We start from the raw sequence: 72089 nt of genomic DNA on the forward strand, positions 1-72089 counted from the left end.
AAGCTGCAGAGGTAATTTATCTTGTTTATACCTGTATTATTTTTTTTCTTTCATTCACTAATAATTTTTGTTGTTTATTGAATTTACAGAAAAATAAGAAGGTGACAAGTCAAAAAAGGAAGTTAAAAGCAGAAGGCACAAATGAATCCCAGCAATCAAAGAAAAATAAAGGAAGGCACCCTAAGGCTCAGAATGTTCAAGTATTACCACCACCTCCTCCATTGCCCCCACAAGGTGTTGGTGTTTTTAAGTCTGACCAAGATGGTTTCTTTTACTTCTCAACAACTAAGGAAACAATAAAAGTATCTTCACAGCCTGTTGGAAGGGACTCAGGATCATCAAAATCAGAAATGATGAAGCACAACTCAAGCCAACCTTGAAGAAATCAGAAAATCGGAAGTGATAAAAGTCCTGGATTTTAGAGTTTAAATTCTTGTATGCTAAATGGTTATTACTTCTTTTGGATGTTAATTTATGACAGTGGTTGGATGATAATTTATGACAGTAGTTGGATGCTAAGTTATGAGTATTTTTGGATATTTATTTATGATAGTTTTGGAGTAAAGATCTTGATATTTCAGTTTTACTGTAAGTGTCAAATGGTAGCGTTAAACATACACCGAGTTTTCAATTCATTTGATAATTTGTTACAAGATAACTCATTAAAAATCAACTCACATTCATAGGTTCTTTTACAAACACAACTTCATTACAAATGTAAGAAGAACAACTGAAAATCCAAATCTGAACCACTTCAAGTAGCTAATTTCTGCATCTTTTAACTTCAGCTTATTTCTGCATCTTTTAACTTCAGCTTCAATTCCATTTCTGTAGACCCCATCTTCTTCAATGCTTGGAGCTCACCAATTCTTGCCCCCAACACAGCTATCTTACATGTCAGTTCTTTATTATTTGACCATTGATTATCATCGTGCCTTTTAAAATAGCCACAATATTTCTCTTGCACCTTGTAAAATGGACACCCAAAAAACCTTATTCCTTTACTATATGGTTTTTGAGATGTCCACATCGGACATTCATAACCACATTTACAGATTTTTGATGTCAAAGATGCCCTTGAGTTGCTTGTGCTACCAACACCCGATTTCATCTCAAATTATTTTTCTCAATTGTTACGTAATAATATGTATGAATCCTAATCCCCAATTCATGTGTAATATATATATATAAGTCTATATGTATTATGCAAGTAACGGTAAGAAAATAATCATGTACAAATCATGTGAGGCCAATATCACACGTATTAATAACTGAGAATCCCCCTAATTTTTCTTTTCTTTTTTTAATTTGACACGTCAGCAACGACTAACGTATGTTAGTCGAAATTTAACGGATGGACAGATATCAGAAATATTTAAAAGTATAAGTATCGTAATATATTGTTTTATAGTTCAGGGACCTTAACCAAAAATAGCATAAAGTTAAAGGACGAAATAATTGATTTTCCCAATAAAAAACCAAATCCATATGTAAAATCCAAATTTAACCAAAAAACAATCCCGAAAAAAGTCAATGTGCCTAGATTACCATATAAAACTAAAATAATCTCGAGAAAGGCCATTGTGTCTATAATACCATATAAACAAAAAACAATCTCAGGAATGGATAATGTGCCTAGAGTACCCGATAAAAAATAAATAAGAAAAAGGTATATTAATATGCCTTGGGCTACCCCATCATAAACACAAGAAAGGGAAACGAGAAGAGTGGGGAAAAGATAATTTTTTTATCAATGAGAAAATATCATCAAAGAGAGACATATAGTGTGTATGAGAGTCTGAAACAAAATAAAACGAATCCTGCAAAAAAAAAATTCAACCAAAATTTATATATGTACACCAAAAAATTCAAACAATTTGAAGCAAAAAAATATTATTCATATTAAAACTCAAAATTATTCAACAAATACAAATAAAACAGATTTGGAGAAAAACACGAGAAAAAATAATAATGGAATCACGTATTTTAACCCCAACATATGTTAGCCACTATGATCTGGATCGAACCAACATAACTCTTGATACCATGATAAAGTATGGAGACAACAAAGAAAATCATGCTTTTATTATTAGACATTTGTTCTTGATTACAATATAATTAGTGATTATATAGCCAACAAACAAATAGTAATAAAGAAAAATATTCTAATAATAAAATTATTATAATAAAAAAATTATCCAATCATAATCTATCTATACTCTTATATTATAGATGAAATATTAAAAGTTTTGTTGGTAGTCGTCTAATCACCTCTATTTTTGATAATCCTATAACTTTATAATTTTATTTAACATAAAATACTCTAATTAGTAGATTAATATTTACAGTATATTTATGTAAAACAAAAAATATGTTTCCCAATTAGTATTTAACCAATTTTCTTTTTCTACTAAAATATGTTTCCTTTTCTTATCCAACTAAAACATTTTCTCTTTCCAAAAATATCACAACAATCTTATTGAATAAAATTAAATAAATTACTATAATTACTAATACCTAACCAATTTTCCTTTCCTAACCAATTACATCTATACTATCTAAACTAAATTAGAATAGACCAAATATTAAAAATTTGGTAGTCGGTCGGTTGTACGATACTTACTCAAATTATTTATTTATAGTATTCAAATTATATTAAAGTTGTTAAGTATATTCTAAGTCAAATTATGTTAAATAACTAACCAACAAACTTTTTTAACTCAAACATAAATTACCTTTTACAACCAAAACATGTTATTTTTTCTATTTTTCTCAACTAAAACATATCATTCTCCAAAAATATTGACAACAACAACTAATCAATTACCTTAATCAATTAAAATACTAGTTACCTTTGTTAACTAATATACATTACCTTATATATTTCTTCCGATTGAAACGTCTCTTTTTCCAAAAATATCACGGGGGAATCTATTTAATAAAATAGAATAATACTATTATAATTATTAATAACTAACCAATTATCTTATTTAGATAAACACATCATCTTTTTTAACAAAGTCCCGAATTTTTTTCAAAAAATAATATGCATAATTCTATTCAATAACATAAAAAATGGAAATAAAATTATTAATAAGCAACCATTTAATTTTTTCAACTGAAATACATTATTAATTCAATTTAAATTAAATTAAAAAATAATAAAATATTAAAGTAAGCACGTGCATCGCACAATATGTTAAACTAGTAATCTATACTATAATATTATAAACGAAACATGGTTTCGTTTGATCGGTTGGTTAACACTTTCTAAAAAATATGTTAACACCTTCCAAAAAAAGTTTAAACAAATATTATTTAATTAAAAAAAATTAAATCATGTATCTAATATAGCTACAAACTCTATGAATTATTATTCAACTTAATTTCTAATCGCACTCAACTTCTTTTTTAGTAGGAACCAAACACTTCCAAAATTAAATTTTTTAATTCAAATTATAAAATAACAAAATATTTAATAAATCAAGAAAAAATTTAAAAAATAATAGCAAATCATGCACACACAGTGATATTCAAGACTCACACTATCCTATAGTCTCTCCACCGGCTATATAGGTAGTAAAAGAAGGACTTTTTAAGATTTTAAGTATATAAATTTTAAATACTTCAATAATACAATACATACAAAATAATACGTAAATATTTGTGTTAGTCCCTTAATAATATAACAAGAATTACAGAAGGGGGTTGAATGGAATTCTTGAAACTTTTTCTTGAAATAAAAATGTTCTAACTCAAATATATATATAAGTGAATTGATTAGCACAATGTGGAATAAAAACTTAAATGAATCAAATCACAAGTAATTAAAAAAAGAAGTCTCTAAATACTTTCTGGTGGATTTGAATGGTTCCACCAGAGATATATATTATATATCGAGAGAACCCTGTGTGTAAAATGCTCACAGCTGCTTACAACAATTGAACAACTAAGAGTACAGAGAAATGCTAAGAATTCTGCTTACAAATGTTTCTCTGCTTTGTTGCTTAGTTCGATCGTTTCTTAGTTGCTACTTCTTGGTTTATATATCACCAAGATTACAAAGTAATGAGACATGATAATAAAACAAAAACTATCTAGTCTATTACAATGCTACTTCATTACTCTATTCCAGCATCTTTGATTATCTTCATAATAGCATGGAAATGGCAATGCTTCTTTGTTCTCGAAAATCCAGTTGAATAGGCTACCACATTCCATTTGCATCCACTCGACGCATGTGACTGTGTTGTCACTGTCAACAGATGTTTGAATTCTTTATCCGTCGGGTTCATGATCATCCGTCGAGTTATTGATCATCCGTCGGGTTGTCTAGTTGATCATCCGTCGACTTCATTGTATTTTATCCGTCGGGTAGCAATCTGGCACTTGACTTCATTTCATTTATGCAGAATTACAAGACATCATCTATGTACAATTAATCAACCTATTCTGTATATCTAGTTAAAGTCAACATGACTTGAATACTACTTACAGAATCTATACAATGGTGTATGCAAAAATGTGCTACAGACTTATTGTTACATAAGCTACTCACTCGATGGATAATAAGTCATCATCCGTCGGGACTATAAATCTTATCCGTCGAGTGCTACATAATTTCACTAAGTAAAATCTACCAAGGTGTTTTGTTCATGAAATCATCAAGTACATAACATATACACAACAATCTCCCCCAATTTATGTCTACTGGAATTGTAGCCATAAATTAAGAGATAATTGATGATAACAAACACCCTAAAAATACAACTTTAAAAAGAAAGTAGATATTACTGAAAGGTGCTTCAAATAACAAAATGTACAAAGTTTTGCTCACGGTCATTTTCAAGATGCTCCTCTAGCCTGAGCAGATTTATCTAGTTCCTTGAAGGTATGGATCTCTTTCCAAGCTTTCTGTTGTTTTCTTCGATCTGATTTTGGAGCTGCCTGTGGAATTCCAGTTCATCAGATTCTGAGAGATTTAGCTTTCCTTGTATTTCCAAAAGAGTCTCATTGTTGGAGATGCTCAATTGGTCTTCTAATCTGAAAAATCTTCTCACACCTTTGTCATCCATGAACTCCATCAGCCAGTAGGGCCTTAGATGCACTCTTCTCCTTGTGTAAGGGATAATTAGAGTCTTTGGAAGTGCATCTTTAGCTCTAACACTCCTTAGCTCTTCAATCTTCTTCAGTACCAATCTTCTTGCAGTAATGTTGAACCCAAAGTTCTTCTTGAAGGATGAATAAACTTTAATTAGTATAGCTTGGCTTTCTTGAAGGATCCTGTGAAGTGGCTACTGAATCTCCTTCCCTCCTTTGTACTTGAACACTAACCTTTCAGGTAGGTTTCCGTATGCATCAATTCCTCTCACCTCATCTAGTTCATCTAGATAGAGGTTTAGATCAGAAAATTCTTTGATGTCATACAAGTACATGTAATCTCCCCTATTGACTTTGGACTGAGCTTTGACTACGGATTTGGATTTGAGAGATGACAGCTTCACTTTCTTGACTGCTCTTGACTTTGTTCTTTTTGGCTTACTAAGGATTGGTAGATTGAAGTCAGGAATTGGTATGCTCACCCATTCTATTGGCTCATCCTTGGGCACAATAGGTTCACCATGAATATTCCTATAGGGATCCACCACCCTGATATCTTCAAAAACCACAGAGGGCTTTGATGCTTGAGTTGTAGATGGTGTGGATTCCTTAGGAAATTGATCTTCCAATTCCTTGTCAACAATATCCAGTTTCCTTTTAGTTCTTTTAGCCAATTCCTTGATTCTTGGGGATTTCTTCTGTTGTTCAACTTGCTTCTTTGATTCAGTAATTTCAGATGGCTGAACAGGAATTTGTTGTGATGAATTTACAACATGAAGCTTGGCTAAGATAGCAATTTGCTCTTTCGTCTGTTTAGCATTTTTAGCATCTAGAGTAGCTTGCTTCTTTTCTTGCTTCAATCTAGCCTTTTCTTCTCTCTTTGCTTGTGCAAATTGAGGATGTCCAGCCACCACACAAATTTCTTTCCCATTCCTGAAAATTTTAGCAATTCTTCTTTTTGAAGCTGAATCAGCTGGATCTATGTAGAAAACAATTGATCTTGACAGAAGCTTCTTCTTATCAGGCTTAGGTGTCTCATACACAGTATCCAAAGGGTTCTTCAATGATGATTTTGAGTAGTTTACCCTTGGTTTCAGAATTATTTCAGCCTTTGGAGATTTGATGCAGGAAGGCTGTCCTCTTTCCAGATAGTTCATGCTCATCTCATTCACACTGATTTGCTTGACTTGAGAGTGATGGATGGCTGACTTAACTGGCTCCTTGACAAGTTCAAACTTCTTCTGTATTTCCTCATCAATCTTCTCCCAGTTGACTAAACTCAACTTCTCCTTATCAGCTGCTCTTATGTTGGCTGCTGCTACATTGATCAGATCTATACTATCTGTAACTGATGGCTTTGAGATAGTAATGAAGGTACAATAACTTTACTGATTTGAATTTGAAGCCTCTCCCCCTCACTTGGCCCTTTCTCCCCCTTTTTGTTATCATCAAGTTGAGTAGAGGAGGGGATTTGAGCAGCTACCAGTTTTTGAAGTAGATCTATCTATTGGGCTTGATGAAGATGAATGGCAGTTAAAGATGCTTCCATGGCTGACATTCTTGTATCCAAGGCATCTATCTTGGTTGACAGATCAGAATTTTTCCTTAATTGCCTCTTGATGTCAAACATTGTAGCTTCTGGAAGTTTAGAATCTATCATGTGTGAAAGGGCCTTCTTCATCTCCTCAATATCACCATTCATGGTGTTTACATCCCTAGCATGCTAGAAGCCCTGGATTTGTTGAAGTTGCAGGGAGGCTAGATGTGCCTGAAGGAGCTTCTTGGTGCTGGCATTGGTAGTGGTTTGAAGAGCAGTATTTGTCTGACTGATTAACTGGATCAGGGTTGTCTTGAAGTAATGCTCATCACAGTGCTTTGAGAATGCCCATAATGGCATACCTGATCTTGAACTTGAGCCTACTTCTCCCCCTATGTCCATTGCTTCATCTTCACTATCCCCACTCCCATCACCAAAGAAATCGGCTGAACCACCAGTTTCATAGTCCACATCACCAGCTGTAGAAGGCAAAGCCATGATGGCATCCTTAGCTTTCATCATAGACTGTGTGGTATGCACCAAATTCAGCATACTTTCTGCATTGTCATTGCCTTGTTCAGCTAGAACAGGGTGAGTAAATGCCTCAGCATCAAGGGAAGTGAAATCTATAACAGCTTTAGGATGCTGAGATAGTCCTTTCATGTCTGCATCCTGGACATTCATTGACTCACTAGCAATGACATCCATCCTTATAGCTCCAGTACCTCCATTTCTCTCGTTTTCTCTCTTTTGTTGCATCAGGGTCTCACCCTGGCTCCCCACCGTCTTCACCTACTAAGGTGGAACTCCTCTCACTCTCTTTTTCAATCCTGAAGAAATGGATTGCAGAGTTTCACTCATTTCCTCTCCTTTTTCCTAGGAGCAACCCAGACTCTCACTCAAAACACTCTTCTCTCTCAATCCTAAGAGTGACTATACAACCACTAAATCTTCTGCACTTGAAATAAATGAAGTTTGAAGTTGTGCAGAGATACTCGACGGATGAGTGATATCCATCGAGTGAGTAGTTTTGCTATCCGACGGATAACTGCTGTCAAGCTTATCCGTCGGGATACAATCACTACTCGACGGATGAGCAATATTCGTCGAGAGAGTAGAAATGAATGAGCTGGGAATAGAAACTATTGTTGACTCTGTGCTGATTGAAGATATTTTGGGCACAGATGACACAACAGTTCCTGAAAGAATTGGCAAGTGAGCCAACAAATCATCTAAAAGATGATGCTCACTTGCACTAGATTTTGGCTTCCCCAAAGAATTTGTTGGTGAGTTTGGTGTTTGAGGTGCTTCTATAACTAGAGATTTTGGCTGTGACTCCACATTAATTGGAGCCACATCAAACTGAATTTGTGAAGGTGCGGTGATTGTGTCTTTAACACCAGTTTGCACAGTGTGTGTACCCTGTGCATCCCCGAGGGTTTTGGATTTCTTCTTTCTGGCATAAGTCTGGGGTGAGCTTGTGTCCCTAACCCTCTTGGCCTGTGCTCTTGGTTGAGAGCTTTGTTCAATAACTACATCCTTTTGGGAGGATGCAGCTAGAAATGAGCTTTTATCATTTTTAAGCACTGCAGTTTATTGGGAAACTACAGTGTGGCTAGACTGGGATCCACTCAACTCTTCATCCTTATTCTTGGGGTTTCTTTTATGTTCACCTCTTCCCTCACCTAACTTACCCTCCTTTACACTCCCCTCTTTGGCTTTAGTGGATTTTTCAGCTAGCATCTTTTGGGAGATACCGGAGGGGGCTTTCTTTGATTTGGATTTTGAAATAATTTTAGGTTTGGTAGCTTGGGTAGGCAAATGTTTGGTCATTGACACAGTTGTCACAACCACACTTGAACTCAAAGAATGTGTTGAGGTTGGAATAGTTGTAGGGATAGGTGAACTTACCTCACTTATCTGAGGTGCTTGCATTACAGGAAAATAGAACATTGGCACATCCTTGTGATGATTGGCCCTGTTCAAATCTGCAATGAGCCTTCTCTCTTGATCCCAACAATTCAATTTGTTGTTAGGGTTCTCAAGCACAATCTCTTCACAAAGGTGGTTAGCTAACATCATATGAAATCTAGCATAATACACATTCTTGCCTCTTTTATTTAACCCTCCAAGTTTTAAAACCTAACTCAAACAAAACAAGGTCACTAAAATTAAAATACTTATCTGTAATTAGCATGTAGAGCATGTTAAGCATGGAAATATTCACTGAATCAAAATTATTGATCTTTCCTGAGAAAACCTTTGTAACTACATCACACATGAAACTCCATTCTTTCCTAAGACCCATTCTCCTAATGTCACTCAGTTTAGAAGTAGGAAGTGCATAGTTCATGGAATTAAGCATATTGATTATATCAGTGTCAGTGTGTGGTGAGGTCATATTATCATCAGGAATTTTGAAACATGCTTTTATCACATCACTATTGATACAAAATTCTTTACCTTTATTGGTGAGTGTGATGGTCTTATCTGTAGAGTTGTAGGTAGCAGTGGTCCACATCTCTTCAACAACTTCACAGAAGATTGTGGGTGATTCCAGCATGGCATAATTGAGCTTGCAATCTTTCACAAAGTCCATCATCTTGTGATAGTCACTCGAATGCTGAATACCCTTGTTCACTAGTGCAGTGAAATTGTTCTTCTCATAAATGAACCCAGTTTGAGACATAATCTTTACAAAAGGTGTCATTGTTAGAGAATAAGAGCTTGAAGAGAAAGAGGGTAAGTGCTTTGAGAGAGAATGAAATTAGAGCAGTTGAATTGAGAATGATAAAAGAAAAGCGATTGAAATGAAATAAGCTTTTATACTATCTCAAAAATAACTGATAAAAATAATAAAGTAAAATAAAGTAGCCAATAGAAATTGCCTAAAATAGCCGTTTAAAAATAAACTGTAAAAATTTCACCCATTATCCATCGTGTTATGCTTAGAAACTATAAGTATACTCGATGGATAATGTACAGGGAATTAACGGCTGAGATTAAGACAATTCGACAGATGAGGATAAACAATTATCCGTCGAGACATAAAATTTTCCAGAAAAAATAATTGATTTTTATTAGCAAATAATATACCGACGGATGATCAAACTCGATGGATAAAGATCATCCGTCGAGATGTAAATTTTGACTTAGCCAAAATTTCATCCAAGATTGAAAAGCAATTAAATTTCTGGCTGCATTTCAACTTGCAAATTAACTCATATAGACTTAAGAGTAATTAAGCATACCTAACTCACTTACCAACCTTGAAAAGGTGGATTCATCCAGTGGCTTGGTAAAGATATCTGCAAGCTGCTTCTCACTTGGAACAAAATGTAGTTCCACAGTATCATTCATTACATGTTCTCTTATGAAGTGGTACTTGATATCTATGTGCTTTGTCCTTGAATGTTGTACTGGATTTTCAGTGATGGCAATTGCACTTGTGTTATCACAAAAAATAGGAATCCTCTCAACTTGTAAACCATAGTCTAGTAATTGATTCTTCATCCATAATATATGTGCACAGCAACTACCAGCAGCAATATATTCAGCTTCAGTTGTAGACGTAGAAACTGAATTTTGCTTTTTACTGAACCAGGACACAAGCTTGTTTCCTAGAAATTGACCTATTGTACTTTTTCTATCAATTCTACAACCTGCATAATTTGCATCTGAATAACTAGTTAGATCAAAACCAGAATCTCTAGGGTACCAAATGCCAAGTTTTGGTGTTCCCTTGAGATATCTGAAAATTCTCTTAATAGCTACTAAGTGAGATTCTCTAGGGTCAGCCTAAAATCTAGCACACAAACATGTAGCAAACATTATATCTGGCCTACTAGCTGTTAAGTACAGAAGTGAGCCAACCATGCCTCTATAACTTGAAATATCCACAGACTTTTCCGTAGTGTTTAATTCAAGCTTAGTTGCAGTGGCCATGGAAGTTTTTGCAGATGTGCAATCCACTAGATCAAACTTCTTTAAAAGATCAAAAATGTATTTAGTTTGACTAATGAATATTCCATCACTAACTTGCTTAACTTGTAAACCAAGAAAGTAAGTCAGTTCTCCCATCATACTCATTTCATGCTTACTTTGCATCAGTTTGGCAAACTTTTTACAAAGTTTCTCATCTGTAGAGCCAAAAATAATATCATATACATAAATTTGAACAAGTATACTAGAGCCATTAACATTTCTGAAAAATAAAGTTTTATCTACAGTACCTCCTTTGAAGTGATTTTCCAAAAGGAACTTTGATAAAGTGTCATACCAGGCTCTAGGTGCTTGCTTCAGTCCATAAAGTGCTTTCAAAAGATAATAGACATGTTCTGGAAAATTTGGATCTTCAAAACCAGGAGGTTGACTGACATAGACTTCTTCCTCCAAATTTCCATTCAGAAAGGCACTTTTGACATCCATTTGATAGACCTTGAAATTGGCATGGGCTGCATAGGCTAAGAAGATTCTGATGGCTTCAAGTCTTGCAACAGGAGCAAATGTTTCATCAAAATCTATTCCTTCTTGTTAACAATAGCCCTTAGCAACCAATCTAGCTTTGTTCCTGACAACTATGCCATTTCCATCCATCTTGTTCTGAATATCCACTTGGTGTCTATTGAATTCTTTCCTTTAGGCTTGGGCACCAGCTTCCATACATTATTCCTTTCAAATTGGTTTAGCTCCTCCTGCATAGCTAAAATCCAATCAGGATCCAACAAAGCTCCTTCTACCTTCTTTGGCTCTTCCTTGGAAAGAAAGCTATTGTATAGACATTCTTTTTGAGTTGCTCTCATTGTTTGAACTCTAGAAGAAACATCATCAATAATGAGCTCAAAGGGGTGATCTTTTGTCCATTTACTTTGTTGAGGTAGATTAGCTCTAGATGAAGAAACCTCATTGTTGTCTTGATGTGTGATTGAGTTTTGATTGTTAGAAACTCCCCCTGAGTTTGTGGATCTTTGATTTGAGAAAGGGGAACTTTCTATAGGTGATCTTTCTTGACTTCCTACTCCTTTTGATAACCCGACGGATGGTGAATTTTGAGTACGGATGGATGAAGCTGGTTGTCTCCCGACGGATAACATAGATTGTCTTCCGACGGATGAAGCATTATGCAACTCGACAGATGTTGAGTTTTGTGCTTCATTGGTAGTAGACTTATCTGCATTATCCTTAGACACTGTTTTTTGATCACTTTCATCATCACCGTCATCACTAACCATCTCCACATTGTCGAATTTGAGGCTCTCGTGGTAATCTCCATCTTTCAGTCCTTTAATCTTTTTATCATCAAACACAACATGTATTTATTCCACAACAATGTTGGTTCTTAGATTGTAGACTCTATATGCTTTACCAACAGCATATCCAACAAAAATTCTTTCATCTGCTTTAGCATCAAACTTCCCATTTTGATCAGTTTGATTTCTCAAAATATAGCATTTGCAGCCAAAGACATGAAGAAAATATAAAGTTGGCTTCTTGTTCTTGAACAGTTGATAGGGAGTCATGCATCTTGCTTGATTAACCAGAGAAATATTCTGAGTGTAGCATGCAGTATTTACAGCTTCAGCGCAGAAATAGGTTGGCAGTTTAGATTCTTCAAGCATTGTCATTGCAGCTTCAATAAGTGATATGTACTTCCTTTCCACTACTCCATTCTGTTGTGGAGTCCTTGCTGCTAAAAATTTATGCAGAATCCCATTTTCCTCACAAAATGCTCTCATGACAGAATTCTTGAACTCAGTTCCATTGTCACTCCTGATTCTTCTAACCTTGAAATAAGGATGATTATTGACTTGCCTTATGTGATTGATGATGATTTCACTAGCCTCATCTTTAGACTTTAGGAAGTATGTCCAAGAGAACTTTGAGAAATCATCTACAATTACTAGGTAAAATCTTTTCCTTGAGATGGACAATACAATGACTGGTCCAAACAAATCCATGTGTAGCAGTTGCAAAGGTTTTTCAATTATTGAATCAAGTTTCTTCCTGAATGATGCTTTAATCTGCTTCCCTTTTTGGCAGGCATCACACAGTCCATCCTTAGAAAACTCCACTAGAGGAATGCCTCTAACCAGTTCTTTCTTTACTATCTCATTCATGGTCTTAAAGTTTAAATGGGATAGCTTCTTGTGTCATAGCCAACTTTCATCCTAACTTGCTTTACTGAGAAGACAAGTAACAGATTCTGTATTAGATGAGTTGAAATAAGCTAGGTACACATTTCCTATTCTCATACCAGTGAGAACCATTTTGTTGCTTCTTTTATTAGTCACAACACAGGCTTCTGAGTTGAAGGTTACTGAGTTACCTTTATCACAAAGCTGGCTAATGACATTGTGGCAACCTCCGCAATGATGACATTGTCCTTTAAACTCAAGTCATATCCCATATTATAACCCTTGCTGTAATCTCCAAAAGTAATACTTGGGCCAGCTCTTTCCTTAAACTCTGTGAGCAGGATAGAATCACCAGTCATGTGTCTTGAACAGCCACTATCCAAGTACCAAAGATTCTTTCTGTTTCCCTGCACACATCAAAATCAAATCAAGTTGATTTTGGTTCCCAAGTTTCCTTGGGTCCTGCCTTGTTAGCTTTCTTCTTCTGTTTCTTAGGTCTTATCTCATTTGACTTACGAATTTCAGATTCTTCCTTAGTCATTTGGGTTGGACCTTTGAAACCATTCAATGCAACAGAATTATCATGCATATTATGGCTAACAGGAAATGGCATGCTTGGTGTAAACATGTTATTCCAGTAAGGCATGCTAAATGGCATTTGTGGCATACTAAATGCAGCATAATAAGGATTAGGTGCAAATGGCATGTTAGCAAACTGTGCATTCATATTCTGTGTAGACATAGCATTCATAGGCATGGGAGGCATGGCATTCATGTTAGGAAATTGAGGTGGCACAGATATGAAAGTAGGCATGGTAGATTTGCAATTAACAGACAAATGATTTACACTACCACACTTGACACAGATTTTTCTAGGAGCATATTTATCAGGTGTGTAGTTATTGTGTTTGTTAATCCCTACTTTACCATTTCTATTATTTTTCTTTTTAGTCTCTGTTTTTACCTCAATCTTTTCAAGTCTGTCACTTAACTGTTTGACAGTCATGTGACTAACATTAGCCTTTTTCCCTTTCTTAACCTGACTCGATTCTCCTGAAACAAAGTTCTTGGAAACAAACCCATACTTCTCATTCAGCTTAACAAGCTTATCTTTACTAATGGCCTTACTCACGGCTGGCGGGTGAGGATTTTCATCATTCGACAGAGAACCTTTTTTGTTATCCGACGGATGATCCTCATCATCCGTCGAGTCTACATCTGTCAGCACTCCATCTACCAAATTTGGTTCTAGTTTCTCTTTGTTCTTTTTCCAGGTTGCATCACAGAAAGACTCAATTCCTTAACTTTGGTGATTTGAGCATGGACATCTCCGGATGTTTTCCATGCCTTAATCACATCCTGTTCACGCTTGAGCTGCTTCTTCAAAATTTCTTCTTTCTTCAAGGACTCAGTTAATTCCTCATTGGCAATCTTACACTCAATTCTTAACTTTTCAAAATTAATGAACTGAGACTCAAGCACATTATTTCTCTCACTCAAAAACAGATTGTTTTCTTTGATTTTAGCATTTTCTTTAGTAAGAGATTTAAGTGTAACAAGCAAATGATATAACTCTGTAGACATGTCATTTATGGCATCATTACACTCAGCTTTAGATAAATGTGCAAGGTTTATAGTAATTACCTAATTACTTGAAGAGCTTGTCTCTGTTTCATCAAACTTGGCCATTAGGGCTAGATAACATAGCTGACATCTTCATCTTCATCCAGACCATCTGCTGCCCAGTCATTTTCTTGTGTTATGAAAGCTCTTTCCTTTTGTTTGAGCAGTTTAAAGTATTTTTGCTTATAATCCATAGGCTCAAACTTTTTTTTGCTGGAATCTGACTTTCTACACTCACTGGCAAAATGCCCTGCCAAGCCACATTTGAAACATTTGAATTTTGATTTTATCCACCATGTTTCTATTTGGCTTGGCTGCTCCAAAGTTCTTCTTGAACTTGAGCTTGGCAAATCTCCTGGAAAGAAATGCTAGGTGCTCATCAATGTCCTCCATGTCATCTTGGCTCAAAGAATCTTCACTTTCTACTGCAAGCCCCTTGCCCTTGTTCTCACAGACCCTTGAAGTAGATTCAACAGCTTTCATCTTCACTTCCTTTTCTTTCTCCAACTCAGCAACTAGTGCAATGGATCCTCCTTTCTTCTTTCCTCTCTCCATCATCTCATCTTGCTCTATTTCAAGGTCATAAGTTTTCAGGATGCCATACAGTCTCTCCAAAGTAAACTCCTTATATTCTTGTGAGTTTCTTAATGAGACTGTCATTGGTTTCCATTCCTTTGGAAGAGATCTAAGGAATTTTAGATTGGATTCTTTTATCTGATAGACCCTTCCATGCAACTTTAGAGCATTTAGTAGTTTTTGAAACCTACTAAAAATGTCAGTGAGAGACTCACTTTCTTCATTATGAAAATGCTTATATTGCTGAATCAAGAGCTGCATCTTATTTTTTCTAACTTGCTAAGTGCCATCACAGATGATCTGTATTGTATCCCAAACATCCTTGACAGTTTTGTAGTTGATAATGTTGTCAAACATATCTCCATCAACTCCATTAAACAGGATGTTCATGGCCTTTTTATCCTTCCTGACTTGTTCAATGTCAGGATCAGACCATTCATGCCTTGGCTTGGGAACTGATGGCTCGTTTCCTGTTGCAGCTCTCATTGGAACATGAGGGCCTCTTTCTATGCAGTCAACATAGGCCTCATCTTGAGAAAGCAAATGAAGATGCATCTTTACCTTCCAATGATGGTAATTATCTTTATCCAGAAAAGGGATCTTGACTCCAACATCCTTCTTGTTCATCTTGTTGTATTGTTTTGATCTTTAAACTCTTTGTAAGTTAAGAGCTTGCTCTGATACCAATTGTTAGTCCCTTAACAATATAACAAGAATTACAGAAGGGGGGTTGAATGGAATTCTTGAAACTTTTTCTTGAAATAAAAATATCCTAACTCAAATATATATATAAGTGAATTGATGAGCACAATGCGGAATAAATACTTAAATGAATCAAATCACAAGTAATTAATAACAGAAGTCCTTAAAAACTTTCTGGTGGATTTGAATGATTCCACCAGAGATATATATTATATGGAGAGAACCCTGTGTGCAAAATGCTCACAACTGCTTACAACAATTGTACAACTAAGAGTACAGAGAAATACTAAGAATTCTGCTTACAAATGTTTCTCTGCTTTGTTGCTTAGTTCGATCGTTTCTTAGTTGCTACTTCTTGGTTTATATATCACCAAGATTACAAAGTAATGAGACAGGATAATAAAATAAAATCTATCTAGTCTATTACAATGCTACTTCATTACTCTATTCCAACATCTTTGAATATCTTCATAATAGCATGGAAATGACAATGCTTCTTTGTTCTCGAAAACCCAGTTGAATAGACTACCACATTTCATTTGCATCCACTCGACGCATGTGACTGTGTTGTCACTGTCAACAGATGTTTGAATTCTTTATCCGTCGGGTTCATGATCATCCGTCGAGTTATTGATCATCCGTCGGGTTGTCTAGTTGATCATCTGTCGACTTCATTGTAGTTTATCCGTCGGGTAGCAATCTGGCACTTGACTTCATTTCATTTATGCAGAATTACAAGACATCATCTATGTACAATTAATCAACCTATTCTGCATATCTAGTTAAAGTCAACATGACTTGAATACTACTTACAGAATCTATACAATGGTGTATGCAGAAATGTGCTACAGACTTATTGTTACATAAGCTACTCACTCGATGGATAATAAGCCATCATCCGTCGGGACTATAATGAGTCATCCGTCGGGACTATAAATCTTATATGTCGAGTGCTACATAATTTCACTAAGTAAAATCTACCAAGGTGTTTTGTTCATGAAATCATCAAGTACACAACATATACACAACAATTTTAATTTCATTAATCTCAATAATATATGATTTTTATATTTTATAATTTAGTTTTATAAAATAATAAAATTACAAATATTATAATCATTCTGTGTATCGCACGAGTTACATGCTAGTATTTTTTATGCTAACATATCAAGACTCGATAGCTATGAAATGAGAACTTCTTTTTTTTTTACCAAAAAGTTCGCTGCAATTCTATATTTTCAATGTATTAAATATTTTTCTTCTGATATTCGTAGAGATTTATGTTGTGTTTGACATTGTTGTTGCAGAAATTAATAACAAATTTTGGACGAAAAAGCTACAAACTGTTTTTAAAATTCCAAAACTGTATTTCCGAAATATGCTTTTGTCATAAAAGTTACTGTTAGAGAAAGTAATGTTCCTCGTACTTTTGGAAAAACTGCTTTTTAGTTTTTATGGATAGCACATACTTATTTAAACATCAAATCTCGTTAAAATTATTATTATTTTTATATTTCAATACAGTGATTTACTATATATAAACATTTAAATATAAGTCGTTTTACTCTTTTTAAAGCATAAACGATCTACTCTAGATTTATTTTTACGACCCATTAAATTTATGCATACATTTATCATTACAAAAAATAGTGAACAAGAAATATGTGATGACAGTCGGCGACTAAATTTTAGTGTAATTTAACTAATTCTCGACGCAGTTGTTGATTGAATAGAAAAATTTTGATTACCTAAAACATATTTTAAATGTACGTTAGTACAAATTACTCCCTCCATCCCTCTTAATTTTTTATATTGGGAGATGAGGTTCGACACACATTTTTAATATTTTTATTAAATATTATTGCATAATTTTTTTTAGATTTTTTTCTTTAAAATAAAAATATTATATCCAAACTTTTATACAGAAAAAATATTAAAAAATAAATTACGAAAATATATCTTTAATTACCTTACAATACCTATCAGGTGAAAAATGAGGGTGATGGAGATTGGAGATAGTACAATTTTTAAAAATAATATAATAAAGTTATGAGGGTATTTTGGGAAAAAAAGACATTGTGAGAGAGATCTTGGGAAAGACAACTCCACTGCAACACTCACTATTAAATCATCCTCAATCTATCAAATCATAAGCAGTAGTAACTAGTTAATCTAGTATCATGGCTGCTTCAAATCACAAGGTTTATACCATGAATGAGCCTCCAACAGACAGGCCAGTTCGTGTCTATGCAGATGGTATCTATGATCTCTTTCATTTTGGTCATGCCCGCTCTCTTGAACAAGCCAAAAAATCGTAACTTTCATATCTTACTCCATTTTTTCTTGCTTAATTTTCAGTTGGGTCTTCACAAGATTCATTTTCTTGATCTGGGTTTGGTTTAGTTTTGGTTGTGTGTTTGGTTTTGATTGTATTTGAGATGGGGTGGTTCTTGAAATATTCTTTTTTGCTTGCGGAATGTATTTGGGAATTTTGTGTATGTATATGTTGTATAGAGATAGTATTTGTGTTCATGATTTCATTTTTTGTTTAGTGAATTTATGCTGTATGGTGTATTGCTATATTTTTTGCTGTTCAGGGGAATTTGTACTGATTAAAAATCGAAACTTTGATTGAGTGAACACTTTTGTGAATGTCGTGTTGTTTATTTCGATTTCATTATTGGATGACTTAATTGGAAATTATTGATTTGTTTAGTTATGTTTGTGGCGTGTTTTGATAAAAGACTGTTCTTTTTTTTTAGTATATACTTTTTTAAGATAGTATTTTGTTAATGTGTAGGTTTCCGAATACTTACCTGCTTGTTGGATGCTGCAATGATGAAGTTACCCACAAATTTAAGGGCAAAACTGTCATGACTGATACGGAGCGCTATGAATCCCTTCGTCACTGCAAGTAAATTTTGTTTGGAGAAAATATATAATCTTTCAGAATTGTTTCTATATTTTCTAAGTTTTAGTTGTCGGGAACCTTTTAATGTTTCAATCTTGTTGTGTGTAACTTTATCATTTCCTTAAAAGGGATATTACGATATGTTGACACATTTCAACAGTGTATGTCAATTGACATCAGCTTCCTTGGTAATGATTTTGTGATCCTTTGTGTGCAGGTGGGTAGACGAAGTTATACCTGATGCGCCGTGGGTGGTTACAATAGAGTTTCTTGACAAACATCGGATTGATTATGTGGCACACGATTCTCTTCCGTAAGTAGCTTTGTTTCAGAAATAGTCCTTGTGTTGGCAGTTCTTGTTAGATATTCTCTATTAAGGAGTAGGTGTGCATCCTTTAATGTTCTAAATCATAAGCAGTAATTAGAAGAGTCACATACATTGCTGATGAGTTGGGAGAAGTATGTAGGCAAATTACATATTTATGGAGTCTGTTCTATTGGATACTTGTATAGTTAAACATTTGACTACATTCTTCTTTCATGAGATCTATTCTTATGTGTACATTTTGCAAAACCCGGAGCTGAGTATTCATTAAACAATTGTATTCTGATTGTTTAGAGATCCGATTCACTTAAAATATGTTTGTCGGACAACTAATTTAATAGAACGGAAATATAAGGTTCATTGTTGTCAAAAGCGCGCCTTGCGCGGCGAGGGACAACCAAGATGGTTCGACTACCATGAGGCGCATGCCCTTGGCGCGACTCATCTTTAGAGGCGAGGCAAGAGACATGTCTCTGTTACTTCTCACTTCTCATCTCATGCATATCATGTATAGACAACACACAGACGCAAACACTAATACAACTAATGTAGACTGAAATACATGAATAATATTTTTTATTTTATTAATTTATTAATTTATTTATCTGTCTTATGTAATATGTTTTATCATTTGTGTATGTAATCATCACTTAGTTTACTAAATGAAATAAATATATATATAAATAAGCATATGTTTGTTAAATAAATATTGATCAAATAATTAATTAGTTCAAGATAAAAATATTAAATAAGTAATGAACTGTATTAATTAAGTCATGCTCAGTACATTTAAAATAGAAGAAGCTTAATACATACTATTAGTTATTTCACACTTTTTTGTTCCCTTCTATTCATGCGTACAAATTTATAGTATTTTCTTTGTTACTTCTAATTTCTTTTCATGAAAGACTAACTAATTTTGTATACTATAATCGTCATACTCATGTTTTATACTTTAAAACTAAAATAATGCATACTCTGTGGGAAATGACTCTTGATTTATGTCTTCTTTTGGATGATGTTTATCTTCTTTTTTTTACATTATGTGCCTCGCCTCTCGCCTCATCACCTAGGCACCACGAACCCTTGTACCTTAATGTGCTGCGTGCCTTAAATAACACTGATTTGGTTCAATAAATTTCTCGGCTATTAGGTTCTCTACAGTTTTGAAACACTAATCATATTCACTCCGTCCCTTTCATATTGACTAAAAACATGTTTTTAGCAATTTACTATACGTACAATTTATTTTCTATATTAACACTCGAGCATGTATCATATTCATAAAATTTAACATATGTAAAGTATTATCTAACTTAATAATGCGGGGGAACTTTTTGGGAAAAAAAATATAGGAAATGAGGTCGAAATGAATGGGATGGAGGGAGTATATCGAAAGGTATAATTCCTAGCTTTTGTCGACTGAAGATGAATGTCTGAACCTTAAATGCTGGGCCTTGATATCTAAACTTTTGATTGTGAGTAATAAATATTGGTGTTAGAAATGGGGTTCACTTCTGTACCATACCCTGTATATAGCTCAGAATACTGCGCCTCCTGTATATTGGCAAACTTTTGCTGGTTAGGTCAGTGGACCTTGTTGTTTTATTTGGCCCCTGGGTTTCTGGTTGGTAAGTCTGTAATATTTCAATTGAAAGTATCAACAGCAATTGGATACCATTTAACTATTTTTATATTTTTTAGTGCTATAATTGTACAGAAATAAGCACATGAGAAAATCTATAGAACTCAATTATGTATGGTACTTAGAAACAATTTCCCTGTACAACACAAAAGGAGCAAAAGAAGGTAGTGAATAGGAACTAAAGAGGTAGTCTTAATGAGTGTGGCTAGCAATCAATAAACAGTATTGCAATTCACTAGAACTAGAGGCACAGTTTGGTTTCAGCAAGTACTCACCATCATCTAGGAAGGCTTTTAACCTTTACATGTGAATGGCGAATACAGTTAAAAGGTTATGGACACCTACTATCTAGGTGGATAATGTCTTTGTATTTGCTAATCATTTCTTCTTTTGTTTCTGTTGCCAGGTATGCTGACGCAAGTGGGGCTGGCAAGGATGTTTATGAATTTGTAGGTTAAGCTCATAGGGTACATATGTCATATGTGATTGTGTATGGCCTTTAGAATTCAGTCTCTTGTTTACTCTGTAATAGCATGTATTATTTCTAGATGATTACCTGCTAGAGTGCTTATTATAGTCTTAACCGATTAGGTCACTCACCTTGAATTTTGGAATTTTCACTTTTTTCCTTTCTGCTGCTCCATTATCTGTAATACTTCTGTTTCTTTGCCTAGAGTATATGAATACGAGTATTATGGAATTTTCTCATGCAGGTCAAGTCCATAGGAAAATTTAAGGAGACTAAACGAACTGAAGGAATCTCCACATCAGATGTCATAATGAGAATTGTCAAAGATTACAACGAGTATGTGATTCGTAACTTGGATCGGGGTTACTCAAGAAAAGATTTGGGTGTTAGCTACGTAAAGGCATGTCCACGTTTCAGTAACCCTCAAACTTATTTCCTTGGTTATATATTGTACAATATTCTACTAAAGAAATTATATTGTAAACTCTTTATTTCTTTTTATCAGGAGAAGAGATTGAGAGTAAATATGGGGTTAAAAAAATTGCGGGAAGAAGTGAAGAAACAACAAGAGAAAGTGGAAGAGAAGGTACCAAAGTTTTGCATAAGCAAAATAATAAGTAAAAGTTGGTGAAAAAATTGATCATTACATTCTCTTTGTGAAATGTTTTTCATTGACTTCATATACAGTAAGACCATCTTAAGCTTAATAATAAATAGAGCATATAGTTTATAGTTTACATAGGTACAACAATTTGTTAGCCTGAAGATTATTAATGTTATATGTATTTTAGTATCTCTTCAAGTGGTCTAGGAATATCTACCTGAGAATATAGTTCGTCAACTCAATTAAGGACTCTTGTTGTGGTTTGGAGAAAGTATGACTATAAAAATAAAAAAAAACATTTGTGTAGTCTTGGTTTTTCCTAAATATAGAAGATCACATAGGTTTATGGTAATCTTTAATAACTTTTCCCTATCTAATCTAGGCCTTCAAGTATATAAATCTGAAGAGCTTATCGGAAAGACTCTCTGCCCTCTATTTGTGTTTCTCAAAATAATATAAGCACTTAGGCTCTTACTCAGCTGGAACGTTTTGACATCTTCAACAGTACTCTTTATACCGTCTCCTTATTATTAAAAAGTTGAAAAGGTAGTGGAGAGAGTGTACTTTCAAAAATATGCAAGTTAAAACAAAATAAGCATCGGAAAGAGGCTAATAAATAATGAGGGGGAACATTATCGTCATTGTGTTGCCAAGGCAACGGCATGGCGCCCTAGTCACCATATTCTCCAGCCTAGGTCTGTTTGTCAAAAGCTTAATCTTTAGGGGTTTATTGTTATGTTGTGAACAGTAATGAAGTTATGTCACTGATAGGTTGAATAACTTGTGATGTATGTATTTTTGATGTTCCAGATGCAAACAGTTGCAAAAAATCGTAACATGTGGGTGGATAACGCTGATCGCATGGTTGCTGGTTTTCTTGAGATGTTTGAAGAAGGCTGTCATAAAATGGTTAGATCCCCCCCCCCCTCTCTCACATCCACACATTTTTTTCCTGTTAAAGTTGATAGGCTTTATACTTTTACATATATACATGTATAATTAATTTTATATGATCCCTTGTTTCCTTGTTAGGGAACTGCCATCAGAGACCGAATTCAAGAACAATTGATGGTGAAGAACACGGAGGATTATGACGATGACGAAGATGACGAAGATTATTATGATGCCAGCACTGATGAAGATTATGATAAAGGTTATGACAACCGCGACATTGATGTTAACCAATAAGTTGCAGTCAAAGGTTTCTGCAAATAAGTTGATGTTATACTATTAGGATTATCTTTTTTCGATTTAACCTCCATAATTGCGCTGTTGCGCAAATGGAGTTTCTGCTTGAACTTCCAGAATCCAGATCAGTGTTGCTACATGCAAGCAGTATAGCCAAAGGTTTGGAAAGCTTAGAGTTGCATGTATATACTATAACAGAAGTTTCTGTGAAATTGTGCCGGGCTATGCAGATTATATAAGTTGCTAATTATGCGCTGCATTTTCATTTATTTATTTTTTTGTGTAATATCACCTTCGTTAGGTTATATCAGGTGGATATTTGAGTAATGATAAGCAAGTTGGACGGTTTTATTTGTTGATAGCAATTTTTTTTTTTTGAAATAGAACAAGAACACAACTCTCTGGACAAGGTATGCTAAAAATTTGTAACATGATCAACTTCATCTACACAACTTTTAGCAACAGAACTATGTCAAGTGTGAATTTCTTTTTAAGAATGCTCTGTTATACTACTTGCATATGCATTTGCTTGTCTTCCTCTGTACAAAGGTTCATAAAGTACAAAGCATGCACTGACCTCCAAATTTCTGTTTCTTACTTTAGTAGTAACTTTCTTGATTCTTGTTCAGTTATTTATTGCTTTATTAGATAATTTCTGTCCTTTAAGCATCCTTTAGTGCTTTAGCAACTTGGGTAATTGCTTACTTGAGCAATGTCATTGATCTGAAACAAGATCAGCAGTTGCTTTTGTTTGAGCTTCTGGAAATTCAAACAGAATCAAAGTAGTCAAACATCAAGTCCTGACACAATTTAAACCATAAAATGAAATAGAGAAGCTTCCCATGAACTTTTAAACTGAAGTATCAAAATTTTCTATGATGAATTAAGACAATTCCTGTCTCTTACATGAATAAATTCGACTCTCCAATCATATTATGTTGATCAACAACAACAGAAACCACCCCATTCACCGGTTTCTCGCTCCCTACCACCACAACATTATTCGATATATTTGTCAAAACATGTGCCGGAAACACCCCAGAAAATCCATGAGCATAGAATGAATACTGAACATGATTTATCTGGTTAGGAAACACCAGAACTGATGAAAAATCCGCAATCCATTCCGTTCCATTTCCGGGAACTGTCATCTTCCCCACCGTCGATCTCAAACTCATCCCGTTTACATTATTGTTATCGATCACCACTTGATCAATCTTCGAAAATGTACCGTCTAAACTAACTATCGGTGTCCAAGTATTCTTGCCATAATCAGTGAACATATTGTTAACTATGGTTAAACCCGATATTCGACCATTAATCGACTTCAATACAATGTTACCTCCTCCCAGAAAAAATCCGTTAATAACATGAACTTGAGAAGGATCCTCCATGACTATCGAATTGAAATCTAAATAACAATTATCTAGTCTTGTTAGTGGGGCTTTCACCAGAATTCCGACACCACCAAAATACTTAGCTTTGTTGTAACAATGTACACCCGTAATTATATTAGCTTCGCCTCTTAAAGTGATTCCGATTGCTGCTGAGAAAATGGCAACATCCGTAACTGCATTATCGTTGCTCGCGAGATCAATGCCAGTGCCTGTAAAATATTTTTCGCCTCTATCACCTCCAACGGTTGGATGTTCTCCAAGAAAGCAAGTTGAAATGAAGGTTTCATGGCCATTTTGAATAAGTATGCCTTGTGTTGTGAAGTGGAGAAAGAAACAGTCCGTTACACGAATTCGAGCTGAGTCGAGCACAAACAATCCGCCTCCTTGATAACCAGAATCAAAAAGAATGTCGCGAAATACAATGTCCTCATAGTATATTCCATCAGTCTGAGCCTTGCCCTCTTCTACTCCGTCTGTATCGCGTTTCACAGAATTTGGTGACCATAATTCAACAAGATGTCGATCACTTGGAAATGTATCTGAAGCACGCAAAGTTCCTCCTTGAATCTGACATCCAAGTTATCCACACTAGTTAGTTTTAAAGCTTCAATATATGATTCTATACTAGTTTATCAGAATTTAAAGTTAACAGAATCAAAAATTAACTATAGTGGAAGATATCTTAGTTTTGCTTTAATTCAGTGGACTAAGTATTAGGTAAAGTTTTTACTTGATTAACTCTTGACCTATAATTTCATAAGCTGAGTATTCACTATGGCGACGAGTATAAGATTATGTTGGGGTTTTTCTTTATTCTGACAATTTAAAATTTTTCATGAGCAGTTTACTTAACACACTAAAACCGTTTTTCTGGTACTTTTGCATAATGATTATGGAAATATTTTCCCAAATATATCCGGGAATGGATAATTCTTTCGCTCTTTTGCAAAATGATTATGAAAATAATCTCCCTAATCCATCCACGGATGGAGTAATAAGATCTGCGCACATCCCACATATACCAACTTACATTAAATATTTTATGTTCATTGGGGAAAGATGCAGAGCAAGAGTAGTAAATTACTAGATTTAGAAGTTGGTTGGAAAGTAGTAGAAGGTGTAACTAATTTTGAGAATAAAGAGGCCAGACCCCTTTAATGTTATGAGAAAACCAATAAATCTGTGAGCTCTATAGCTAACATTAACAATCTAACACACACACCCCCTTTCTCCCCGGGGCCCCATGCATGAAATCCGCTCATTTTAGAACTTGGCACATGCTGAAATGGCACATGCTTTTGTTCGTTTTCTTCATTTTCTTACATCTTTTTCTCTTGCAATCTGTGTAAAGAGAGTTGAAGCAAGTGTTACTTATGTAACTGTAGTTTTAGCATCTGCTAACATGCGCAACAGGACACAGTTGATAAGGTTCACATGAAAATCTACAAGACTATAGTACAGTACTAATGTAAATTACAATAAGAAGTCTAAAGTAGTACAAGAAAAAACAGTGTGCTAAAATGAGCCATTTGTTCCCCAAAGAAAATGATCTGCACTTAGGAGTTTTTGACAGACAAGGTGGATGTGCGAGTATGTTCAAGGAGATAAATAATTACTCCGTAATCTGTAATTAAATAAAGTAAATGAGAGATGGGATATAGAAAAAATTACCACTAAATTGCCAGCACCAGGTGGAAGTCTTATGGGTTTACCAATCTTGAAACTCACACCTTGTAAATCAATAATAACACCTCCCAAGTCACTCACTCCTGGCAACAACTGGTGTCCATCATTTTGCACCATGAGTGCATCAGCCACTGCATTCAGTATTGCATCACTGCTATCTTGCACCCCACTCGGATCTGCTCCATACCCTATAGGATAAAACACCCTTCCACTGCTCTGTAAAAATACCATTTTTTATTTATGTTAAAAAAAATTCACAACAAAATCTTTGATACACATTGTGGGTGTGCATGTGTGTACAAACGTTGACGGAACCGGAATTTAAAATGACATTTTTGCGGTCTAGTTGGTGGATAAAATTACCTTTGGTGTGTCTTGGATTGGCAATGGAGCTGTAACAGGGGCAACATTAGGGGACATAAATTTTTCTTCAAACCTTTTTTGGAATTTGTAAAATGCCTGTTGTTTGGATAGTGAACAAGAAGATTCTTGTAAGGACAAAAAAACAAAGAAGAAGATGGTGAACAGAGTTGAGGAAGAATTAGAGAGAAGCTTTGTCATTGTTTTTGACAAAACAGAAGAATGTGCAATACAAACAGAAGAAAGTAATACAACAAGTAAATTACGTTTGAGAGACGCACGTACAGGCAGATAGAGATAGAGAGTATTTTGGTTGTGTTTTGGCACTTCTGGCTTTAATTTTTGGACTAAAGCTGTGAAGCACTGCCACTGCAAGTTACTATGACTGTTAGCGGACATATATACAAATTGTAGATACATATTACATACACACATCTTACATTTTTTTTTTCGATGGTACATACATCTTACATACTTAGGTGTAGGGTTAAATGTTATGGTTTAAATGGTAAGTGGTGGTTGAACTCCCGACCTCTTGTAATATCTCATTTATTACCCTATCTGTTTTTTAATATATGATTTTTTTTTGAATTTTTTTTTTGTGAATAAAAGTTTTGATCTCATATTTTTATTAAAAAAATTTCTTAAAAATAATAATTCTAACTATGTATTAACCCTCCTAAATATGTGTGTCATAAAATCAAACGTCATATATTAAAAAATAGAGGGAGTATAAGTTATGAGTTTGATTCCTGACATGTGCACGTGTTTTTAATTATAAAAAAATGCATGGCGTATATGAGTTAAAATTTCAGTGAGCTGCTTGCTAGAACTCCGCTAGTAAAAAAAATTTATTTGGCTCGATAATAATCGAGCGAAGCTCGAGCTCTCCAATTTTTTTTGAACTGAACTCGAGTTTCGTGAGTCTTATCGAGCCTCTACTATTTTTAATATTTTCTATTATAAATATATTTTATATAAATATTTAATTACATTTTATATATTTTATTGAATTGAATTCGAGCCGAACAGATCATATTTCGAGTTTTTGTTAATATTGATGAAATTAATTCGAACATTTGAACCGAACTCGAACCCATCAAATTTTTTACAAGCCGAGTTTCGAGTTTGAAATTAAGGAATTGGTCAAACTCGAACTTGGGACCAAAATTTTTAATCGGATTCGAGCTGAGCCCGAAAGTATTCGACTCGGCTCGTCTTGACTACACCCACATACCATGTATTGTAAACCAAACACATGTACAATTACATTTTATCTAGGTTTATACGGGAACCCATAAAAATATAATAATTTATAAATACTAGAGAAATTACTCAAAATACATATAATTTAATACTTACTTTAAAAAAAATGTCATTTTTAAACTTATTTAAAAAATATAATTTTTTTAGTTTCATTTTCAAAATTGCGGTTGCAACCTCATCAACCTATTATACAATTAATTTCAAATTAAAAAAAATTGGTTATAGGGTTGCATTAGTCACGTTTTAAATTTGTAATTGAATCAACCTTGATATCAATTATAAAATTTTAAGTAAAAGTTGCATTTTAGATTGTGGAAGTTGCAAACCGTATTTTCGAAGATAAAACTTAAAAATTGTGCTTTTAACAATTATTCATATAAAATCGTATTTTTGATTTTTTTTATAAAAAGTTGTATTTTTAAGAAAACCCCTTAAAACTATGCATTTATTATAAATGATTACATCGGGTAGGCTACCGAACTGATCAAGCGAAAATTAGGTCAAATTTTGTTTTTTACAAAAAATTTGTTTTTTACAAAAATTAGTCAAAATCGGGAAAAATCGGATTAATTGATTAATAAACAGTCGTATTGGTAAAAATTTGAAAAAAATATTTAGAAGAATAACAAAATAAAAAATATAAATTTGTAAAAAAATTAAGAAAAATAATAATCTCGTATACATATTTAATATTTTAACTGATTAAATAATAATTTTTTTTATTTTAAATTGATTTCACATCATAAGTTAGATGTTAAGAATTATATTTGCTTGGGATATTTTCTATAATATCATCGTACAATTGACTTTTCCCGCTAGTACCATCAATTTATTAGTTTCTACTCGTTTTAACTTTGTACATTTGGTTTTCTATTCGAATTAGCCCGTGTTAGGTAAAATGTAATATAAATGATTTTGGTTTGAAAACAAATTGCATATTTGAATTATTTGTGAAAAAATACATAAACTAAATTCTTAAATAATGTAAAATGAAGCAATATGAGTGAAATATTAATGGTCAAGTTTGATTATGAAATTTAAATATATCTCACTTATTTTAACTCCGTTTTACAAGATTTAAAGATAAATGTATTTTTTTTGCAAAGATTCGGTGCCCGTTTGGGAAATATTAAAATAACTAACTTATGACTTTAAATCAAATATCCGAAGTGAAAAATCAAATATATACGGTTATCACGGGTAAAAGCCCATAAATTGATGGTACCAACACGAAAAACCCAGTCTACGTGGTATCATAGAGAATATCCCTATTAACTTTAATAATATTTCATATTTTAAATTTATTTGTATAAATATTAATAAAAAATATATATGTATAATCAAAATAGTAAAATAATTACATGTATTATTATTTATAAATAAAAATAATATTAAATTAATTTTTATTAATCACTACGATTAATCCCCGATTATTCGATTAATACGTAGACATGGCCTTCATCGATTAAATCCGATTTCCGCTTTTTACTCCCAAGTCGGATGTGCATTATCTTTATCCCAATTTAGAGTATTTAACTGGCCTTTCGGGGCCATGGTTGAATATGAATTTCTCATTTGTTAAGATTAAACTGGGCTTTTGTTTCTATATTTCGGAAAATGTTATTTTGAGAGTTTCTTTTTAATTTTTAGAGCGAAAAAATGTGAAAAGTGAGATTATCCTTATATTCAAGTTTTCAGGTTTTTTATTATAAATGTACGATCAATATTATCATTTTAATTATTTTACTATTACAATAAAAATATAACTCTAAAAATAACATATAGTAAAACCTTGATAAATTAATACATTTGGGATCATGAAAAATTATTAATTAATCGAAATATTAATATATTGATAAATTAATAATTTATTAATTTATCGATATATATTATTTAAAATTTTATAACATATACAATTCTCAGAATAATAATTTATTTTCATCTATTGAATACTTAAAATAACATTAAAAAATATTTATGAATTTAAGTAAATTAAAAGGATTCACTTATTTAATTAGATTACGTAATGTCCTGAAAGTTCTCAAAATGGTTCAAGTCAGACCCTATTTTTTCTAGACCAGTCTTGTCCTATTTACCACAAGAATAAAATGATCTTATTTAACTAAGTATTGGAACCAGTCTCACGAAAAGATGTTCTTAAAGCAACAATTACATTACGTAATTTTCTTTTGTAATATGAACTTAGTACGCCAAAACTCCATAATGGATTAATAAAGATTTAAGATGAAGTACAAGACGAAATCATTTTTAAAAAAAAATATGTTACAATTGAGGCTTACTATAAAAGTGTATCCTATAAATCTATAATTTTGATGTATTATGCAACTATTAATTTATATATTATATGAGATTTATATGCATTAATAAAAAATATTATTTTATAAAATTTAGCATATTATTAATTTAACATAAAGGGTCCGGCTCGGAATTATAACAAATTATTAATTTAACGAGATTATTAATTTATCGGATATTAATTTATCGAGGTTTTACTGTATCCGTATACTTATTGTTATTTCTTCTTGTTATAAATACTAGAAATGATAGCTGTCAAAATGTTATGGCCGATCTCATTATGTTACGAAAAAATATAAATTTGCAGTTCAAAATGAAAAGTACACTAGTCATGTTATACCGCTAAGGAAAAATGGAATCTGATTACTCACTTTAATCACAATATATATAGACTATTGTAATAAAAAGTAAAGTCGACAATCCTTGTGCTTTTGCCATCTAATATTTAGCTTTCGTTAATGTTAGTTTTGTCCAAATTATTCCACCGACTTTGAAAAGTGGGGTACATGATATATATTTTAAAAAAATATTTATTCTATTCATTTTATATTATAAAATCAAGTTTTTCCAGATTAGGTAAGGGTTCATTTGTTAAATCTGAACAATAATTTCTGAATGGTTAAAATTCTGAATTAATGATTAATCTGAATGTTGTTATTGTTTGTTAAATTAATATTAAATTTTTCTGAACGATAAAATTATAAATGTTAAATTTTCTAATATCTAATTTATTTACTTCATAATTTTGTCATGTTCTATATTACTCATATTAATTTTAATTTAATCTAGGTATTACTAATTTTTTGGTGTGAATTATAATAAGTAAAATAATATGAACATTTATAAATATATATATATATATATATATATATATATAATTCTGTTGAGAAGCGACTTTTAAATATGACAAATGTTGAACTAGCAAACACAATATAATAACTATAATAAAGTTGATTGACCATTGCTACAGTTTTACTTTTTTTTTGCCTGGACTAATCTTTAGTATAACTCAATATAAGAGAGTTGTGGATGCATTCATGAATGGTTCACCTAAATTATTTACGGTGACCGATTCAGAAGTGGTTCAGATAAACACTAGTCGTCCAGCTAAATAAAAAAATTTCAAAAATCACTCGTCCAGTTCATGGTGATTCATTCCTCCTTAAACAATTGGCCCCTAAGTAATTCTTTTCTTTATTGCGTAACTTACTCCATTCATAATTTTGGTGGTTTTTATAAAAAAAATTACAATTGGAAAAAAACATAAAAATCTCAATGAAAAGTATATTTTAAATAAATATTTTTAGTTTTCTAAATAAAATAATAATAATTTTGTGATTATTGTTATAAATTAATAGTTCTTGAATCCTCGATAGAGGTGAGCATAAAAATTCGAAAATCGGATTATTCAAATTTTCGATCCCATATCCGATTTATAAACCCGATAATTAGAATATTAGATTCGAATAATTCAGACCGGATATTCGATCTATTTTTTATATAGATTCGGATTCAGATCCGGATCATAACTTTTCATAAAACTGGATCCTACCGATTTTTTATTTTTCCTAATAAAAAATTAACTTTATATATAAATACATGATAAATGATATTTATTTTAAAATTTTTAAAAAAATATTTAGTGGCGGTATGACTCTTTGTCTGTTAGAATTTTAAAGTTTCATGTTAATATCTAATTGTCTTATCATTCTTTTCTCTGTATCATCAATAAATTTGATATAAATGTGTAATAATAACAAATTTTATATTGATCAAACTTGCAGATTTGACATAAATGATAATAAAAAATAACAATTTATATTTGACATGTATTCTAAATACTGAATAACAACAAATTTAATACATGTGTGTAATAAATAATATTTTTATATTGATCATGTTTGAAAATTTAGAATTGATATTTATAATAAATTGATGTACGTTTCACTATTTTTTCCAACTAACAATATAATGACAAAAATATGGTTTCTTATATCATTAGTTTCACAACTCAAATATATATTAACTATCATGTAAATCGTAATTTTCTTAAAATAGAATTTTAAATTGGATTCGGATAATTCGATTTTTGATTCAATTTAATCGAATATCCGAATATCCGGTTAATTTGATCCGGATACGGAATATGATTTTAATAATCCGAAAAATTAAATTTTCTGTTTAATTTTTTTAAAATCAGACCGAATATGCGATATTGCTCACCCCTTACCCTGTTGGTACTTGAAGAGAGATGAAATTAAAAAAAGGGGTATGACGACCGAGAAAAGGAAGCGTAAAAGATTGAATCTGCGATTTAATTTGAAATACAAAACCGTGTTAAGAAAAGAATGATAAAAATAACAAAAAGATTTTACATGTTTCTTTTGGTTATTTTAAACACACAAAAGTCTATTTTCACCTAAACACGTTGTCAGTGAAGCTTGCCCTAGAAAGTAAACTACCTGCATTTCCCAATTTAATCTTCAACAAATTACCTTAAGTTTAACCATTAATCTTTTATTAGTTCTAATTAATTATTTACAAATTAAATTATATTCTACATTAAATAATTTTGTCCTGCTCGACTATAAAATAATTCCGACATGTCAAGTACAAAAGTCAAAACCGGAATCTCTTGTTTCTAACTCGTAACTCTACGAAGACCGCGACGATCACTAAAAAAATAGTGCTAGAATTTTCAAAAATTGATTCAAAAAATATTTCATATTATACGTGTCATGTTTTATTGGTGGTGCTCGCATTAATACACTCATAGTCCATTTTATATTTAGTAAAAAATATCTAATAAGAGATATGACATATTATCGTTCAAAAATCATTTTGAGAAAATTTTTGGGAATTTTAGAGAGGCCTCAGACTATTAATAAACCATTAATAAACTTAATCCAGTTACTTATTCGAGATGCGGACCATTAGGCATAGCTAACGTACAACCAAGTCCAATCCCAAACCCAGCCCAATTGATTATCCAACTGCAACTGCAACATTTTTCATGCTGCAATTATCATAGTTTTCAATTCTTATTTGCTACTTTCTGCACATGAATTGAAACTTGTCTAAGCAGAAAATGAAAAAGGCTGCAATTTTATTATGTACTCTGTAGTTATTGATTGGTCTTTCACCTACTGGAGTACATGTAACAATTACTACTACATTTACATGTTGAATCAGAACAACTAATTGTATAGATCACTAGATTCTACCAATATATCACTCACTGATCCACAAATACAGTAACAAAATATAAACCTGTAAAAATCCGTTCTCTAATACCTTGAGTTTTTAGAGTAACTTGTTCCTTGACATGGTATTAGAGCTCAGGCTAACATTTGCTTTAACAGGCGCATTCTACTGGACAACAACTTTATTATCTCGCAGAACATGATTAGGAAAGGTATTTCCTTCTGCAGAAAATGAATAATGCACGGATTTTATACGATTAGGAAACAGAAAAGTTGGATTAAGATCAACAGTCCAGGTTGTATTAGCTGCATTGTTTCCGGTGTCTGTACCTCTAGCAACTGTTGCCTTAATACTCATCCCATTGGCAATATTCCTATCGACAATTATTAGATCAATGTCGCTAAAAGGCTTTTTTCCTTCGTCCAATTGTACAATGTTTACTCCTTTATTAGACCCCGAGAACATGTTATCAACGATGTTCCCATAATTTTATATTTCTAGGATCAAGCAACTCGTGTTCAATGAAAATGGCTCCCTCTTTGGTGAGATTATATGAGCATCTAAGTAGTAAGCCCACCCCAAGATGAACTTGTTTTAGTTGCATATCATAAGGGGCCGGTTCCTCATGTGCCTAAGAAGCCGAGGCCCACGTGCAATTCCATTTATTGATTTCAGAAGAACAAACCCGTCCCCTAGAAAGAAACTACTAGAAATGTGAAGTTGTACAGGGTCTTCCGCGACAATTCCTGTATAATCAAAGTAAGAGTTTATGATCCTAGTTTGAGTTAAACCAGGCAATTTTAGTGTTATCAGATGTAATTAAGCATAAGATTCTGCAGATTTGGTATGAACACCATAGCTAACCATTTATGACTGAAAAGATATTTACAGTGTTCTCAATTCAAGAAAGAGAGAATGATATGTTGTAACTAACTAACTGAATCTCCTATCAGGACCACATATAAATACTAACTAGTGTATTTACAAATATATCCAGAGGTGTTATTTTATTGCTGTTGTAATGCTGATGTAGTCTGTATCTCAGCATTTAGATATAGGGTTAAATATCAAAGTGGTCACCGAAGTGACGGCCATATATCAATTTCTTGATTATAGTTATCGGGGTCTCTAATGCACCACTTTAGTAGCCAATAATGACAAAGCTGTTAAATGTTAACTGTTGACCTAACGGAAAGTTAGGTGGCATAGTTGACTCTTCTGAATAGAATTAAAAAGATAATATTAATTCAACATGTACATCCAGCTAAGCTATGGTATGTATCTATCATATATACAGTATGTCTGTATGTTTATATAAGCCACATCACTGAATGTTCGGGTCTTCATGTCAGCAGTTTAAGTATTCAACCATGCTAACTTACAGATAACCAAAGCAGCAAGGAGAATTCACAGCAGTTCTAGGGATATAATCTTAAGATTTTATCATAATAATTGTTGAGAATACTGAGAGGTCTGACTTCTGAGTGTGTCAACAAAGGCGGACATGTGCACAGGTGTGCCAGCAGAAAATCCATGTGTACACAAGAGAGCTAGTTGTCATTCGAGCCCGCTGTCAACTCACTCAAACAGACTTTCCCTCCAAAAATTAGTTACAGAGACTGATAGAAAAGTGTAACCTAGAGATAAAGCCTACTATTTTAAGGTGTTAAAACTTTAAATTGCAGAAATATATGTTATTTAGAAATATAGTGATGCAGTTGTCGTTGTTCCTACAACATTTTCTGTGCCCATATCTCATAAGGTTGAGGGCTCGATTTCAGTCTTACCACATGATATAGGTAATATTGGTGGGTATAATATTGGTACTTGCACGTTTCTGTTGCTGCTCAACGGTGGGCCCTCTGAGTTGGTGACCTCTACTCAGGTTGAAAACGATGGACATTGTGAGTTACAGTGAACTGCCTGTCTTTGTTGTTTCACGTTCGGCCAGGGAGATATAGATGAGTGAAAATAGAGGTAAGAGTGAACTGGTGAAGAGTAAAAAAAAATTTAAGCTTAGTTCAAAACTCTTGAGAGGAAAGAATTATAAATTTCTTAAGCTTAGTGTCACCACTACCCATTCCTTCCTTGATATACTCTTCTCCACTACTGATGCAACATTGAACACAACCTTGGTGCTGATATACGTTTGTGTATATATCTGTTATATATGGTGGTCAGATGTGTTGTTACATATGGGTTTACTACTTGTATTTATATAAATAGAAAATCAATATTTATCTAGTCACTTGCCATCTAATCCTCTGTTATTGTCTATTTAAACAAATAAAGTATACACGTCACGGTCAAAAAATTCCCGTCTGGTCAACAGTTAAAAATTAACGGGTACGTCATTACTCGCTACTAGAGTGATGCATTAGAGACGCCAATAACTATAATCAAGAAAGTGATATATGACCGTGACTTCAGTGACCACTTTGATATTTAACCCTTTAGATATATGATATATCCCTGTACCCCCAAAGCATGTCGCCTTATTTTATCAATGTACCCCGGAAATTGTACTAGCTGGGCAGCTTTTAAGGATCCCTGTTGCAGCTGAAAAAATAACCACATCAGTGACAGCATTGTCATTTGCTTAGTGCAGTTCCTGAGAAGTTTTTTTCTCCATGGTCTCCACCAGCCGTAATGTGTTGACCTATCATGGCCGCCTTGGACAAAAATACAAAAGCTAGTGAAACCAGTAATCAAACAATTATCAATGCCAGTTCTAAATTTTACAACTTGAATTATTGAGACTACACCTATTTGTATCACACCATCTGGTGCTACTGCTGGTACCACCACTTCTGCATCACAAACTACGGCTGTCAACACTAGTGGTTAAGATAGTTACAGAATGTCCACCTCAACATTTTGTTTGTATATAAACCTGATTGTAAACAAGCACAATGTATGAATTCATTTCATCTCATTACTCAATCAAACTATTCTGTTTTACTTTCTCTCTCAACATGAATTCAATGTGTATGAATTCTCTTCTTCATTTCTGTAAATACATTACTCAGTGATGAAGAAAGCTGGCTTTATCATGGTATCAAAGCAGAATTAACGATCAATCCGCATCTTCAAGCAAGCTTCTTCTTCATGAATTCAAGGTGTATTCGATCCAATTAGGTTATGAATCTATTCGTGATGTATTCTATCTGTTTCATCGTTTCTAGTGATTCGGTGATGAACTCTGTCTTTGTTTGCTAAATTTCACTTTCATTACTCTTAATCTTCTTGTGATTTAATCACGTTCTAGATCTCAATATTCATCTCAATCGTGTTTCCAAAACTGCTTATTGTTGATACACAAAGTCAAATTCATCCATTATTTCTGTAAATCGGAGTGAAATATCACGAATTCATGGCCTCCTCTAGTAGTAATCCATGGACAAGACCTTTTGTATCAAATCTTGTGTCAAATCCGAGTCCAGATCCTTCTAGTGTGTTCTATATACATCCGTCTGATGCAAACACTACACAACTTGTATCAGTCAAGTTTAATGGAACATGATATAGTAACTGGAAACGTTCTATTATGTTGAGTTTATCTGCTAAGAACAAGCTTGGTTTTATTGATGGAACAATTACTAAACCTAAAATTGGAACTGTTGAGTGCAAATTTTGGGAACGCTGTAATGATTTGGTATGTTCCTAGTTGTCGAACAACCTAGATGAATCTATATCTCGAAGTGTGTTATTTTTCAAGACTGCTCGTGAAATTTGGCTAGACTTGAAAGATAGGTTTGGTTATGCATCCATGACACAAATTTTTTCAATAGAATAGCAGCTTGCTGATCTTACTCAAGGCTCTAAAAGTGTGTCAGATTTTTCACTGAAATCAAGGCGTTGTGGGATGCTATGAATGATATTCAGCCTATTCCCTGCTGCACCTGCAACAAATGTACTTGTAATGTAACACAGAGAGTGTTGCAGATGCAACAGGATCACAGATTGTTACAATTTATGATGAAGCTTACTGACAAATTTGCTACAGTGAGGGGTAATATTCTGATGTAGCAACCATTACCTTGTCTTTCTAATGCTTTTAGGATGTTTTTTCAAGAGGAGAGACATCAGGAATTATCTGGTTTAACTACACAAACTGAAACACTGGCATTTGTTGCTGATAATAAGAGGAATTATAAACCAGGATTGTCTTTTTCTCAGAAACAAGGGGCTGCAGGCAGAGGTTATCCCAATGTGACTCAAAATGCTTATGGTGGAAATACTGGTGGTTCTAGTGGTTCAGGTTTTAAGAAACTTAACAATTATTACTGCACTCATTGTAAGATTTATGGACATAGTCTCGAAAGGTGCTTCAAGATACATGGTTACCCTGCTAATTTCAAAAACTACAGAGATAAGAAGGTTGCTGCTACTGTATCTCATAATCCTGCAAGCACTTAAGCATTTGAGCCTACCAATTCTAATGATGTTCCTTCCTTCACACCTACCCAGTATCAACAATTGGTAGAGCTTCTTAACAAACAAAATAATTCTTCTGCTTCCTTCAATTATCAGTCTCATCATGCTATGCTAGCTGGTAAGATTTGCTTGTTAGTTGATAATGTTTCTAGTACGAATTGGTTAGTAGACAGTGGTGCTACTGATCACATTTGTTCAAACTTGAGCTTATTTCTTACCTATAAACCAGTGATTGGTCTTTCTGAATTTATTGTGGTGCCAGATGGTAGAAAAATCCTAATTCTACATATAGGTTCAGTCAAGGTCAAAGATATGATTCTTCATGATGTTCTACACATACCATTTTTTCAATATAATTTGATTCCAGTCCAGAAACTTTGTACTGATATGCAACGCACATTTACTTTTACTGGTACTGACTGTTTACTGCAGGACCATTTGCAGAAAGAGAAGCCAGTTCTTCTTGGTAAATATCAAGGTGGTCTATATTATACTTCTTTCAATGAAGCTTCTATTGACAGATCAAGCCTTCTCAGTATTAAAGAAGATGCAAGTTTGGTTATTCAGTCTCACAAAAAGGCTATAAAGTCTTGAATCTCACTAATAATCATCTATTTGTTTCTCGGGATACTTTCCATTCCATTCTCAGACTAATGCTACTATTTTTTCATCATACATCTATCTTCCTACTGTAACAACTTCTTGTCTTGATCCCACTGATCAATGCCATGCTTCTGCTTCCTTGGATGTCTTATCAAATGATATTCCCGATGTTTCCCTTCCTGAACATTCTGATCCGTCTTCTTCTACATTATATGATCTTAGTGATTCACCTGACACCAATATTAGTCAATCTCCTGTCCCTATTTCTCCAGTTTCTTTAAGAAGATCTAGTAGGACACATAAACCACCTGCATATCTTGATTCTTATCAATGTTTTACTGTTGTTCATTCGAAACACTAGTGTAATTTAGTTCAACTTGCTCCTTCTGATTCTGTTTTCAAATGCACCATTGTTGAGCCTAGTTGCTATCAGGAGGCAGTTTCTAACCCTTTTTGGATGGCAGCTATGCAAGCTGATTTGCAAGCTTTACATGACAATCACACATGGGATTTAGTTCCGCTTCCATCACATAAAAAACCTATTGGTTCGAAATGGAGTTTTAAAGTGAAACTTAAGTCTGATGGGACACTCGAACGCTATAAAGCCTGTCTTGTTGTCAAGGGATATAATCAAAAAATTGGCATTGATTATGCAGAAACATTTTCTCCAGTTGTAAAAATAAGCACTGTTCGTACTCTTTTGGCATTGGCTGCTTATAAAAAATGGCCTCTTCACCAACTAGACGTTAACAATGCTTTTCTGCATGGTAACCTAAAATAGGAGGTGTATATGCAAGTCCCAGAAGGTGTTCCTAATCCTCATAACCTTGTTTGTCTTCTTAAAAAGTCTTTGTATGGTTTAAAGCAGGCTTCTCGGGAATGGCATGAAAAACTGCTTGAAGAACTTCTTTGTCAGGGTTTTACACAATCAAAAAATGATTATAGTTTGTTTGTCAAACGGTCCAATGGTTTTCTCTGTGTTGTGGCTGTATATGTTAATGATGTGATATTAACATGTGATGATGTTCATGCTATTACTCAGCTTAAATCACACTTGGATGCTCTTTTTGGTATTAAAGATCTTGGCAATCTTCATTATTTTTCTTGGTATTGAAGTTTCTCATTCTCCTGATGGTATTGTTTTATGCCAATGAAAATTTGCAAAGGAGTTATTAAATGAAGCTGATATTGATGTTTCTCATCCTGTCTGCACACCCCTTCCTATTCATCTCAAGTTATCCAATACTGATGGTATTTTGCTGTCTAATCCTGAGGTATATAGGTCTCTTGTTGCCAAATTTAATTACCTTACCTCCAGATCTTTCATATACTGTTCAAACTTTGAGTCAATATATGCATGCTCCTAGAAATACACATTTTTCTGCATTACATCATACACTACGATATGTGGCTGGTACTATTAATCAGGGTATCTTGTTAAAAGCTTCAGATCAGCTTAAGTTGCGGGCTTTTTCTGATGCTGACTGGGGATCTTGTGTTGATTCTCGGCTAACTATTACAGGGTATTTGTTGTTATTGGGTGATTCTCCCGTTTCTTGGAAATCCAAGAAACAACATACTGTGTCAAAATCCTCTGCAGAGGCTGAATATCGTGCAATGGCCTCTGCAGCTGCTGCAATTACTTGGCTTGTACGTTTGTTGACTGAACTTGGTGTCTCGAATCTTCAACCAGTTATGCTTCATTGCGACAATCAATCTGCCCTGCATATTGCTCGAAATTCGGTGTTCAATGAGAGAAACAAGCACATTGAGCTTTATTGTCACTTCACTCGTGATAAAGTTCTCGAGGGACTACTGCAACTTAACTATTTGCCTACTCGCTTTCAGCTGGCTGATGTCCTTACTAAGGTGTCTCCTTCTATTCAGTTCAACACTTTGTTGTCCAAGTTGGGTCTGTATACCCTTCCCAACTTGCGGGGGATATTGAGACTACACCTATTTGTATCACACCATCTGGTGCTACTGCTGGTACCACCACTTCTGCATCACAAACTACAGCTGTCAACACTAGTGGTTAAGATAGTTAGTTACGGAATGTCCAGCTCAGCATTTTATTTGTATATAAACCTGTCCAGCTCAGCATTTTGTTTGTATATAAACCTGATTGTAAATAAGCACAATGTATGAATTCATTTTATCTCATTACTCAATCAAACTATTCTGTTTTACTTTCTCCCTCAACATGAATTCAATGTGTATGAATTATCTTCTTCATTTCTGTAAATACATTACTCAATAATGAAGAAAGCTGGCTTTATCATTCCTCCTCTCCTCATATTTGAGTCTAACATAAGGTCTTTTAAAGTCACATATTCATAATTTTACTTTAGTCCTGAAGAAGATGGATCTGATAAATCAATTAGATAGCACACATTTGAGGCTAGCTAACTCTTTGTTTCCTTTTGTACATTCGGATCACTCAATAGTTGTTGGTACATATAAAAAATATTACACATGTTGAATGAGAACAAATAAGAGTAGCATCTTGGCAATCTTTCGAGACCTTGATTTCTATTCTGGCCTTCACTGATCCACAATCACAGAAATGGTTGCTTGAACAGGCACATTCGACTGGACAACAATTCGATTATCTGTCACATTACGTAAAGCATGATTAGGAAACGTATCTCCCCCTGCTATTAACGAATAATGTACGGATTTTACACGATTAGGGAATAGCAGAGCTTGATTAAGATCGACAGTCCAGGATGTATCATTTGCATCATTTCCGTTCGTTGTACCTATAGCAACTGTTGCCTTGACATTCATTCCTCTGGCGTTATTCCTATCAACAACTACTTGATCAATGTCGTTAAAATTTCTGTTTCTTTCGTCCAATTGTACAATGTCTACTCCTTTACCAGACCCCGAAAACATGTTATCAACAATGTTAACTCCACGTGCAACTCCATTTATCGATTTCAGGACAATAAACGCGTCCCCTAGAAAGAAACTACTAGAAATGTGAAGTTGTACAGGGTCTTCTGCGACAATTCCTGTATAATCAAAGTAGGAGTTTATAATCCTGGTTTGAGTTAGACCAGGCAATTTTAGATAAATCCCTGTACCCCCAAAACCCGTCGCCTTATTATAGCAATGTACCCCAGAAATTGTATTAGCTTGGCCGCTTATAAGAATCCCTGTTGCAGCTGAAAAAATAACCACATCTGTTACAGCATTGTCGTTTCCGCTCAGGCTTATTGCAGTTCCAGAGAAGCTTCTTTCTCCAGGATCACCACCAGCAGTGATATGCTGGCCTAAGAAAGAGCTTCGAATGTAGGTCTCATGACCGCCTTGGACAAGAATGCCATAGCTAGTGAAATGTGTAATGTAACAATTATCAATTCCAGTTCTGAGTGATTTTATAACTTGAATTCCTCCTCCCCTGAAGTTTGAGTCTAACATAAGGTCTTTTAAAGTCACATATTCATAATTGTACTCTAGTCCTGAAGAAGATGGATCTGATAAATCAATTAGGTAACCATCTGTTGGAAAATCTTCCGAGGCTGTTAAAGTTCCTCCTTGTATCTGTTCAAAATGCAAAAATCACGTCACTATAAAAAATTAACAATTGTTTACGACAACACTTTTTGTAACAGCACAACAACTTTTAACAGCAATCACAAAAGAACATTCGGTGTCCGATAAATAATATATACAAGTATCTGATTAAAAGAATGTGAAGTAGTATATACCATGAGGTTACCTCTGCCGGCGACCGGCAGCCTTAAGGGGCGGCTAATTTTGTAATTTCCACCATCGAGATCGATTCTTGCTCCTCCGAGATTAACAATATTCTTGTACAAGATTCCGTTCCCCGGATCTCGAGCCGCATCAGAAATTGCATTAAGAATTTCAGTTGTACTATCATTTTTACCACTTGGGTCCGCACCATAAGATGTCACATGAAACACTCGTGATGACCCTTGTGTCTCACTTACCTATATCATCATCAAATAACATAACATCAAAAAAAATAAAATAAAATAAAAAACTATGAATAAAATTAAAGAAAAAGATGAAAAGTATTTAGGACTTACTTGTGATGGTGTTATTGATTGACGTTGAGCAAAAGACTCTTTAAAAGCTTGCATCTTGTGTACTTGTTTAACGTATTGGCTGCCGGAAAAACGATATTCCGGCAACAAACTATCCCGGTAGGCATGAGCTATGATCATGCAAATCAACAATATCAAAACCCTTAACATTGTCATTGTAAGTATCGTCTATTTCTCTGTCTCTTTGGCTCTCTCTCTCTCTCTCTCCCCCCGTCCCTCTCTCTCTCTCAATCTCTCTCTGTGTACGTATAAGAACTAGAGAGAGCTAGGTTTGAGGAGAAGGGCTTTAAGCCTTTAACAATATAAATTAAGAAGAAATGACAACACTGGTGCAGGTATTTATAGGAGAGAAGAGATTGCACATATTTGAGGCTAACTAAAATAAATGTTTTGATGTTACATTTTATATTTTGGATCATGCAAAACCAAGAGTAACGGTATATATCGTCTTAAGAAGCATGCACATAAAATATATACATCACATCACCATGCATAATGTCTGGTTTATTCATAAATATATTTATTTACATGAGTTTCAGTTCCATATTTCTATTATATTGTTCTATCTGCAGTTACAAATTAGTCTGCAGTTATTTCTTATTTACTCATTTTTTGGCATGAAGCTTTAATTTTGTATGGGGTGACCAACTTTTAACTTAAAAGGTTCCTAACAGAGATGAGATGACATGAATTAAGGGGTCATTAGTTGGTTTGTCGTGTGATTTAAGTTTAAATGATTTTGTATTGATAATTGATGTGATTATTTGTTTGAAATTTAGATTAAGGGTCCAAGTGTCCAACTGATCAGATAGACCAGTAAATTAGAGCTTTGATCTATTTGGGTAAAACTATTAGAAACATGGTAAAAGTCACATGTACACTTCAGAATGTAAATAATTTTATTTGACCGGTAAATTACCAATTATCGTAAGATGGGTAGAATTTTAAATAAATGCTCCTGTTTTCAATTTCTTTTTGTAAAAATATGTAAAAGTTATGTATAAAGTTAAATTATAAATTGAAAAAAGTTGAGATTATAAAGTTACATATGAGGTTGAACCGTAACTTTGGTTTGACGAGATTAGAGGGGGTAATGTTAGAGCATATTTAGAAACATCCATGGTAAAAGTCACATGTACACTTCAGATTATAAATAATTTTATTTGACCGGTAAATTACCAATTAACGTAAGATAGGTAGAATTTTAAATAAATACTCATATTTTCAATTTTTTTGTAAATACAAAAATTTTTATCTCTAAATTAAATTATCATCAATTGAAAACAGTTGAGATCATAAAATTACATATTAGACTGCACCATAATTTTGTACCGTAATTTTATGTTGACGAGATTAGAGGGGACAATGTAAGAGCATAATTACAATTAGCATATCAGGTGACATTGAGTTGCATGCAAGTTAGAAGCATTTCTTTGTTGGGTTTGTGCAAATTTTATGGGTTAAGTCTTTGGTTTTACAGAAGAGGTAAGAATATCAGTAATCAGCTTCCTTAATTTGACATAATAATTTAACTCTTTTACTTTTGTACGTATTATATAATCAGAGGCTGCCACGTTAAATATGAGTTATTGTTTGGATTAAAGTGCTACATTTGTTTGAATTTTGATTAATCTGCTCCTTTTATATGATGCTATTGCCGACACTGTTGATCTTCATTCGGCACCTGATTTTAAATGCTAATAATTTTTTCAGGATGCAAATTTTAAATGCTTAGTAAATGATGTGCAACAGAATGCCCGAGAACAGGTAAGCAATTTAATGGCCGGCTCAGAAACAATTAATATTAGTACTTCATTTACATTTATAGTTATTTCATTTATAGTAACTTAAATGAATATTGAGCTTGTCAGCTCTGTTACTCGAGTCCTAAATAGAGTAATTTCTCGGCTCACAAGAATTAGAGTGTTTAAAATCTTATAATAACAAATTTACCGGTAACATTAATCAAATTTTTAACTATTTTGGACTGATGTATAATGGGTTGTTGGATTCAATATAAATTCGTTTGTTGGCTTGGACTGTGGTATCTATTACGAGACTCCCCGAAGGGCATGCCATTTATCAATTAAATATAATAAAATTTAAAATATAATTGTCATACTACTATATAGTGAACTTAAATATAAAATTAAAGTTAATTGATAGTACAAGTGAATACCATCATAATACTCATTTACATTGGTAATTTTTTAGATATTCAAATATATGTAAAAAATTTAGAATTATATTTGTAAATTCTAGACATTTATAATATTAAAATAATTATTAAAAAACAAAAAAATTAGTAAAAGACATGCGAAATCATGAAAAAACATGTCTGGCTAACTGATATCATCACATGTCCATCTTGACAATACCTTGTACCGCTCTGACATGCACCCCAGGCTGGACGTTAATCTTCTTATAAAAACACACGCGTTTTCGATAACAGTTGGATGTAGATGAAAAGGTAAAGAATGCACGGTGGTTTCGAAAGTTCATTTAAATCATTGTTGTTGGACTACTTTCACGAAGAAGTAGAAGCAAAGCAAACGTACGCACTCTTTTACATTTGTGTCGCCAAGCAATTTGTTTGAGTCACTCCTTTATTTTCCCAACTGTTTTACAGCTTTTTGGTAAGGCAAAACTTCGAAGTTCTTCAACCATTTATCTTGTAACTACGATAAGTATAATTGCCAAGTTTGGTTTTTAAGCTGATTTAATAAAGATGTTTAAGGGCGCATATGCCGTATTATTCATGAGTACGTGTTTCTACTGATATTTGAACCTCTAAGAAGTATTTTCCGGAAAACAATACAAGCGTAAGTTACAGATTTCTTTGTAAACTCTGAAAATCTGCAGGAGAAAAATCTGTAAATGAGCAACAATGCATAAAAATCGGAGTAATTCGTTTCTTCCACAGCTAAAACTCTAAAACGACGTTGAGATTATATATGGATTAAAGGCAATTTATAGTTTGTTATCAATCAGAAAATTTTCCTATAACAGAACATAAACAGAACTTTCAAGCATCCGAAGCCAGCTTGTCCAAAAGCTCTGAATACAAATGCAACATTCTCATTATATTCAAAGATAATAATACTACAATTTTAAAACACCTGGAACTAACCGTACATCAGTAGTAAGCTAACCTACCTAGTGTAACTATGGCAACTGAGATATTTGGTACAACATGAGTACAAATATGAAAGATGAGAGAAAATACCATTTTTCAACATAAATACAGGCAAGCAAGGAAGGAATTCGAAGAAAACTTTTAGTAGTTATAGAGAGATAATTTACCCGGAAACATGTAAATTAAAGTCACAGCAAAACACTAGGCCAACTGCTGCAGCTGGTGGACAACATGCGACATTCTAGGACGCATTGATGGCACGCGCTGCGTGCACGAATATACAAGGTCCACAACCTTCTGAACGACTCCAGCTTCAGGAATGTGAGGCGAAGAAGAAATAAGAGGATCCAAGAGCTCAAGGTACCGGTGAGACTGGACAAGAGGTGTAGCCCATTCAAAGATACTCTGATAACCCACCGCATCAACAGCTTGTGCTGGTCTTCGTCCACTGACAATTTCAAGCAACAAAACACCAAAGCTGTAAACATCACTCTTAGTTGTTAGCTCATTTCTATACACAAATTCTGGAGCAAGGTAACCATGAGTTCCACCAGCCATAACTGTACTTTCATCCATCACTTTATATGGCACAAACTTTGATAGGCCAACCCCCTTTAAATGTGCACCAAAATCTTCATTAAGGAGTACATTACTTTCCTGAATATCCCGATGGACAACTTGTGGCTTCACCTTGTCATGGAGAAATCTGTTAAGATAAAAAATTAATTTCAAAATGAGAATAGTGAGGTAAACAATGAATTTCAATACCACATCTCTGGAAACAAGCATAAGCGAGTGAATGACGCACCTAATATTTGATAAATCAACCAAAAATAAGCGATAATACTTTATTCTCAAAAGAAAGTTATGGTTCACCAAAATGCAATAATTATCCTTTTTTTTGCTAAATACAATAATTATCCTTTTAAGAAAGCACAACAAGAGGCCCCTTGCTAATTATTTAAAAGAACAGAAGAGGTCAGGAAAAATGCATAAGCCAGCTTAAAGTGGTAAAAACAGAGGCAGCATCAAGTGCTAATGTGCTATTCCCACTTCCAAATGGGAAAGAAATGCACCTCCTAACAAGTTTGCAATGTAAAATGAGCAGAGTAATCAATCTTCAGTGTCATATATCAATGCATCAAAAGCAAAGTGTAGCAGATTGTACACTACAGAAGATGACATGAAAATTATTTCTTCAACTTTAAAGCAAACAATAGGATTTTACTTACGCAATTCCTTGAGCAAGAGTGGTGGCTACTTTCATTCTCATTACCCAGTCTAAATTTCTACCTCCCACAGGAATGTGGTGTAACCATCTATCCAGTGGCCCATGAACTATGAACTCATACACGATGTAGTGATCACCATGATCGTAGCAGCATCCCTTCACAGAAACTAAATTTGGATGATGAAGTCTTGTTACCCTTTCAATTTCATAAAAGAATTCTTTTTTCCTTTGAAAATTCGACCTTTTCAACCTCTTAACTGCTACTCTTAAACCATCGGGTAGAATCCCGCTATATGTGCCACCTGCTTTGGCATCCCCAAGAAGACGGTTTACTTCACTGAAATTCTTAGTTATTGACCTTAATTCCTCACGCGTAAAGATTTTCCATGATGGTGGAACCAATGCTGATGCTGCTAGATTAGACGATTTGCGTGTTTTTTTTATGCCTTTTACTACGCCTATATACTAGAAGCCAAACCACAACGCTTAAAGATATGCACAGTATAATTCTGACCATCACCACATAGTTTTTCATATTGTATTGTCTGACCATCACCACATAGTTTTTCAACAAATTTTAGTTCTTGAAGTGATGCAATCGCCGCTAAGTGTCCATGATTACGTTGACAATGCCTCTCTGATTCATCCCATGATGTATAATTCTTTATATATTTAAAACATTTTCTCTTACTTGGGCTCATAACCCAACCGGACAGGCATAGTCCTGCATGAACGAAGTAAATACTTTAACACGAACTATATAGATTAAAGTTTTGTAGATAAAAGCGCATTAATTCCATCATAATAAATGACCCAGATATCTATATGAAAAGAAAAAGCCTCGCCTATATACATATTAAATGCAGTATAAAAGTGGATACATTTGATTTTTCAAGATACGTCAAACTAACATTTGTTAATATATATCATACTTGTGGATTGAAATTGCACAAACTAGAGAAGTGAACAATATGCAAATCTAGTAATTAATCATATAATCGTATCTCCAATTCTCTCATCAAGCATAAAAGATACTAAACTAAATGATAATACTATTATATTAAAATGATTTTCTTATGAAATACCGATACATGGGCCAAGCCAAGTCTGAATCGCAGCAACTAAAATCCACAAAAACCTATAATTGATCTTGAGGATCTAGACAGAATCAATGGTAGAAACAACGCAAACTTTCAAATCATTGATCACTTCTACCTTACTGCTCTTTTTCCTATACAACTACTATACTCTTCTATACATTAGTACTAAATTAAACGAACTGCTACTAATTTAATTACGGGAATTCAAATTAAACCAATTGCAACATATTAATAGCCAAAATCATAGCAAATACTAAATCTGAAATAAAAAAGATACTAAATTTCTAAAACAAACAGTTTTACAAATGTACCAGCACTCCTAGTTTCATCACCAGAAGAAGCTACCAAACGCAGACTTATCAAATCATTCGAAACCTAAAATACATTACAAAACAAGAAAACTCATTAGTAAAATCCAATTAAATTCCCACAAAATAAATATCAATTCTTGAAGCTATAATGCAAATTACCCTGCAAGAGTCTGAAAGGTGAAGCACCACACAAGCAATCAAAAGGGTAAGATATTGATGATAAATGAGCTTCATGTCCCCGCTTTACAGGCCCTAAAAAATCAAGTCTTGAAGCTGTAAAGATAACAAGATTTATATAGACACACAAATGCACACACAGAAGTTAGTCACTACCAACAAATGTCAGGATGAGTGTTGAAATTGAAGTATAGAAATGAAGTAAAATGGTAAAAAAAAATTGTTCTTGAAAGCAAGCTGGAGCTAGTGCAAGAAGTCACACATTTTAACTACCAGTACTATTTTTTTTTTTTTGCTAAATAACTACCAGTACTATTTATTTTACAGGTTGCACTTTTTGATTAAGTTGTTTTTTTCAATTTAAAAATGAGATTCAAATTTGTTATAAAAATAGGCCGATTTTCAAAAAATTGTCCATAAATTGCTTAAAAATCGGTTTAAAATATTTATTTGATTGGATCAATTTTTGATAAATCGTCAATAAATCGTAAATCATAATCTCAACCTAATAGTTTCGATTTCCGAAATGTGTAATCAAGTATCTAATTGGTAATGTTATTATCGGTTTATCCAATTCATATTATTTTTTTGGAGAATTTTTCTATTTTACATTTTTTATGTAAAATAATTTTCTTATAAAAATAATTAATATTTATGTATATATATATATAAAGGACAAAAAATATTGGGGCCCTTTATATGTGGGGGCCTAAGCGAACGCTTAGTTGGCTTTACTGTTGAGCCGGCCCTGCCCCAGATTCTCTGAATTTCACATATTACATATCATTGTTGGAACTATTGGAGTTCAATGTACCGACATGCTTCACTAAGTTGGGAAGATAAAGTCATGGTTAAGTTTAAGTCATTGTTGGTACCATGATCATCAACAGGCGCCGAGGAGGCCCCTATTGTATGTTGTAATGCAACCGGTTGTCTCGCTATAACCTGCACGAAAAATGTTGTCTGACATTATTTGCGAGTCCCTCATGATGCATGTTTTGGGAGAAGATAAAATGGCTTAGTTTCAAGAAACATGAAGTTCAGTGAATTGTGTCTCCTGTGCTTGGACAACAATCTACAGCATATTCATCTTAGTTGTTGCAATTTCCAAATAGTGGACTAGTGATATCCACTTGATCATCACCCCTGCGACTTGCTAGATATCCTCAATTCAGTTTACTATTAGAAGTGATAGTGAGGTTATGACTATTCTACTCTTTACCCTCACATCTATTACCCCCCTCAGGCTGTTTTGTTCACCCACCTGGAAGTGTAGTTACAAATTGACTCTTTACTGGCACACATCCCATCTTTTTGGCCTCTTTTAACAAGCATTTATTTACCTCTTGCCATTCTTTTACAGAGCAAAACCAACTTCGCATGATTTAAAGGTTTTCTAAACACAAAATGCCCCACTCATTAAAGCATCCCAGTCCCGGATGCTGACAATGAAAATAAACAAACACCAATAATAGAAGCACATGACATCATTTGTTATAGAAGTTAAAACTTTTAGGATAATATGTCCAGAATAGACAATCCTTTGTGCGCTAAGCTCAAACAGATTTTATCCAAAAGCCTGTGTTGGTTAAGTTATCGCAGTAATGACTGATGATGCATAAATACAAAATCTTGGATCGATATTAAGAGCTAGCAGCACTTGGAAACATGCCACAAACATTAGATACATAAACAAAACATAACTGGAGCAAATTGGAAAAAAATCAATGGATAACTGAACCTGTAAACATGGTCTGAAATCTGAAGCATAATTAAATCTATAAAACTACTATCCTTTTAATAAAACGTTACAGCCTGAAATTGCCAGATACCAAAATCTACTCAAATTCAATGATGATAGAGAAAAGACACCATTTGGCATACCTTTCGCTTCCAAGAAGCAGTCAATTTAAGCACATACAACCTTCACTCTTCTTTGTTTGAACTAGGGGGTGACATAAAAGAGTTTCTCTTTCAATAATTTAAGCGAAACTAATAACTTTAGTTGGTGACCTTTCTGCTAAATTTCTGTGCATTATCCTACGCACCTCCATACAAAGTAATCACTTCCGGAAAATTCACACAGAATTCATCCACAAACCTTTTTTTAAAGTTCTCCTCACTCAGTACTATGAACGAACTCAAGGTCAAGTTATTCTTTAGTACACCCTTTGACAACAAAAACTTCACAACCAAACACCGCGGCATAGTCCACTTTTCCAAGCTATGCATAATAACAAGGGGACGATATGAAATCTGTGATATACTCCATCCTATTTTGTTAACTAAAAAGTCCATTACCCGTTCTATCTTCTCCTCTGAAGCTGTCATCATAAAGGGCTGTTTCCTAACAGCCGAAAGAATTTCTTCGTCTGACCAACCCCACTTCCTAAACAATTCCCACTTCCGCTCCCGAGTTGATTTTCTTAAAGAATAAAACAGGCGAACTGCATCAAAAAAACTTCTCTTTTCTGGATCCAACCCAAGTTCCTTAGTTTCGTCAATAATCGCTTTAAATTTCTCTGTTGGTTGTATCAAATTTCCAGTTTGGTCCCTTAACAACACCAGAATCCTATATTCAGGCACCCCGAGATTTAATAGCAAATTAAAATTAGGTATTAAAGTCTTACTTATATCATAGCTAAAAACCCTTAAATATCTCTTAACCGCGACAACCACACTCACATTATCTTTAAGAAAACTTTTTAGGAGCTCGCAAGATGGTATAATACGATTTTTTAAACCACGTTGAAGAATTCTAAGATCAGCCTCGAGCATTTCACAAAGGTCATTAGATGTAAATCCAAAGGAATGTAAATAGTCCAACTTAGGTTTGACTTTACCTATATTTAAAGATACGATTGACGGGTGCTTGTCGAACAATTTCGAAAATTGGGTATCAGTGAATCCATAATTCTCGAAAAGGCCCTTAATAGAAGTGAGTTTAGAACTAACATCTACAGAAATATTAGAAGAATTTTTAGAAGTGAGTTTAGAACTAAGTTTTTCAGACAAATTAGAAGAATTTTTTGAAGTGAGTTCAAAACTAACTTTTTTAGACAAATAAGAAGAATTCCCCCCCCTGTGAAGAAACTGGAGCTGCAACTTCAGTCTATTATCCTCTGTTACCCCGTACAAATTAAGCACTTGAGGAAATTTCACACAGAATCTATCAACATACTGTTTTCTAAATTTATCCCCACGCAGTTTTATGAACGAACGCAAGGTCAAGTCCTTCAGTACACCCTTTGACAACAAAAATTGAACAACCAAACACCGTGGCATAGTCCACTTTTCGAAGCTATGCATAATAGCATTAGGATAAGATGCCACCTCTGATGCGTTCCATCCCATTTTGTTAACCAAAAAATCCATGACCCGCTGAATCTTCTCCTCAGCAGTCATCATCATAGTAGGCTGCTTCTTAAATGCCAAAAGAATCTCATCATCTGACCAGCCCCACATCCTAAACAGATCCCATTTTCGCTCTCGAGTCTCTTTGCTTAATCCACTCCACACATTGATTGCACCTAAAAAGGGACTCTTCCCTGGATCAAACCCCATTTCCCTAATTTCTCTAACAATAATTTTAAACCTGTTGGCACTATTTAGTAAACTGGTCGGCTGTTGCTTTAGCATTGCCAAAATCCTAGAATTCGGAACCCCATAATGTCGCAACAATTCAATATTAGGTACTACTGCTTTACTCAAATCGTACTTCATCACCCTGGGGTGCTTCTTAACCAAAACAATTACGCTCTTACAATCTTTAAGCAAACCCTTCAAAATCTCACAAGATGGTTTAATATAAGCGTCTAAACTGCGCCTCATAACATATCCATTAGCTGCTAGTATTTGACAAAGGTCCCTGGACTTAAACCCATAAGAATGTAAAAAGTCTAATTTGGCTTTGGCTCTATCAACATTCAAAGATAACATAAATGGGTACTTTTCGAGTAGTTTCGAAACTTGGGTATCAGTAAATCCATAATTCTCGAAAAGGGCCTTAATACATGTGAGTTTAGAGCTAACATTTTCAGACAAATGTCTATGGGTTGAATTCAAGAAACACAAATGGGTTGAATTTAAAGAAGCAATAACAGTAGCATTCTTATTCTTGAGCATATGTTTGTATATAAAGGTAAACATATTGAAGTGAATAGTTTGAAGTTTAAGACAAGGGGCATCTTAAAAATGACATAAAGTACTAACCTTTGGGAACATATGGGTTTTGCAGTCTGCTTAGGTTGTTGTCGATGTCTGTAATAATTTTGGTGAGTGGTAAAGAAAAAGAGGGATAGTTGAAGAAAGTACAGATTTGGGCCTCTGGATTTTAGAATGGGTTGCTAAGTGGTGACATATGTAGTCATGTACAGCCCTTTTTAAGATCAAGATCACGTTGTGGGCTATGTCATAAACGGAGGTAGAATTAGGCCCGTCAATGCACCAGGTTCGGATCCGATCTATCTAAATTCATATCCGATCAATAACATATTATCAGATTTTTTTAATTGGATCAAATTTCAGGTCGGATTTTATTTAGTTAAATCCATATCCGCAGCCTCGAATCGAATCGAGTCCGATTAAATTTTCGTTCCATTGACAGATCTACTATCTACACTATATTAAAAGAGAGTACAACTAATGTCATAATTAAATATCTGATATCATTAAATTATATGTGTCAAACTCACATTCATTTGATGATGTCATCTTACACTAATTTTTTTTCCTAATTAAATATAATTTCAATGTCTCTATTTCATTATAACCTCCACTTATTCTCTCTCTTCCTCATTTATCATTTTTCCCTCCTCATTTTTAAAGTTTCCACTAATTCTTTATTCCACTAATTTAAATATTCATCAATTTGTTATATATTTTTATAATTAATAAAAAATATAATTTTATTTTATTTCTCATTATCATAATATGATATAAATATAATACATATTGAAATTAAACTATTTCAAAAAATATTTTTATAAAAAGAATTATAATATAACCGGTCATGTGCCCAGGAACTAATCTAGTGTAGAATAATAAAAGAGTTTTTATCGTAGTGCATTCCTAAACTTTATTCTAAAAATACTTTAATTCTTGCGCTATAAATAACTTTATTCTAAAAACACTTTAATACCTGCCCTATAAACAAGGACAACTCGCACCTTTTACTTCAAAACTAACTTCATTTTACACCTTTTCTATCAATTTCAGTGTTACCATTAATTAATTAAAAGGTGACATTAGGAATAAAATATTTACTCCCTATTTTTCCAATTCAATCTTCTCCTTTCTAATAATTTAGAGCCCATTATCATTTCAAATTGCATATTGCATTGTTGACGGTCATAAATCCTGTCTGCCTTCCTCCGATGAAATATTTTGCACAACCCATTTCTAAATCTTTCCCATTTGAGTGCTCAGAGCATACCAAAGTTTAGGTTCTCCTTGACAATAAAAACACAACTAAACAATGCGGCATAGTCCCGTCATCCACGCTATGCATAGCAACAATTAGGGTTAGTTTTAGTGCGTTTGAGAGCTCAAAATCGCACCGAATCACATATAACGATTTTTTAAGTCTTTGGTCTCAGTTGTGACTACAATTACGGTTAATCGCGATTTTTTCAACCACGACTTCGCGATTGGTGAGGATCGACTTGCGATTCAACCACCGACTTATACGATAAATGATAAATAAAATAATTTATTAAAATATTCCCACCAAATCTTATAATTTTGTAAAATTAAAATGTTTTATAAGTGTTTACTGTCAATTGTAAAACAAATTCAATGGTATGCTACAACAAAATAAAAAGATAGTACCCCAAAGGCCAACACCCCAAAGACCCAATTTTTTTATTCAATAACTTTTATTTACGGTGTTTTATAATACACCATATATATATATATATATATATATATATATATATATAAATGTGAGGAAAGTTCTATGTAAACCACTTTTTAATCGGAGACCTTGGAGACCACATATGTTCTGCAATCAAAACACTTTAAAATATATTATTTTATGAAGTATGTTTTACAAGTATCACTAATTCATTAAAATTGTTAAAGATCATTTAAGTTTAATAAGTAAAATTTGTATTTTCGGCAAACTAAACAAATATTCTGGAAACTTAACATGTTTTGCAGAATAAAATATTTTTGTAATGTTTTACATGTGATACATATATGATATTCAAGATTTTGAATAAAATAAAGATCTTTGTAGAGCATGATTCGCAAAATAATATGTTTTGCAATGTTTTTTTGAAATATTTTTGCTTGCAGAACATAAGTGGTCTCCAAAAAAAAGCGGTCTCTGTAAATATATATATATATATATATATATATATATATATATATAGCTGTTTGCGGTTTGCAGTTGCAGTTCGAGTTTTGCGATTATTTTAAAATTTAATCCGCAGTCAATTCACGAATTTGTGATTCCTGTATTTTCAATTCGCATTCAATACGCATTTTACGGTTATTCATAATAAGCGGTGTGATTATGAGCAGTGCAACCGATTGGTGCCATCGAGCAAATTACCAATTACCTTACATGTACCCCATAATACCCTAAGAGTATGTCCAATGTCGTGCTAAATGATGTGATATATCTATAATATAACACAAAATCTGAATTTTGACAATTCAATAGTGGTGTAAATACTGTATTAAAATAGCACGGTTCTATAATTTGTGCTAAATAATGCACAAAATATAGCACTTTTATATTTGCCACATTATAAAATAGTTACAAAAAGAGAGGGAAAGAGAGAATAAATAAAAGTAAAATTTTTTATACACATATAAATAGAAAAGTTAGTTAAATTTGAAATAATTTAGTAAAATATAGAAACAACCATTGGAGACGTGGTGTTATTTTAGCACCAAAAATCACCTTTTGATTCTAAATTACAGCAATAGGTGCAGCTATTTTTACAACACCATTGGCTTTGCCAAGATGAATACTCTAATCCATCCAATATAATTTTTTTTAACTCTTTATGGATTAGCACCCTTTTCATCATTTATAATCCCTTTAAATTTCCACGTGACTAATTTTGAAATTCGAATATTTAAATTTTGGGGAAATAGTAATTCCCCGCCAATGTATTGTTAATCTCGAGAAATTAAATCAAAAAATGATTGGCATTTAGTCCGTGTGATAAACAAATACACGTGCGTAAATATATCATAAGAATAGCCAACATTATTAAACAGTTCATGGACAATTGATCCTATGAAACAACTGTTACACAATTTGAGAAAAATGCAAAGAAAATTAGCGTGTTGGTGTGTATGAAAAACAGACTTGTTAAAATGCCTATGTTATATTTTTACTTGACACCGTTATATATCTTTTGATCAGAGAATATGAACTTTTGATCCCTCAATCTTGTGAAACTATTCTATATGTTTTAGAGAACAGACATCTAAAAAGCAAATGCCAGCTCCATAAGAATTATCACTTTCTGACTCAGTGTTATGTAACTGACACTCACATCTTACACTAATAAGGTATTGGAGTAAGATTTATCAAAAGGCAAGATAAGAATCTCCAAAAAGGTATTAATGATCGAACAATGGATTACGAGTGCCGTAAGCATATAAAAGTAATGGACAAAGTAACAGGATACCATTAGACATATGCTTTTACATAAAATGTTGGATTTTGAGCACATGATTATGACTAATTCAAATGAAAGACTTTAAAATCTTTGACCCCTGTAAACTAGTTTAACATAATTCCATTATTTGGAAAATCTTGAGATTGATAAATCCAAGTTCAGGTTCGCAGGTTCTCTTTGAGAAAAAAGAAAAAACTTCTCTTTTCTGGATCGAACCCAAATTCCTTAATTTCTTCAATAATCGCTTTAATTTTTGTTGTTGAAAGTTCCAAACTCGCAGTCTTGTTCCTCAACATCCCCATAATTCTACATTCAGGCACCCCAAGACTCAACAGTAAATCAACATTAGGTGTTAAAGTCTTACATATATCATGCTTAAGTACCCTTGAATTCCTCGTAATTGCAACAACCACACTCGCATTATCTTTAAGCAAACTTTTCAAGACCTCGCAAGATGGTATAATGTGATTTTCTAAACTGCGGTGAAGAATACTTAGATTCGGCTCAAGAATTTTACAGAGGTCATTGAAGTTAAAGTCATAGGAATGTAAATAGTCCAACTGAAACTTGACTGTACCTATATTTAAAGATACAATTGATGGGTACTCTACTTGTGGAACAATTTGGAAAACTGGGTATCAGTGAATCCATAATTCTCGAAAAGACCCTTAACATAAGTGAGTTTAGAACTAACATACAAACAGGGTATATTGTGTTACTCTTAAGCATATGTTTGTATACAAATGTAAACATATTGAAGTGACTATAGAGACAAGGGGTGTCTTAAAAATGACAGAAAGTGCTAACTTTTGTGTTTCTTTTGGCTTTGCAGTGTTTGTTTAGGTTGTCGATTTTCTGTATTTTTGGGAGGGGTAAGAAAAAGAGGGATAGTTGAAGAAAGTGGAGCTTTGGGCCTCTGGATTTTAGGATGGGTTGCTAAGTGGCCCAAATACATGTACAGCCTTTTTGAGATGAACAGATGTAGAAATTAGAATAATACATTCCCTCCCCTCCGATCCTCGAGGTTCTTTATTTATATCGGGGGATGGGGATCAACACGTATTTTAATTCTCCCGTAAAATATGGTTTTTTAGAAAATTTTAAATATATTTTTCTTTTGAATAAAAATATAATGTTTGAATTTTTATACAGAAAAAGAAAATTTTAAAAATAAATTATAGAATCATATTTTATAATAATTTTAAAATGAGTGTCAAGAATGAATAAAAAGTATGTTAATAAATAACTGGGACGGAGTGAGTATTAAAGAGTTTTTTCATATTGTTATCCCAGAAATTTTATTCTAAAGACGCTTTAGTTTTGCACTTTAAACACGAACATTTTGCATATTTTACTTCAAAACTATTCATTTTACACCTTTCATTTTAACTAGTTTACTATGATATGCCGCGCTTCGCTGCGAACTTATAAACGTGTTTTTAAATAAAAATTTAAAATAATATTATGATATTTTTTGGGTTTCTAGTTTCGTGTTGGTCATTCTGAAATTCCGAATAATATAGAATTTTAAAGAAACGCTCTATAAACTCTTCTATGATTTTCTTGTCATCGGAAATCTTGATTCTGACCCTAACGTCTAGTAAACTGTGCTTCACAGTGTTCTTATAAACCTCGAGTTTTCATGTCCTACTCCCGCCATTCATCAATTATTTGATTGACATGCGTGTTATCTGCGTGTTTATGATCACATTAAACAAAAAGTATTTAAACAAACCTAAAAATTGAGCGATAAATATTATAAAAAACTTAAAACAAAACAATAATATTAATTTACTTAAAAAAGTACTATAGAATGAACCCTAAGACGAGTCCTCGACTTACAAAACAAATCACAAAACCCAAACAGTAGTAAATTCATAACTTCAATCACACCATACTATAAAAAATAATCATTAAGAGTTTAATTCACAAACAACCCTTACACATGCATACTTACACGTGCAAATATATATGGAAAAATATAAGAAGGTGGCTCACCACTGTGCAGCTCACTCGACGTGTGTTGTGCTCAAAATCTCGCATGAGCTCGATTTAAGGCCCATAAGGGGGATTGAGCCCAAAGGGCGTGGATTAAGACATGGTTGGGTGCAATTTTGTCCCAAAGATTATTGTTTTTGGAGGTATTTACACTTAGGTGCAGCGTACCATGTGAAGCTGCAGCTTATTATGAGAGGTTTTCTCAGCTATATGAAGTTGCAGGCCACTAGAGGAAGTTAAAGCTAACTAGCAGAAGTTCAACTAGATTTTGGGTAGGCATGCATGGTCATGGAAGGTGTTGTTTATCAACAGGTGAAGCCTTGGTTAGGAAGGTGAGGTGCTGGAAGCACTCTGGTAACTTGTCAGGCTGGAGAGGTACTAGAACAGGCATACCAGCGTACCTCCTGGGTAGAATTAGTATTTGACAAGGATTGTACCTCCTAAAATCAAGGAGAATTGATTCTATTTTCAAGGAATGGTTTCGTAATGCATTTCTACCACTAAAAATATGGTGATAAGTCATAATTAAAGAATAAATACATGGTTTTATGATAATTATATTTTGGTGATTGATTAATATGGATTTCTAGTTTCCAACCTAGTTAGGACACTGGAAGCTCGCTTGGACGCAGTTGGATTAATTTGGGCACATGGAATGGCTTATAAAAACATGGCTTTCTCATCAAGTAAAGGAGTCCAAAACCTGAGAACTACATGTGACTTGATTCCTATAAATATAGGATATGTAGGCACTTTGCAAGGGTGGGAAAACGTTGATTCTCACTCAATTTACTCTATGAGGATCACGTAGAAAGTGGAACAATATGCATTTATGGGCATCCCCGCGGCCGTCTAAGAATTACTCCGCCTTCCATTCTTGGAAACCTTGCAAACTCAGTCCCAAAAAATGTCATATCTCTCCACCCACTCCAGCAGGCGAACCTGGAGCTGCGGTTGCGATAAAAAAGTTTGAAACAACAATATCCGTTCTTATACTTGAAAACCAAGGGTAAAATTAGTTATTTCAGCAATATTTACTCGGGGTGTTGTTACCAAATTCCTCTCATAATATTTTGGCGCTAGAAGGAGGGGATCATTATAATTTTTAGAGAGGAAAGATGTCCGACGATGGTCGTACCTTGAAGAATAAATGTGATAATCTTGCAAATGAGCCCATGAATGGTGTATCAACAAGAGATCTCGGGAATCAAGACGATATACATGAAGGAGAATCAATCTCTCAAGAAAGTGTGTTAAAAAAAGATGATGAATCGATGGAAAAACCCTGGCTCATCGGAGAAAATAGGTAAAAAGGTATAAAAATGAATACATAACTTTTACATGCATGAGTTACGGTCTTGGGGAAAAAAGATTGAGAAAAATGGCCAAAAAGGAAGATATTTTACACTTATTACAATATGGAAAATAGCTTCATACGAGTCTCTGGCGCGAAGCTGAACCTCAAGCTGCTGATGATTGTAAATGTCACATGAATAGGTTCGAATGAGTTTCAGGCGCGAAGGTAAACCTCAAGATATTGATGTAGGTAAAAGGCCATCTAGATAGGACCATATGACCTTCAGCCGCACAACTGAATCTCAAGTTGTTGATGGAAGTAAAGGTCATTTGGAGAGGACCATATGAGCTTAAGGCGCAAAGCTGAATCTGAACCTACCAACAGAAGTAAAGGCCATGTGGATAGGTTTATATGAGCTTCAGACGCAAAGCTGAACCTCAACATCCTGATGGATTCAAAGCTGTTTGAAGAGTTTTCAGGCGAGATGTGAATGAGTTGAAGGCAAGAGGAACCTCAATATGAAGGTTGCCTCATGGAAGAAGGTTCTCGAAGCCCAAGGGGGAAACTCATCTTAGAGGTTCAACTGTTAAGAGGTTAATGACTACAACAGTTCTCACAGTAGAAATCGTGGAGTAAATGTCTGGTTCGCGCCATGCTTTAGCTCATAAGGGGAGAAAGTAGCTGAACCTGAAGGCGAGGGGCGAACCTCCTGATGAATGAAAAGCAGCTGAAGCTGATTTCTCTCAATTGTATGAACCTCTTGGTCATATGAGCAACATGTAAACTTGGATACAAACAAAAAGGCCCATATAAGGACACAAACCTTCTGGGTGATAAGACGCAGGAGAACCTGAAAAAATATTAGGACGTGAACCTCCCAATTGGTGAACACAACTGAAGCCGAGGATGTGAACCTCTTGGATAACGAGCAATAGGTGAACTTGGATGCCAGCAAAGATGTTCATATGCAAATACGCACCTCCTAGGCGAGGAGGCATAAAATGACCTGGAAGCACATAAGGATGCGAAACTCTTGGAAGATAAGGTTCAGGGAGATGAGTCCCAAGGTCAAGAAACTTCACCTAATAGAAGCACCGAGTTTCTCCTACGGGATGTTAGATGATGGAAGATCACCTGAACTAGAGGATTCCAACATCATGTCTTGTTTAGATGGCTAATAAGGAGACTATAAGGAAAAAAATCAGGACAATGAGATCATGACTCATATGGAGGTGCATGTGCTTGGAGCTTCGCAAGTAGTGGGCCTCTACTAGAAGGATCTATGGAAACATTTTTGTTTAGGTTTGACTACTTGAACCTAGGATGTTTAACTCCAAGGAAAAGTAATTTGGCGTGATCCTGAATAAAAATTGATAAATGTTTCTCCTATTGTATCTCTTATTTCCTACAACGAGCATGCTCAGGTAAGCTTAGGGGTTCGTAGTTGAAGCTGTTTGTCACCTAATGAAAGGTTAAAGGTTGGATTTACTAGGTAATTAGGGGAATAAAACTTCTTTTATACTTAATGGTTATGGGGATTCAGCCGGGATCTTAGAATACCTCGAGGAAGGAATTTTGGAAGAGGCAAATGACCTTTCGCTCAATAAGGGAAATAGCGCGAGATACACACATGAACCTCTTCAAGGAAACACCAGAAGTTGTGAAAGCTCAAGGAGACGAGGAGGCTAATAATGAAATCTCGGATGGAATGAATTTGGATTCCCGTATGCTCAGTCATAATGGTATCTTAAAAGTGATAATTTTTCAAGCAAATTAGCAATGACTTGGTCATGGCTCGGATTTGGAGTTGCAGATGATGGCTTTGATTATATATGGACTGGAATTGAAGGAATGTGGGTTGCATATGGAACACGACCAGGTCAAGGTTCATAAAGGAAACTACTACAGAAGAGGATGATGGAGATTCAAGTCCTCACCAGAGCTCTGCTCATAATTCAAATGAAGGCTCAAGTGATGAATCCGAGAAAGAAGAGGTGCATGGATTTGAACTATTTCAACATGAAAATGGAGGTGTATCAGGTGGCAGATCCGCAAGAGGCAGGTTCATGTGAATCTTTGGATCTTGGCGTAGTTCAGGTACATACAAATATTAAGAAATGATGACCATAGAGGTTTATGCAAGTACGAGGAGGAACAAGTACGCCTTGTCCACAAAGGATATAGATAAGGTAATAAAGAAAGGATTTGAAGGATTTGCACCGTAGTTAGAAGTTCAAGCCAATTCGTAGGTAAAAATTATTGCATGTAAGTCGAAGACTCCAAGGTACTTCAACAAGGTTCGAGCTCACCCTCTGAAAGTTCATTGCCGTTATGGATGAAAGGTTACATGTTACATGAAGGGTCAAGCCAGAGAAGCTCCTCCGCAGGATTCATGGCATAATTGGGCAACGTTTGAGGATATGGTTTATAGTTTCAGTTGCACCCCAGATATTTACCAAGTTCAGGGAAGCCAGCAGGAGTTTTACAGGTTCAGCTGGATTTCACCTGCACTTAAAAGGTCCCCAGAATCATGACTATTCACATGGAGAAGTTTCACAATGTGCTTAAGGTTCAGGAAGAAAAAAGTACGAAATGACCTCTCGGTAAATGACGAGGTTGGTGTGAGATTCACTTATGAACTCATTAAAAAAAGAAGCACGAGCAGCGAAAGATCAAGAAAGTAATGGATCTAACAAAAGAATCCTATTCAGAATGGACTCAGATTTGCATATGTAGAAGATAAAGGAAAAAATCCAGGAAGGAGACGTTCACATCATTTTCAAAAGAGGTTGTTGTTATTTAAGGGGTAGCTTTCCCCCAAGGTGTCATTACCGACATCTTTACCTATAGAAGATAAAGAAAAAGTTGTACCTGAACGTACGACAATAACGGGAGGCACTCGTAATATATTTGGAGGTTCGAGCCAACGCGCAGCTAAAACTAGTAGATGTGGGCATAAGACTCCAAAGACGGTTACTATGAAGTTTTTGACATACGCTTCACCTATGAATGATGCCACAAAGGCTCCTGACTATGGTGTAGACGATGCAAATTGGAAGAGGTCGTACCTCAGCAATTTGGATCCTTGGAAGGATGGATATTCATTCATGGCAAACATGTTCATTGATATTGAGGTAAAGCTGATGGTTTCAACCTAAAGTTGAGGTTTCTCCAATAAAAGAGAATGCTTACACATCCTATAAAAAGAAAGTCAGATGGCTTAGAGGATATCTTTGTTTCCCAATATTCTATCAATATTCTGTCATGGAGGAGCTTGAATCATTGGAATGAGGTCCTCATCTGAAGCTCAAACTAAAGGGAGCTTCAACCTTGGAAGCTTAATGGCAGAAACTGAACTTGAATCGACGCGGCATACACAAAGATAAGTCCTACTTTCGTGCTTTTACATATTACTTATTATGTCTATTTCTGGTGCATATAAGAAAATATAAGGAATAATGAAAATGGTTTGGTATTCGTAGTTAACATGCTTAGGTTAATGAGAAGGTTTATTACTATTAGTACTCCCGTGGGGTAGTACATCACCTCTAGTTGATAGGATAACTATTAAGTAATATTAAAAGGAAAGTTGACTGATATAATGGTAATTCGGTCGCTTGTATATTATATGTTATGAATTGGCAAAACAAGTTTGGATAGATTGAATTATAACTATTTGGAAATCTCTTAGTTAAGAGGGATATGTGGTAATAAGACTAGTAAGTCGAGTTAAGTAACCTTTGTAAGCGATGGTGAGTAAGCTAACTTGGGTTTAATAGTACAAGGAAAATATATAGTGTAACTTCAGCTTGAGCCGCGAGCATGCGCTAGTGTTAGTCGCTAAACACGCGCTAATAATATACGCAAGTATACGAGTTCGCAAGTAGTAAAGAATCTTTTCTAGTTCGTTCCCACATAGACTGTATTGGTTAACTAATTAATTTATGCACTGAAGCAACAATGTATGGTTATTATTCAATGCTAAGATGATAACTGATTGAGATTGTTATCAACTAAGAATTAAACTAATAATTATAACTACGAGAATAAGATTGATTGAATTTATATATATGACAAACATGAGATTCTAACTTCATTAAATACTTCATTCAATAGTCTTTTCATTCTTAACCTTAGCATGCAATGGTGATGATACTAATCTGATAACACGAAACTGATAAACGCCAACTTTCGTTGCACGAGTACCATACTACCAGACATCCACAAAAGAGATAGAAGCTGAATAGACACCAATTATATTGAGACCCTATATATCTATAGAATTTGACAACATAACGGTTTAAGCACAAGTTATCTATCTTGATTACATAGGGCAAGCAAGTTGGTTAAAATTACCCATGAATCATGCATAACAATACCTGAACCTATGCTAGCATGACAAGTTCTAAATCCTTAAATTCACTTTCGCTTCATTAAGTATTAACATGCTATATTATAAGTTCGCGACGCTCATAAGACGAATAAGCAAAACTAATACTAGGTTATCATACAATCACCACACACTAAGGCTTCAAACGAATTAACTAAAGAAATCCATAAATAAATCCGCTAGAACCCCACGATAACGATTAATCCATAATCGGACTCATCATCAACGTGGGTTCCGATGAAAGCATGTTAAAAAAATGTAGTCTTTATAACAAATAATTAAAACCAAGTACAAAACAAAAGTATAGGTTCAACAAAACAAGAAACAAACATCCAAGGTTACAACTCGAAACAAAGATTCACAAGAATAAACTAGATCGTCTTCGCCTTTGTTGAATTGTGCTATAGGTCTCTTGCCGTCTTCTCTTTGTGTTATGTCTTGATATCTCTTAAAAAATGACCTAAATTATACTTATATAGCAGCCCAAGTAAGATAAAAGTCCTCCCAATTATAAATCAATTAGAATCAGGATTCTGAAGTCCCGACCTGGCGCGGCCGCGTGCTGCGCGGGCGCGCCGTGCTTCTGGAAAAACTTCTGAAATTCTTTAATTCCTGCTGCAATCGAGTTGGCTTCCGGAGCTTTATTCTTTAGACACCATCCTAACACCATATTATCATAAAAACAATGCTAATTCACCTGATTCCTCAGATAATGCCTGAAATGCAAAAACACTACAAAACACATCAAAAACATAAATAACTTGAGTACAAAACATCAATTCAAGCCTTTATAGAGCATTATAAAGTGTCATAAATGCCACTCAACATACCCCCAAACTTGAATCAATGCTTGTCCTCAAGCATAAACAGACTCAAAAACACGAGAATAAAAATGCATGAATACAACTAATATGAATGCAATGATCCCCAATAGAATAATTCATCCAATCAACAAGCAACACCTTAGCAAATACAGTTACTCGCATAAAGATCAATTAAATCATACAAATCAACTCACAAACTAAAGACGTGCGTGTGTGCAACTGCTTACATATATACTATCACAACTAGATCGACAATCATGGCTCACTACTTATCAAGACAATCACAAGTTTATAAACAGAATAAAAGCTAGACTCAAAATAACTTATAACACTTCAATTCTTATATCGGAGTTAATCATGGATTCATGCTTTTATTTAAACAAAACAAAACACATATGCTTATTTGATCGTGCAATGAGTGAGGCCCACAAAAGACTTATACAATAGTACCCATGTAGCGAGCGTTAGGTTAGTGGATCCCAGACTATACAAGCCTTAGGTCACTAGGCACAAAGTCCCCTAAGAACTTAATAACTGAAGTACTAAAGAGCCCACTCGTGGTCAATTATACATAACACTTATTCTTCTGTTTTCTCTTTTTTTTTATTTTTTTTTTCAATTTCTGAATGAGTGCGTTTCGCTCCATCTCATTCAACCCTAGACTACTCATATAAATATGAGCCAGCTACTAGCCATTTGACACATAGCCACACAACTAGCAATGAAATCCAATTTTATCCACTTTTTAAATATCCATGTCTTTTATTATTAAGAGAATATCCTAAATTCTAAATATAAACAAGCGATTAAACCTCGACAAACCAACAAACCCTGATTATGATCTAGCACTCTAGCAACCTATAAGACTTAGTGAAATACAAGTATCTCTAGCATGCAAATCAACTTAATATGACTTAACATCTCTAAGCACGACATCACTACAGTAGCATCAATATCACCAATCAATCGGAAAAATCATCTAAGGGATCATGTTATAATGCAAATGCATGAAGCTATATGAATGCATGTGATAATCGATAAAGATAGGATGTACGCAAGAAATTGCGTACTTGGATGGTATGGTGTATGGTTGATGAACTAAAAATATATTATTTATACATGAAAAGACCCGTGATGCTATAGCCTACGTGATTCCCTTTGGGTGGTAAGACATTACTTATGCAAATATATATATATATATATATTGATATATGGGATTAATGGATGAATATGACATGGTAGACTTCAGAGTCTACGATGTACTGTAATAGAAGTACTCCACCGTTGATGGCACAAAGACTTCCAGAATTAAGGAAAACAAGTTTTACACAAGGATTTTCTGCTTAAGGCTGAAAAATAACATGCAGGAATTTAGGTCCCACATAATATGTTAAATTATGCATGTTAGGTGAATATGTTATTATATGTGCTTCCAAGAAGATTATGAAATAGAAAGAAATATATGGTAAGGTATCAGAAAGGCGGTGGAGTTGAACAATTCTAACTAACCGATCCGCATAAAACATCAGTAAAACATAAATATACATCTACTATACAATCATATGATACTGTAAAAATATGAAAAACAACTATTGACCTAATTCAATTTGCATCTTAATATAATTTAACCTCGTGAAATTTCTTCATTGTACAAAAGAGAGCAGTGATTTCATGAAAGCACACAATCTATTTAGTTCTATTCTTAGAGAATTCACCTCGAAGATATTTCATGCAAGATTTAAAGCTAAAATTATACCACAAGAAGATTAAACGACATAGCATTAATCAATTATAGTCTAAAAGAAAAGAAAGCTTGTCAAGAATGTGTACCTCTTGAATATTTGTTGCTATAAAGAACAAAAATATAATCATTCAATCGATTAAATAAGTCTTGCAACATTCGAAAGCTCTTCCAAATCACAACAGCTTCTTATAAATTCTAGATTTTTTGCTTTGATTTTGAACAATAAACATTCATATTTCTCAGAGTTTTATTGTTAAGGAGCAAGTTTACAACAAGAAAAGATCATTTTCTGTTCCAGAAAAGGCTCCAAATTTTATTGTTCAAAAATGTGACAATAAGCATTAGGGAACAAGTGTAATTTCCTCCACAGGCGGTATACATACTCTGGAGAGGTGTCACTTAAATCAACTCCGTAATAAGGAAAAGAATAAAAGCTTTCAACCGAATGTTTAGCACCCTTTTATCAAATATGTTATATCATAGTCGGTAAAACTTACCCAAAAGACTTTGAAGTTTTGATGAATGTGCAAGTATGCCGGGAAGTAGATTCTAACATGACCAATTATCAACACCGAGCACCAACTTAATCAAATTTTGAAATGTAGGCAAATGTTAATAATAATCAGATACACCATCGAGGGCTTTTAAATAAAAAGGCAACACATAAAAATCATTTTAATTTGCAGAAAATTTGGAAAAAAGATACGAAGATTACTGCAATAGTCTTATGAGTTAAAAGTCAAACAATATACATAGCTAATTTTGTCAAGAATCATAAACAAGGGAAAGCAGGCATTTGCATTCGTACAACCCCACTAGATGTGTGTAGGTTTTGCAAAATTTATTTGTAATTCAGTATATTGTCTACTATCTCATATAACATATTTTATTAAAACTAACTTAATAACATACAATCAATGTAATTAAATTACTAATTTAAAAGGGCCAAAAACTAGAAATTTTGAGATTATGTTCCAAGATTTATTCGTGGCTAATAATACTAACTTTAAAAGATTATTATTTAACCCTAATTTAAAAAGTTCACTTCAAAAACTTGCATGTGGGCGTATGTTTGACAAATTTAAGTATTTTTTTTACAAATACCTTGAAATATGAGGATTTGAGAATTACAAAAATTATAGAAAATTTATTAAAATTTATAATTTTGAAAAATAAAAAATCATCTTATAAATTGAGATATTAAATATATTTATGATTCAAATCCAACATACCCGATTTCAAAATTTTGAAATCTTAATAAAATACCCAATATTTTAAAAATAATCGACAAATCAAATTGAATACTACAAAATTTTCTGTATTTCCTAAAATTTAAACTTAAGAACTAAGAATCTCTAAAATTCAAAACAATATTTTTAAAAACCGTCAAATACTCCTCCTAAGCATCACTTTAAATAAATAATATTCATTTTTAAAACCTTTTAGAAAATATTCCCCTCAAGAATGTAATTTACAAATACATAGAACTTTTGTTCCTAAATGTTTAGGTCATAAAATTAGAGAAAGTTGTCTCCATAAAATTATATAATTTTAAAGAAAGTTGTCTGTCATTAGTAAAATAACCATTTACACTTCTCAAAACATGCAATTAACATATACTCAGTTCTAAGCACTAAGCTCATACGCTATAAGATGAGAAAAATGGAACCACCTGAGTACTAGATCTTGAACTGAGACATAGATTTGGTCTTCATCATCTCCTCGTTACTGTTGAATGATAACTTTACAGAATTTGACAAACTTCTATCACATCGGGCTGTTAATGTATCAAACTCGCATACATATATCGATAGTACTTCAAAATATAGATTGGTCCAATATCCATATTGGTGAAAGTAGGTTGAACCCAATTGTGCAAAACAAATTCTCTGCCTTTTGAAGACTACAAGACCAGACGAATAAATTATGCACTGTGCTAGATACATGTAATCATCTTTTACAAAGGAAAGATCGTGGAAATATCCTTGGACAACCTTCACACGACAATTTCCTTTCGTTTCTAGCATTTAGTGTATGGGTAAATGAGTTAATTAGTCCCTATACAATACCAAAACTTTCACTTGGATCACCAGCTACAAATATTTTTATTGGCATTATTAAAATACATAAATCGGTCAATCACATTACTAAACACCAAAATTTTTCCAAAACCGTTAAAATGCGTTGACTATTAACGGAGATACCCGTTAAACAATCTGAAAACTTTCAAATTAATCACTGAGTCGCAAAAAAAAATAAATTAAAATTTATTTTTTAACCAAACAATTTATTTTAAAAAAAATATTTATTATAATTTATAAAATTAATTTGAAATACACTCACACAAAAGTAAAAATTGATATATAATAAATTTAATATTTACATTTCATTTTAAATTTTCTTATATAATAACCACCCAAACAAATTCGTAGAAAAATTATCGTAAGTTAAAATTTATTGATTTTTATATGTTTTTGGTAGAGTTTTTTGTTCTCAATAAGATTTGTGCTTTAAGTTTGTCCGAAAATTTCATTTATATGGTTACAAAATTTTAAAATAGATCTTAGCCTTTTTTGAAATAAAATAGATTATTTATTGAATTTAATTGGTAAAATTTGTTTTAAATTTTTCTTAAATTTTAATTGCTTGAAATATATGGTAAAAAAATTATTGTAAACAAAAATTTATTGATTATAATTTTTTTAATTCTCTACAAGTATCCTAGTTTAAATTTGTAACATAATGTATCCTTTATTGGAGCAATCAAGTTTAAGATAAATTTGTAAGGTCAAAAATTGATTATATCGATTTATAAATATATTAAAAAAAAGTATGTAAAATTTTATTTAAAGTGTAATTATTAAAAAAAATAAATATTTAAAAAATTTATTCGTCAGATACAATTATCGATAATGAAAAAAACTATTATTAAATATATGTTATTCAATCAATTTAAATTTTTGAAAAAATTATTTGAGTTTCTTTTTTTCAAAAGAAAAAGAAAATATTTTTTTAAGAAATTAGTCGGTAACCTTACTGAAAATGATATAAAGTTCAGTGATAAATTCGTAATTAAACTTGATGACACATCATTTACATGTCACTTTTTTGTTATCCAATTTAACGGGACTAACGGGAGTAACGTATTTAAAATACTTTTATTATTGAAAACTTTTATGGGCCGGTAACCCTCGTGAAAGTTATGGTATTGTACAACTTAGTTCTAATTTAGTTATTGAGAGATATTGAGCAACGACTGGAGTCCAATTTAGTTCTAACACATGATGATTAGCCATCTTTATTAGTGATGAAACGTGGGGAAGAGAAGGTACTATTGAATGAGGAGAATGTAAAACCAAAACTAGTACCTGGCATTAATGACAAAACTGGTGATTCAAATGTTTGGTATCTGGACAATGGGACCAGCAACCACATGACAGGGGAGAGGTCGAAATTCAAGGAGCTAGATGAAAACGTGACTGAAAAAGTTCACTTTGGTGATGGATCAACAGTTGACATAAAGGGGAAAGGTTCAATTTTATTCAGGTGCAAGAATGGAGAAGAAAGATTATTTCACGAGGTATATTTTATCTCTAATTTGTGTAATAATATTCTGAGTTTGGGGCAATTGTCCGAAGAGGGCAATTGAGTTGTTATGCACTAAAATTTTTTTCTGGGTGTACGATAAGGAACAAACGCTGTTAATGAAAGTTAGAAGATCAGAAAACAGGTTATACAAGATTCTTATTGAATCTGTTGAGTCGAAGTGTCTTATGTCAACAACGGAGGAGGTGTCATGGATTTGGCATTCACGCCTGAGCCATGTTAACTTTCAGGACTTGAGCATGATGTCGAGTAACAAGATGGTTGAGGGCATGCCAAAGCTGGTGCAACCAAAGAAGGTGTGTCAAGGTTGTTTAATGTCCAAGTAAGTTAGAAAGAGCTTTCCAACTCAAGAAAAATTCAGAGCTGAAGCGCCTCTCGACCCACTACAAGAAATTTGCAATCACACAACACCTATGAAACAACGGTCGACCAAAAAACCGTTGCCCCAAATTAGGAGACGACGGAGATTTTTTTTTTCATGAATAACTGTTGTTAGACAACATGTAGAACAACGGTTATAGCAGTTTTTCGAAAGACTTGTCTCTGTGGCATCCTCTTATTGAGGTAGACAACAGTTCTTAAATTGCACTATTGTCATAGATCTTTAACATAACAGTCCAAAACCGTTGTTAATAAGCTAACTTATTGTAATCTCGGACAATGGTTTTGGACTAATTTGAAAAAATAGTTGTTACAAAATATACATATAAACAACGGTTTACGGAGTCTATTGTATAAAGGAGTCAACAGAGAAGCATCATACAACGGTTTTACAATTTTGACAGAATAACTGTCGTCTGTTTACAAGAAATCATGGCACCACCTGATAGGTGGAAATTATTTCACTTGGATCGCTGAGTTGGCGAAATGAGAGTCGTTGATTGATTTTACTTGGATTGCTTAGTTGGAAGAATGAGAACCGTCGATTGTGAGAATTTATCACACAACGGTATTTTGCAGAAACCGTTGTGTAATATCTAAAATTCAGATTGGTTGATAATTAGCGAAATAATCTTTTCAAATGATTTTTTAGACGATCCAACCTTACGGATGTTAACATATATTGATTTTAGCCATGTAAAAAAATAATAAAAAATTTCAAAATTTATCTTGCTTGACTTTATAAGGAAAATGAGGTAAAAGTACGACTCCCTAAAACAAGATTCGTTGCCGATTAACGAAATAAATTTTTCAAATGATTTTTTGGATGATCCAACCGTACGGATCTTAACATATATTAATTTTAGTCACGTAAAAAAATAAAAAAAAATCAAAATTTATCTTGCTTGAGTTTTTAAGGAAAATGACGTAAAAGTACAACTCCCTAAAACAAGATTCGTTGCTGATTAATGAAATAATTTTTTAAAATGCTTTTTTGGACAATCCAACCGTACAGATGTTAAAATATATTGATTTTAGCCATGTAAAAAAATAATAAAAAAATTCAAAATTTATCTTGCTTGACTTTATAAGAAAAATAAGGTAAAGGTACAACTCCATGAAACAAGATTCAATGCTGATTAACAACATATTTTTTTTAATGATTTTTTGGACGATCCAACCGTAAAGATGTTAAAATATATTGATTTTAACCATGTAAAAAAATAATAAAAAATTTTAAAATTTATCTTGTTTGAGTTTTTAAGGAAAATGAGGTAAAAGTACAACTCCCTAAAACAAGATTCGTTGCCGATTAACGAAATAAATTTTTCAAATGATTTTTTCGACGATCCATTCGTACGGATGTTAAGATATATCAATTTTAGTCATAAGAAAAAATTATTAAAAATTTTTAAATCCATCTTGCATGTGAGGATTAGAAAAATCCGGTAAAAGTACCCCTCCCGACAAGAAGACTCGTTCCCAATTTACAAGATTAATTTTTAAAATAATTTTTTAGATGATCCAACCGTACGGATGTTAAGATATATCAATTTTATTCATTAGAAAAAATTATTAAAAAATTTAAAATCCATCTTGCATGTCAAGATTAGAAAAATCCGGTAAAAGTAGTCGAGACTGGTTCCCGATTTACTAGATTAATTTTTAAATTGATTTTTTAGAAAATCCAACCGTATGGATGTTAAGATATATCAATTTTAGTCATATGAAAAAATTATTAAAAAATTTCAAATCCATCTTGCATGTCAGGATTAGAAAAATCCGGTAAAAGTACCCCTCCCGACAAGTAGACTCGTTTCCGATTTACAAGATTAATTTTTAAAATGATTTTTTAGACGATCCAACCATACCGATGTTAAGATATATCAATTTTATTCATTAGAAAAAAATATTAAAAAGTTTGAAATCCATCTTGCATGTCACGATTAGAAAAATCCGTTAAAAGTACCCCTCCCGACAACGAGACTCGTTCCCGATTTACAAGATTAATTTTTAAAATACTTTTTTCGATGATCCAACCGTACGAATGTTAAGATATATCAATTTTAGTAATATGAAAAAATTATTAAAA

General features: G+C 33.5%; 4 protein-coding genes and 2 pseudogenes across 6 annotated transcripts; 1 reads left to right on the top strand and 5 right to left on the bottom strand.

The window, feature by feature from the left end:
- Positions 1–17752: 17752 nt before the first annotated feature.
- On the top strand, positions 17753–23087 carry LOC141686897 (choline-phosphate cytidylyltransferase 1-like). The gene is made up of 8 exons (XM_074491990.1): positions 17753–17986; positions 18473–18586; positions 18801–18896; positions 20960–21002; positions 21267–21422; positions 21528–21608; positions 22437–22535; positions 22659–23087. The coding sequence occupies exons 1-8, from the start codon at positions 17853–17855 to the stop codon at positions 22812–22814; spliced, it is 879 nt and encodes a 292-aa protein (XP_074348091.1). The 5' UTR covers positions 17753–17852; the 3' UTR covers positions 22815–23087.
- A 456-nt stretch (positions 23088–23543) lies between these two features.
- LOC141684523 (polygalacturonase QRT3) lies at positions 23544–26676 on the bottom strand. Of its 3 annotated transcripts, none has more exons than XM_074489542.1 (4): positions 26543–26676; positions 26261–26356; positions 25883–26113; positions 23544–24778 (listed from the first exon to the last, which is right to left on the bottom strand). In XM_074489542.1, the coding sequence occupies exons 1-4, from the start codon at positions 26654–26656 to the stop codon at positions 23717–23719; spliced, it is 1503 nt and encodes a 500-aa protein (XP_074345643.1). In that variant the 5' UTR covers positions 26657–26676; the 3' UTR covers positions 23544–23716. The 3 variants fall into 3 exon arrangements, with proteins under 3 accessions (XP_074345643.1, XP_074345642.1, XP_074345644.1); XM_074489543.1 differs by having other exon boundaries at positions 23546–24778; positions 26524–26619; XM_074489541.1 differs by having other exon boundaries at positions 26261–26676.
- A 6466-nt stretch (positions 26677–33142) lies between these two features.
- On the bottom strand, positions 33143–35709 carry LOC141686416 (polygalacturonase QRT3-like; annotated as a pseudogene).
- A 4687-nt stretch (positions 35710–40396) lies between these two features.
- Positions 40397–42504, bottom strand: LOC141686674 (polygalacturonase QRT3-like). The gene is made up of 3 exons (XM_074491718.1): positions 42145–42504; positions 41800–42045; positions 40397–41632 (listed from the first exon to the last, which is right to left on the bottom strand). The coding sequence occupies exons 1-3, from the start codon at positions 42316–42318 to the stop codon at positions 40628–40630; spliced, it is 1425 nt and encodes a 474-aa protein (XP_074347819.1). The 5' UTR covers positions 42319–42504; the 3' UTR covers positions 40397–40627.
- A 2683-nt stretch (positions 42505–45187) lies between these two features.
- Positions 45188–48385, bottom strand: LOC141683110 (C-type lectin receptor-like tyrosine-protein kinase At1g52310; annotated as a pseudogene).
- Positions 48386–48963: 578 nt separating this feature from the next.
- LOC141682914 (uncharacterized) lies at positions 48964–52433 on the bottom strand. The gene is made up of 2 exons (XM_074487599.1): positions 50002–52433; positions 48964–49062 (listed from the first exon to the last, which is right to left on the bottom strand). The coding sequence occupies exon 1, from the start codon at positions 52264–52266 to the stop codon at positions 50158–50160; it is 2109 nt and encodes a 702-aa protein (XP_074343700.1). The 5' UTR covers positions 52267–52433; the 3' UTR covers positions 48964–49062; positions 50002–50157.
- Between the last annotated feature and the right edge of the window lie 19656 nt (positions 52434–72089).

This window comes from Apium graveolens, chromosome 9 (genome assembly GCF_009905375.1).
Source record: "Apium graveolens cultivar Ventura chromosome 9, ASM990537v1, whole genome shotgun sequence".
In the NCBI taxonomy this organism is placed as follows: Eukaryota; Viridiplantae; Streptophyta; class Magnoliopsida; order Apiales; family Apiaceae; genus Apium; species Apium graveolens.

Bases quoted from the DNA above. Each gene is read 5' to 3' on its own strand.
- LOC141682914 (XM_074487599.1), bottom strand. From the start codon at position 52,266: ATGTTTACCTTTATATACAAACATATGCTCAAGAATAAGAATGCTACT.
- LOC141686897 (XM_074491990.1), top strand. From the start codon at position 17,853: ATGGCTGCTTCAAATCACAAGGTTTATACCATGAATGAGCCTCCAACA. The intron at 21,003-21,266 runs GTAGGTTAAGCT...TTTCTCATGCAG, and splicing joins GCAAGGATGTTTATGAATTT to GTCAAGTCCATAGGAAAATT. The intron at 22,536-22,658 runs GTTAGATCCCCC...TTTCCTTGTTAG, and splicing joins AAGAAGGCTGTCATAAAATG to GGAACTGCCATCAGAGACCG.
- LOC141686674 (XM_074491718.1), bottom strand. From the start codon at position 42,318: ATGACAATGTTAAGGGTTTTGATATTGTTGATTTGCATGATCATAGCT. The intron at 42,046-42,144 runs GTAAGTCCTAAA...ATGATGATATAG, and splicing joins AATCAATAACACCATCACAA to GTAAGTGAGACACAAGGGTC. The intron at 41,633-41,799 runs GTATATACTACT...CATTTTGAACAG, and splicing joins CCGGCAGAGGTAACCTCATG to ATACAAGGAGGAACTTTAAC.
- LOC141684523 (XM_074489541.1), bottom strand. From the start codon at position 26,656: ATGTCCGCTAACAGTCATAGTAACTTGCAGTGGCAGTGCTTCACAGCT. The intron at 26,114-26,260 runs GTAATTTTATCC...GTATTTTTACAG, and splicing joins CAATCCAAGACACACCAAAG to AGCAGTGGAAGGGTGTTTTA. The intron at 24,779-25,882 runs GTAATTTTTTCT...CTTGGATGTCAG, and splicing joins CTGGTGCTGGCAATTTAGTG to ATTCAAGGAGGAACTTTGCG.